Source organism: Strongylocentrotus purpuratus, unplaced genomic scaffold, assembly GCF_000002235.5.
Source record: "Strongylocentrotus purpuratus isolate Spur 01 unplaced genomic scaffold, Spur_5.0 spur5_scaffold_13, whole genome shotgun sequence".
NCBI classification, from domain to species: Eukaryota; Metazoa; Echinodermata; class Echinoidea; order Camarodonta; family Strongylocentrotidae; genus Strongylocentrotus; species Strongylocentrotus purpuratus.
In genome coordinates, this window is record NW_022145598.1 from 12,758,830 (window position 1) to 12,830,918 (window position 72,089).

The 72,089-nt window shown below is 38.8% G+C and overlaps 2 protein-coding genes and 2 long non-coding RNA genes across 4 annotated transcripts in view; 2 read left to right on the plus strand and 2 right to left on the minus strand.

Annotated features, from left to right (window-relative positions):
• Positions 1-24,040: 24,040 nt before the first annotated feature.
• Positions 24,041-25,353, minus strand: LOC115922996. Its single transcript, XR_004063712.1, has 2 exons — positions 25,056-25,353; positions 24,041-24,566 (listed from the first exon to the last, which is right to left on the minus strand). It is a non-coding gene; the product is annotated as an uncharacterized LOC115922996 (long non-coding RNA).
• A 7,127-nt stretch (positions 25,354-32,480) lies between these two features.
• Positions 32,481-35,119, plus strand: LOC115922997. Its single transcript, XR_004063713.1, has 4 exons — positions 32,481-32,673; positions 33,665-33,934; positions 34,528-34,614; positions 34,925-35,119. It is a non-coding gene; the product is annotated as an uncharacterized LOC115922997 (long non-coding RNA).
• Positions 35,120-38,046: 2,927 nt separating this feature from the next.
• On the plus strand, positions 38,047-44,682 carry LOC115923182. Its single transcript, XM_030983521.1, has 3 exons — positions 38,047-38,224; positions 38,941-43,695; positions 44,659-44,682. The coding sequence occupies exons 2-3, from the start codon at positions 39,115-39,117 to the stop codon at positions 44,680-44,682; spliced, it is 4,605 nt and encodes a 1,534-aa protein (XP_030839381.1). The 5' UTR covers positions 38,047-38,224; positions 38,941-39,114.
• A 17,797-nt stretch (positions 44,683-62,479) lies between these two features.
• LOC586467 (putative pyrophosphatase PpaX) overlaps positions 62,480-72,089 on the minus strand; it is a 10,000-nt gene continuing 390 nt past the window's right edge. The window contains exons 2-5 of the mRNA XM_030982937.1: positions 70,758-70,933; positions 69,156-69,427; positions 66,655-66,912; positions 62,480-64,822 (exon numbers count right to left, since the gene is read on the minus strand). Coding sequence (XP_030838797.1) covers positions 64,716-64,822; positions 66,655-66,912; positions 69,156-69,427; positions 70,758-70,903 — 783 coding nt within the window. The 5' untranslated portion in view covers positions 70,904-70,933 and the 3' untranslated portion in view covers positions 62,480-64,715. The remainder of the gene's footprint in view (positions 64,823-66,654; positions 66,913-69,155; positions 69,428-70,757; positions 70,934-72,089) is intronic.

Here is a 72,089-nt window from a genome sequence, read left to right on the forward strand (position 1 = left end):
CCCCACCCATTACGCCAATGCTGGTCACCATTACGTACCAATATTTGGCTCGCATAATTTCAAATTTGCCCCCCCTAAGAAATCCTGGATCCGCGCCTGCCCTAGGCTTTCCAGAAAGGACTCAGAATTGTCTATTTGGTCATAGATAAATGTTTTTTAAGTTAATTCTCCTTTAAGAGAAAACAAGGAATATGACTTACAATTCGCATCCTCCCCCAATGAAACATTTTTGTTGATGTTCCTGTGGTAGTACTATTAGCCTTTACAATCATGGGTGGCCAACCCGCGGCCCGCGGAGCATTGAAGAAGTGATAATAAAAATAGCTCATGAATGAAATTCGGCCCGCATACCAGCGATGAAATAGGGTAAAACATTTACAAACATCTCTATTTCCATAATTTGTTCCCATCATTCACAACATATTGAATCGTTACGTGGTTGATAAAAAAACTCCTCAAATTTCCTCTCATTACATTAAATTAACGACATTAACACTCGGGGGGGGGGGTACTCACATAAATACGGGGGTGTGCTGCTCTAATGGGTGACTTTATCACACAAAAAAATCCCTAAACATGAGTCCCACTTCTGACAAAAATAGTTACGTGGTTGATACCTTGAAAAATGGGTCCGTTTCTTCAAAATTTTCGGGCGTTTGCCATGCAAACACCCGAAAAACATCCAGAAAACACCCGAAAACTGTGGAAAATGGGTCTTTTTTCGAGAAAAATGACCCCTAATAATGGGTAGGGGTTTCGAGGCTTGAGCGGCACACCCCGTCCAAACCAAATCTGAGTATACCCCCCCCCCCGACATGAACATGAACCGTGTTTCTTTCAGTTTGTACATATACAAATTAATCTTGTGAAACGAGAAATATGTTTGAAATGCCATACTTGTCTTGAAACTTACAGCCCTTTTCTCCCGCCGTTGAATTTTCTCATCAAATCTTAATCGTAAACTGGATATAGCCCCATTTTCTTTACATGCACCGCGTTCAATGAAAAAAAATTTCCACTGATTTTTTTTGTTTGCTTGTTTTTGCAAAATTGCAGGTGTGTACACGTATTGCATGAGTGTTTTTTTTTCGGGGGGGGGGGGGAGAAGACTACCTATGGTCCGCCAAGTTATGCCAATCGTTAGCTGTGGCCCGCGAGCTTTAAAATGTTGGCCACCCATGCATCATTTTCTAAGTGATGGGACTCAAAATAAAGAGGACGCATCTTCCTGACGAAATACTTAATCTTGATGTTACTACTTGCAAGTGTGTCGTCTTATTTCGGAGTTCATTATAATAAAACACTAGTTTGCAGCTGTCAGTATTTCTAAATATGTCCAATTCTTTTACTTTATGGTTGTCAAATTTGGCATGTGCGTGCATGTATGTATGTATGTATAAATTTATGTACATGTGTTTGGGTATGTGTGTGTTTGTTCGTTGTGGTGCGTGTGTGTGTGTGTGTGTGTGCGTGTGTGTGTGTGTGTGCGTGTGTGTGTGCGTGTGTGTGTTTGTGCGTGCGCGATCGCGCGCGCTTGCGTAAATTAGTGTGGGCGTGTGCTCGTGCTAGTATGTGATGGCCATCGCCGATCATCCCCCCCCCCCCACTCCTCGGTACGGATTTACGCCCCTGATGGGCGGACAAAGAAGTGAAATCCTATTAATAATAATAATAATACGTAACATTTATTAGGCGCTTAATGCAGGTGTTTCTAAGCGCACCATTGTCTGACTTAAAATTACCAACTAAAACTTGTAGTAAACACAAACAAAATATAATCTGGTCTTCTATCGTTTGAGAATGTTTACAGCTCATACAGCCCATGGGATGCACGCAACCAAATTGGAAAAGGACGCGAAGGAGCATCATTGAAAATATGTGTAACATGTTTTTTTCAAATATCATTAGCAATTGAAGCACAACAAACATGTTATGACCCAAGCTGGCATTTTGGCCCGACAAAAATGGCGCTAGATCGAAAATACACTTTATATACACCTCTGATGAGAACAAACATGTATTTGTACAATCCCCTACCATGATCAGGGGCGGATCAAGGAATTTCTTCCAGAGGGGGGGGGGGGGGGAAGGGGAGGGAGGGGGGCACACGGGGGGGGGGGGGGGTTAGAGGATATATATATATATTTTTGTTTTGGTCCCCCCAAAAAAATCGCAACGACTCAGCCAGCCGCTGAATAAGCCGGGAGGGGGGTCGGGTAAGAGCACATTTATTTTTTTGGCTCCCGAATATTTAAAAATCGCGCCGGCCGCAAATTCGCTCGGGGGGGGGGGGGAATTTTTTTTTTTTTTTTTTTTTTTTTTTTGGCGGGAGGGGGGGGGGGGCACGTGCCCCCTGTGCCCCCTCCCCTGGATCCGCCACTGATGATTACATCTGTGAGTCTGTAAACAAAAAGACAATTTTCATCGAAGTAAAATATCTTTGACTTCTATCTTCTATATAAGTAATACGCTAAGGCTCTGCGGGGGGCGCGACGTTTCCGCGAGCCTTTGTATTCTATTGTTGTTTAATGAGATCGCCGACCGAAGTTGGTGCGGCTATCTCCTCCTGAACCCTCCCCTCGGGGTACCCGTGCCCGGTGCCATCGTCCGCGGGAGAGTCTATAATACTCTGTGGAATTGGCTATACTCCGCCCGAGGTCCTCCTCCGTGTCGACGTCCAGGGCGAAAACAGACGCGATATGCATAATGCAGGATATGCATGACGACAGAGATACCTCATGGATATTCAACATTACATCCGTATCAAAGAGACACATGACAGACGACGAGCAACTCACATTATGTTGCGTATTAAATGCTCTATGCAAAGGGCGGGATTACCCCCCGAGTAAGCCATCTTGCTATTGTGCTTTGTACTAGCTGCACAAGCCAGAGAGATACACGGGGCTAATTCCCGTCGACGTCCAAACTTAGAGACCTATTTCCATCATGATTGCCGTGATTTTTATATAGTTTTCGTGAATGGAGGTATGAAATCAAAGCTTATTTTATGATACTACGGCCATGTATACTAAATTTTGATTATCATTTTCTAAAGGAAAGTTTTCACAAGAAAACCATTGGACTGACAGTTCAGTCGCAAGCTGCCTTCAGTCAACACACAGTGCAGTGCTGCTATGCAGTGTGTGTGAGTTGAGTCTGTTGAGATGAGCTTGCAGGAAGCTCCAACACCGGCACCGCGCACCGCAGGCGTTCGACGCCTGCGGCGCCGGTGTTCGAGCTTCCTGGAGTTACGCTGTAGTGTGTGTGAGTTCAGCTGAGCTGAGCTTGAGTCGAAGAGATTTGACACTTTGAAATTGTTATCTGTTGGTTTGCATCATTATTGCCGCGATTTCAATATAGTTTCGTGAATAGATTTACGAAACCTGAGCTTAGAATTAGTAAAAGTATTACTAACGTCTACGTTTTTAAACGACGTACTGTCTGATTTTCTTGTGAAAATTTTACTTTGAAAAATTATTATCGAAATTCATGGTCAGAAATAATCACAATCTAGGGTCTATAATGTTACAGTTCTTGCATCAAATCAATGCATGAAAACTTAGTTATTGAACTGGAATTTTTTTTTTTTTTTTTTTTAAATAGGCAATTATGAAAAAGGAAGCCTGAAACCTTAGCCTACTAAACAAATCTCAACAAAGTGTAGGCCTATCCTTTTATGAATTAATGAAAAAGTAGCCCAAGAAAAAAGAGCCCCCGAAAGTTGAAAAAGTAGTCCCCGAAAATTTCCCAAAAATTTGAAATGGAGCCCCCGAAATGAAAAACTTAATTTTTTGCCTGCGCCCCCCTCTACAATCCCGCGGATTTCCGCGGGTCCTGAGTTGAGTGTATATATAATATAGGCGTGGGGTCCACGGGTTTCAAGGGGCCATAAACCCCCGAAAGCTCGGGGGGGTAGGCGTTTAATTAGGGTCAGATGAGCATATTTTTCATACTTTATTTGTGACACTTGCGGGTCACTAATTGGCGTGGGGTCAATACGTAGAGTTGCGTATTGTTGCGTACCAACTACGCTGGCCTACGTTACTATATGCTGAGGGACGGAAAGGGGTACGCAAGATGAACGAAAAGAATTCAACATTTTTTTCGCGTACTTTCGGCGTAGAAACTTGACGCAGAAAGTACGCCTTTTTACGCAACACTACGCTACCCTACGCCAGATCGACAAAGCAGTAAAAGCTTTCCACACAGTAAGCAACCATAAGCAAACCTGTACGCCAGCCTACACATAACCTACGCAGGGACTGTTTTCCCATTAATACGCAGCCTAATTTCTGCGTAGTCGGTACGCCACACTACGGAACTCTACGCAGTTCTAGTGGCTTAAAGAATAACTACCGGTACAGCTGGTAGATCGATCAGCTAGGCGGTTGGAACCTCGGAGAATCCACTATGTTGAGCTCATACATAAACTGGGGTTCATAATGAGATCAGGTTTCCATGACCATAACATTCACATTTGGACAATATGAGTACAGTTATCACCATTTAGCAACAATCCATGACACACAACAGACGTTTCAAGAGGAGCTATGCTATAACTACAGAGTAATTAATGCTTGCTTTTGTGAGACGGGGATTTTTTTTCTAAAAATGTTACAAAGATAGTAATAGAATCGGTGTGCAATAAGCGTGTATATAGCTGCTGCTGCTATCGCTTCCGCATTTTAAAGACAGATATTTACATTTAAAACAAATACTCACAGGATAAAAATATGTTCGAATTTCACTATTTCTATCACAAGGGCGATACATCTGGCGCCATAACAAGGCATGAGCACACATACTCTTATCTTATCTTACATTAATTACTGCCGTTATATCTGGGGTTATACATAATAAGACCAATTTGTCGAAGTTAGAAGATAGCAGTTCGGATAATAACAAATTCAGATTTTCGCTCACCATCTGCACCATTATTCAAATGTTTGAAAATATTACCTATTTATCAACGGAACGGGTTGCACAGATGACGACCATGCCCTTGTTAATGAAACGGCCATTTCAGCAATCGGGCGATTTGATTTGATTTGATTTATTGGTTTCTGCATCTTTTTTCTTTTTTTCATCATACATTTTCATGAACATAATATGGCTTGATACAATATTTTGAGATAATAAGCGATATTAAACAAATATATTGAATTTAAACAAATATATTGAATGCATAATTCGTCGCTGTTTTCACGAAGTGACGGTATAGTGAAAAAAAATTGCATTCACTTTGCGTTACGATTTTCCTCACTACCGTCACTTCGTGAAAACAAGGACGAATTAACATACATTAGATGCAGGAGGGCTACAGAAATAAGCAAAGTAGCTTGACGTGCCGGCAGCCCTCAACTTGGATAAAACAATACAAATAAAAACTAGACTTTAATTCGTCACTTTGACGAATTAGGTGATACGTATGCTAATGATTTACATAATGAAGAATGCATTTTCACGATGTCATATTGTAAAATGCTTCTCCCATTATGATCTATCCATATGTCAAGTTTCTACTGTTTAGCCTTGATAATTATGGATGTATGGAAGATATATTGAGACAATTTGACCATTTACCCCAATTAACATAATGAGGCCTACACATACACATTACATATTCCGTGGTAAGAATGAAGTAAGCGAGGGAAAATGAAGGCAATGACAAACGAGTGAGAGAGAGAATATGGCCGGGTTCAAATTAAGTTTGCTTTAAATCAGACCGAGTACTGAGGATCTTTTTATGTGCCATGTTTTCGTTATTTGACGGTTTTTGACGCTACATAGAAATGCCGTCTTTTGTCACCAAATATTGTTCAAATAGCATTGTAGAGACGATGAACAACTACTAACGCAAAGTCGTTAGCCATGAGAATGTCAATTTCTATCTCGTTCTGCTAAATAACCCGAACAATAGAATATCAACCGAGTGGAATCAACTGTTAAACGAATTTATCATGAGTTCTGAAACTTCAATTTGTTACTGCACGTCATAATAGTATTAAAGAGCAGCAATGGCGAACGATTGTCGCTAAAATTCAGAAATTGTTGCTTAGATTGTTTACATTACCATGAGATACAAAACAACATGGAACTATGATCGACACACATGATATTGTTTTGAAAACAGTCTGAAAAATTGGAGGTAGAATGAATATGAGATAATGTGGTCATCTAAACAAGTGCATTATGTCCATGTTAATCCCCTAGTTCCAAAATCATGATTGTATTCTCTATTTATTTCTCCTATATAATTTATTTTAATTTAAAATAGAAATTCTAATGTTTCGTCTTTTGGCTTGATAATATTTCAGCAACGAATTGACAGTTTGGGTAGACATCTTGGATGTATCATAGCAATAAATTCTTGGCACATGAAGTATTGTGTATACGATAATTATGATCAGAAGAAAAAGCATACAAATAACTATAAGAATAATAACAATAACACATACTTACTATAATAATGATTATAATTACGATACTTACTATAATTATAAATATAACAATGATTATTATGATACTGCTGCTATTACTACTCCAACTACTACAACTAGGAAGTAGAAGATGAAGAAGAACGGGGAGGAGGAGAATCGTTTCAGCGAAATTAGTGGTTATACTCTCTATATATGATTAAGGCATACACTCATATTTAAATCATAATCAAACAGGCATCTGCTGAAGTTTTTAGATGCTTACTATTTGCTTCATGTTGTTGAGAATCGCCCCCGGCTGGATCGCACCCTGCTTCCCTGAATCAACAAACTTTGAGAAAAGATTTTTGTCTCCCTTTAATTCAAAGTCGTTTTACAAACTTTTTACCATCGAATAATACCCGCATTCATTCAGCTAAACTTGACTCGAGGTTATTTTCGGCTAATTGTTTATCGTGTATTTTGTAGAAAGATACAAACCCTCGTGTAATTTCAATAACGTTGGAAATTTGGATTTGAATTGGGGCCTTGAGCAAAGAATACACGTTTAGATGACCAAAAGTGCGAGGTAGTTTCCACTGCCCGTGGGATCATAAAATATGTCATCTAAATCGTTTGCCTGTAGGTCTGGAGTATCAAAGGTCCATAAATTTAAGATCAGACTTGCGAAGGGTCATTTTATCCAATTTTGATCTGAACAAATTTGAAGCATAAAAAAAGAATCAAAAGCAGTTAGAGAAAAGACATCTCCAAGTCTCCAGCGGTAAGACAATTAATGACGAGCACAAGTGAAGACCAATCTTAGACGCGTTAATAGTGACGGCAGACTTCTGTGGGACGTTTAAAATTTTACTGCGATCATTTGAGTTCGATCGTCATCACAAGTGCGTGTAAAAACTGAAGTTTGATTTGGACTCGTCGTCTTTGACCACAAATTTCGTCATGATCCCGTCATCAAAATGGAAAATAAATGTTACAAGTAATTAAAAAAATAACCTCAGCAACAGCACAATAATTTTTGTTTGAGAAATTCGAATAAAGATGAACGATATTTGGTCCAACGTGCATTGTCAGTAATTACTTAATCAATTAAAATCTATTAAAATTAAAAGTTTTGACTTGAACGAGCAATATGATGATATCGGAAAATCCGATAAGCCAAAAAGATGTATGAAATAATATATACAACTCATACTTAATCCACTTATTAAAAGAAATTGGATTATCCGGGCACTTCCTTTTTTGCATTTTTTGGATTCCTGATACTTTCCTCAACAATACCTGTTAATTGCAGTCAATTTTGACACATAATGATGGAATAAGCGGGCGTCAAAGATAACAACACGCGCGCGCACACATTTGCAATTTTAAAACAAAAACATGCCTATGTTTAATTGGTCATAAAGTTATGACCAATTAAACATAGGCATGTTTTTGTTTTAAAATTGCAAATGTGTGCGCGCGCGTGTTGTTATCTTTGACGCCCGCTTATTCCATCATTATGTGTCAAAATTGACTGCAATTTACAGGTATTGTTGAGGAAAGTATCAGGAATCCAAAAAATGCAAAAAAGGAATTTCTCCGTTCCACGTACGTTATGCGCGCAAATACGCGCGCACCGACCCGCACGTGGGGAAATTTTTGAAACGCTTAAAATTGTCTGAAACGTATAGAAAATTACTTGGTTTGGGTTTTAAGCACTTTAAATTCTTATTTCTTTTTGACGCGCGCGTACGCGCACGTTTGAAATGGAAGGCGCATGTGGGTGGGCTAATGGATTTAAGAGCCAATGCGTTTTTTTAGTTAATTTACTTTTAATTAAGGAACTTTACATAACTATCTTGATCTAAGGAGACACGAACGAACGAACTGATTACTTTTAATACACTATATAATTTATATATTCCTCATTAAATAAAATTATTCCTCAGTCTAAAGATAAGCACTTAATATTCAATTCCGATTTACACCAATACAACACCCGTTAAAATAATAATTTCATATTCCTCTTTTCAAAACTACAGTTGGTCTTCAATCCCTTATCAGTAAGGGAATGAAGGAATGGAATGAACTCCCACAAGACATAAACTCAAGTAGATCACTTAAGACGTTAAAATTATTGTACGAATCAATGTTATTAGGTTCCCTCTAATGAAATGTTATATATATAGGCATATGCTATATTATGATAAATAAGGTATATGTGACCCCCGCCCCCTTTATATTTTATATTTTAAATTGAAGTCTTAGGCATGTGTGTGTGTGTGTGTGTGAGTGTATCAGTGGTGTGTGTGTTTGTTTGTCTGTGTGTGATAATGTTTATTCGTTTATCTTAAATCTCTATTTTTTTGTTTCACTTTTTCTTCTTTTGGGATACCAAGTTACAAGCATTTTTCTTGTCGGTGTTCCTAACCATAATTTTATTTACTGTTTATTATTTATTGTTAGGTAGACGTATCACTTTTTGATTTCGTCAAGATTTTTATTATTTATTTATTTATTTATTTATTATTTATTATTATTCTTCCTCGAATTTAATCGCAGGATATCTCAAGACTGAATAAAGCCATTATCATGAAACTTGCCATGATGATAGATCTTAGTCTAACTTAGAACTGCGTGATTTTTTAGAGGGTCAAAATTATCGTGACGTCATCCAGGCGCCATTTTGTGAAAATCAATTTATGATCATATCTTCATAACGGAAAGGAATTTCTCATTCATATTCATCATGATTAAGATCAATATCCGTCCGGTAAATTTCAGGTCAATAAATGCGCGCAAATATGCGCGTACGCGTTTGTGCGCGCGTTAACGCGCACGTAAAATTTTAAATTGCTTAAATTTTTTTTTGCATACGTTTCAGCCATTATAAGCATTTCATAAAAAATCGCGCAAAACACGCATTTTTGCTCGTTTTCGTTCGTCACGGCCGAACGAAAAATAATTATCCCTCAATTTTTTTGACAGGATATTCCTCATATTTTTCTGAACAATTTGATACCATGTTCATCTCTTTATCACTATTAATAACGGAATGAGCGTCCGTTGAAAAAAAATATCCGTGCGTGCTAGCTCATGTATTACATAGCATATATGGGCAAAAACATGCCTATAAAAATTACATCGGGATGAATAAGGACTGCCATTTTTTAGTACCATGAGTTTAGTACATATAAATGTAATGGCATGTCAAACCATTCAAAAGGGATATGACCCGATTCTGATAACTAAAATCTTTTGCTTGTAAATACACAGGATAGGGGTTAATTAACAATCAAAGAAACCAGACTTTCAAATTGAAAAAACCCCGGAATGATATTAAGGACGGCATTTGTTCCCTCTTGAAACGCCGAACATACCGCGTAGTGTGCAGCTGAATATACAATGGCGTCTTATTTTGCTTACAAGCGACAGATTCCTTTATTTTTGTATTTTGTCATCAAAATAAACCATGTGCGGGGTTTAGAGTGAGGCAATAGATTATACATTTAGCCTGACAGTAGTGAAGTAAGAGAAAGAACTCAAGAGAAGATGAAAACACAGGCACTGAAAATGTGTGAGATGTCATGGGACATCGTCTGTTCAGGGACGTGATAGAGAAGGACAGGAATCAAGCCGCTCTCCTTTGACCCCATGCTCCAAGCCGCCGAAAAGTTATGCGCTAATCTGCAACTGTTGACCAGGTGGTGAGATAAAAGAGCGCATGAAATTTCAGGATTTAGAATTCCTACATCAGAAAATGTTATCACTGCAACTGTTCGCTGTCCCTTCCAATGATTTCTCATCCATTGTTGAATGTGTAAAGAGTAGAACAAGCGAACACAAACTTGTGTACTTTCATCCTTTTTTAAACTTGAAAAATACAAAAAACACGCGAAAACACGCATTAGCAAACTTAATGTTATTGAAGATTGTAAATCATGGATCAAATAACGGGACATTAAAGCATGCACAAATTAGCGCATCATCCTAAAATATTGAGTTTTTGACAGGATGTAATTTTTCTTTTACCAACTCTGGCGCACAAATTGAAGGAAGGACGGAGTTCTAAATTTGAAAATTTGTTTGATGCACTATTCCCAATAAAATCCCCATATAAAGTTTTTGATTTACACTGAAATTTTGCCGGTAATTTAATATTTTGTAATAAATGTAAAACTGGTGCCTGGCTTCCGAAATTCCCCGCAGTGGAAGCGCGGTTCGGAGCATGGAACTTCAAAGCCAAGTGGAATGTTACACATCCCATTGTTACGCTTTAGAACTCAAGAATGCGTTTGAATAAATTACAAGAGTTTCGCCTCCTTTTCTTTCACCTCCCTGGTCTGCTTGTGCAAATCATGTCCATATTGTGATCTCAAACATCTCAGCAGCGTTCGGAGAGCTCTTCAGGTGCTATGCCGTGGCTGTATTTAAGCGTTTTGTAATTTATAATAATCATTACTTCGAATGTGTCCAAGCATTGAATTTTGATAACCTAGTCGAATCAAAGCTTCAACTTTGCAATAATGAAAATAAAGTTAGTTTTTAAAATCAATGAATATCTACTTTAACACTATTATGACGTGCAGTAACAAATTGAAATTTCAGAACTCATGATAAATTTGACAAGTTGATTCCACTTGGTTGATTCTATTGTTCGGGTTATTTAGCAGAACGAGATAGAAATGGACATTCTCATGGCTAACGTTTTTGCGTTAGTAGTTGTTCATCGTCTCTACATATATGTTTCATCTTTATTCAGCGTAATAAACAAAGAAGTATAAACATTTGAACCCAGGTCCATGACACAATGTAGTATACAATACACAACTGTGTCACTGGCAGGGTATACAAGACAAGTACAACATGTACAACATAGGAAACATATAAAGCATATATAGAAAGTGGTTAACAACATAATGGAAAGAGAAGTACGAAGTTGAGATTCCTCAACGGTAATAGGCAATCCGATTCTATCTTTGGCGATCTTAAATACCAGTATAAATAGTAAAAATGTAACCATGAATAAGTGCATTATGCTTGATTTTGCGACAATGCACTAGTTTCTCTGGCATGTATTTTATTACCATGATTTTGATAATAATACTAGTTTGTTTTACGAATGTGGGTCATGATTATTTACACCATCATTTTGTGGCTTGCTTGTTTTTCTATATACTCGGATAAATATTATTTACACCGAACGTAAAATGATATGCATGGAGTATTTAAATACTAAATGGTTTCTTAAATATAAACATTTTTAGATTTGTTCATAGTAAAATTGCATGATATATATGTTCATAACATGTATTGCATCGTTGTAAACATCATTCGAGCATTGTCGTAAATATACATATTTTGAAGAAAAATAATGAAATGAAAGTACCTCTTCTTCGTACATGCACTGTTATTCCTCCTTGTATGATTAATTGTATACAAAATGCAATGACCCTCTAAATAGGATGGGTTTTTCAACATGTTCAGGGGAGGGGGTGACTATTTAAGCACCTGGGAGTCAGAGACTTATATTATTTACACTGAACGAAGAGTGATATACATGGAGTATTTAAATATTAAATGGTTTCTTAAATATAAACATTTTTAGATTTGTTCATAGTAGAATTGCATGATATATAAGTTCATAAAAGGTATTGCATCGTTGTAAACATCATTCGAGCATTGTCGTATTATAGTTATACATATTTTGAAGAAAAGTAAATAAATGAAAGTACATCTTCTTCGTACATGCACTGTTATTCCTCCTTGTAAGATTAATTGTATACAAAATGCAATGACCCTCTAAATAGGACGGGTTCTTCAACATGTTCAGGGGAGGGGGTGACTATTTAAGCACCTGGGAGTCAGGGACGGACATGTACCCCGTGTCAGTCCACTGTGGTTCATTTCTGAGCTTGTAGATTCCGTAAGATGTCGGCTAAGCGTCTGACAGACATGCTTAATTTGTTTTGATACCATTATCAGTTTTAACATTCCTTTTAATGCTGCTCTATTTTCTTCAGAAATGTATCCCCTTGATCCAATTTCTACGCACCATAGTGTACAATTATAACCTGAGCGTTTCAGGTTATTAACCAGGGGTGTGTACTTAGTAACCTTGTACCTATGGCTATTCGTCATGTTATTCTCAAATGGAACTGTCAATTCAAAGATGAATATTTCTTTTTCATGTGGGCGAAAAAGGACCATATCAGGGCGGTCTGATGTTGGTAGTATGTTTACGGGAATAGTACTTCTGTTACTTGTCATGCTACCTGGTAAATCGACGTTTACACGTATGCTCTCGTTTGATACCAGTTCAGATGATTGCACTACTTGCCATATGTAGCTCAAAATACTATCATGCCGCCATGTATACCGGCCTTGAGTTAACATCGTTTGACAATGGTTTAATACATGATGTAGGGTTTGCGTATTATTGCAAAGATCACATTTGCCTGTTAGGCGCTTTCCCCATCTTTGTAGATTTCGGAATGTAGGGAGTGCATCGATGGAAGCCCTAACGGCAAAACTTAACACTCTTCTGGGAAGATTATATATTATGCTTTTCCATGATATATCGGCATTTTGTTCGTTTAACAGGTTTAGGTATTGCCCTTGAACCACCAGCGTTTGGGTTTTACTGACCCACTTCTTATCCCTTTCTTCCCTGACGTCGGATTTCACTGCCTTTAGGCTCAACATTTTCCAATTGTTATCTGACATTGAACTAACGACCTTTTCTACAACGACGGCCGCTACTACATTTCCATAGGATTTGTTACTATAACTTAACTCACGATCAAGTTTTTGTTCAACAGCAGCCTGGACCCTTGTGTCAGCTCTTGTAAGACCATGAGCTATGCTCATGCAGTGGCATTCAAAATATACCTGTGACAATTGGGGAATATCTAATCCACTTGGACTGTGGATTATTGCAGGCGTGGCTCCGCGTGGGGGAAATTCTAACCACTTTTTCACGTACCTGCTACTGAGAGCATCTAGTTTAAACAATTGAGTTTTGGTGAGGTCGTGTACCGTCAAGAGAAATTTAATAGATGACAAAATGTATTTATCATATATCTTGAGCTTAAGTTCTGGTCTCACAAGAGTTGACTGTACATTTTCAAGCATTATTCGAACCTTGTCATGGATAAGGTCATACGCCCCCTGAGATGTACCTTTAAAGGTAATGTATGAACCTAGAAATTTTTCTGGCGAGTCTTTAACATTGACAAGAACATTTCCATTGATTGTAAAATTCACATCCTTTGGTTTTCCACCCGAGATAGACATCGATTTACATTTGCTAATTTTAAGCTGAAAATTCATGCTCTCTGTAATTTGAGCAATTTCATTCAGGAGCTTTTGATGCTTCCTTTTATCCGTGGTTACCAGAATGAAATCGTCTGCATAGGGGAGTGTAATGTATTTGTGACCATTAAGCATATACCCATGCGTATTCTCGTATTGCTTTAATCGTTCTATAATTGGGTTAAACACCAAAATGAATAATATCGGGGAAAAGGGATCACCTTGGAAAGTTCCTCTTGCAAAACGAAACTTATCCGATCTCCAATCCGGTCCTTGAACATAGCCTGAGAGACGGCTATATAGATTGGTCACGTAGTTGACTATAGGGGGCGGGATTCCGTTTCTCTCGAGGGTATGTAACATCATTTCGTGATTGACTGAACCGAATGCATCCGCTAAGTCAAAAAATGTTATATGCGCAGTCCGCTTGACATGGCGAGCATGCGCAATAATCTCCCGAAGACATAAAGTATGATCTACGCATCCGCTTATTCCAGGCAGGAATGCTTTCTGTGTTTCATTGTCGATAAGTTTATTTGCAATAAGATATTCAATAGTTCTATCAGCCAAAATTTGATGAAATAGCTTTGATACACATGATGTCAAGCTAATCATCCTAAAATTTGAAGGGTCGGTGGTATCCCCACCTTTATGAATCAATGATATTCTACAATGAGACCATGTTTCTGGTGGATCTCCGAAGTGGAGTTGCTTTGAGAACAGTGTTGCCAAGAAGTGGTGGGTTGATGGAAGCCTTCGAAGCAGTCCATACAGGATACCGTCATCACCAGGGGCTGACTGTGGTTTCTTCTTCTTTAATAGCGATCTCAAATGTTTCGGCAATACAGGGCTAAGGTCAAACGGGGTAGGTCTGTCGGTCGGAATGAATGGGAACCAATTAAGCTTTGTAACATCCAGTGGCGTGCTGCTAGAATATTTCTGGGGATAATACTGATTGGCATACTCTGCCGAAAAAGATGGACGTGCAGGATCTGTTGATAAATTCCCCTCTGCGGCTTTCTTTGCAAAAGACCAAAAGTTGTCTTTGATCTGCTTCTCTTGGAAACTCGCCGACAATGCTATTTGAACAATATTTGGTGACAAAAGACGGCATTTCTATGTAGCGTCAAAAGCCGTCAAATTACAAAAACATGGCACATAAAAAGATCCTCAGTACTGTGTCTGATTTAAAGGTACTATGTCCCTTTTGCAGCCAACCTCAAATTCTGTAGAACTTTGCAGGAATTATGAATATGTCATGTATGTCCTATCTGTGAAATTTAAAAGTTAGCAGTGTCCTCATATTCAAATTATGCAAGGAAACCCGTTTACTTGCTAGACTTCACTGTCAGACACTATTGAGTGACTGACTGCATGGCTTTTTTCTTCTTTGGTAATAACATGAAGAGAGTTGTAAAGGGTACATGAGCATTTGTCTACATCAATAACCCACTTCTTGTGATGGCCAAGATTAAACTGATTGAATCTTTGCGCAGCATAAATCGTATGACCATTCGGTACAATTGTCTGAAAATCAAGACTATTACTTTTGGGCTCTATAGCCCAAAAGTCGATTTGACAACTAATAGTCGTACATTTTCCCACTTGAAGACATTTTCGAGCCCCACCTGTTTTAGGGAAGTTCTAAATTAGTATTATCTTTCAAATGCAGTTGGAATTTAACTTTTTCATTTTTTTGGCCTGCAAATGGGACATAGTACCTTTAAAGGAAACTTAATTTGAACCCGGCCATATTCTCTCTCTCACTCGTTTGTCATTGCCTTCATTTTCCCTCGCTTACTTCATTCTTACCACGGAATATGTAATGTGTATGTGTAGGCCTCATTATGTTAATTGGGGTAAATGGTCAAATTGTCTCAATATATCTTCCATACATCCATAATTATCAAGGCTAAACAGTAGAAACTTGACATATGGATAGATCATAATGGGAGAAGCATTTTATATAACAATATGACATCGTGAAAATGCATTCTTCATTATGTAAATCATTAGCATACGTATCACCTAATTCGTCAAAGTGACGAATTAAAGTCTAGTTTTCATTTGATGTTATTTTATTGTTGAATTAATAAATACAAATGTATATATTTTTTGAGAAATAATTGTCGGCGACTTCATATGTTCAAAGTTTAAAAATTACACTTCCCGTGATGTTGAATAGGTTCTGCGCTCTATAAATGTATTATTATCATTATTATTATTATGTGTCTAAATTATCTTTCCCTCTTCCCCCACAAACACAGCAATTCCTGGTGCTTGTCCTTTCGTGCGTTGTCATGCTGGCATACTATTCCCTCATGGTGAAGAAAGATAGCATAATCGACAGACAAGTAATGACCTCAAGCAAGACCAGAACCTATCCGCAACCTGTGCTTCAAAGGAAATGCGTACCCGTGAACAGTTTGGTCTTCATCAAGACCCACAAAACTGGGGGCACCACCATTAGTTCCGTTTTGAACAGATACGGTGAGCGGCACAACTTGTCCTTTCTCGCCAACAAACGTGATCCTACCAGAGGTCATTTCCGCACTGTCCTGGCCGAGAACAAGACCATCTTGCCACCACTTGGAGTACCCGATCAGGATTATGCAAACTACAAGAACTATAACTTGATGACATTCCATATCATTTTCCTAAAAAATGAGGAAAAATTGAAGCAGCTAATGAGTCCAGAACCGAGATTCATCACCATTTTACGTGACCCAATCAAGCAATGGGAGTCAGCTTTCTTTTTCTTTAAAGGCTACGCTAAGATGAACGTCTCAGGGAAAACAAATATCGAAAAATTGGATAACTTTTTTAAACAGCCACTCACGTATTGGAAAAAAAAGGGGAAAGGTTTATTCAGAAGCCAATATAGAAACGGACAGTGGGTAGACATTCTCGGAAGTTCAAGTTCCATAAATGATAATATGACTCATGTACAAGAATTGATTGAAGAACTTGATAAAAAGGTACAATTAGTGCTTCTTACTGACTATATAGATGAATCGTTGGTACTTCTTAAACGTCTCCTGTGCTGGGAGTTCGAAGATTTACTGTACGTTAAGATGAACCAACGTCCATCAGATTTGAGCGCAGTGATAAGCGAGGACCAGCGAGAGAAGATTGGAGAGTGGAATAAAGCAGATCTGATTTTATATAATCATTACAATCAAACTCTCTGGAGAAAGATAGCTGATATTGGTCCAAACTTCTACACGGATTTCGACGCATTCCAGGAAATGTTGGACAACTATGGTCGATGGTGCAATATTACAATGGAAGTGGGGAAAGTGAGGAAGGTACCTGTTACTAGAAATTCTTCAGATCTTTGTCAAAGACTTGTAGCAGATAGAAAAAAGTACCTTCGAATGATGATGGAGCGCCAAAGAAACCAGACCAAATTTTCTATGAATGCCACTTAAACCTCTTAACTAATACTGGTATGATGGGCCTTTAATAGTATAATCTAAACTTAGACTGGGGAATATAAAGCAAATTTGATAATACCATTGAACTGGGTGGAGGTAGATTTGTTGATTATAATTCATCATGACAGTTGTGCAGATCAACTGACACCGACGGACATTTAGAGTAGGGTGCCCAATTACCTCCCCGTAATGTAGCTATTTGGGCCAGATAATCATTGTATTTCAATCCAATTCTTAATCGAATAAGCATTTATTTTCTTCACAAGCACAAAATGAACATAATTCTCATGAATATATATTTACAATGTTAGGTAGGAAGGAGGCGAAATTCACTTAAAGCACAGGGCTTGTGGTGGGGTCGCCATAACAAAACATACTACATAAAAAGTACATAGGCTAAATAATCATAATCATTATCGTTCCCCTCCTCTTTTTTCTTTTGAAAATATGTTAACCACTAACTTTTATCTCAGATTTCACAAAGAGAAAAGGTAAGGTTTGTACCCCGTCCGATATAGTGACATTTTATGTTTTCTAAATATTCAGATAGTTATGACTCCCAGTTATTAAAATTAACTTGAATTTTTGGGGGAGTGGCCTCCAGAACTGTTGTCATGGTAACGCATCAAGATAAAAATGGATTTTAAAAAAAAAATCGACACGTATGAAATTTAACAACATGGAAACAATAAAAAGCATCTAAGTATATGTATGTTGAGCTTCCTATTTTATGGAATCAAAATCAGAGCCATTTGAGGACACGATAGGGTTTTTAAAAAAAGAGTCGTTATTTTAGAAATGGTGCGATGAAAAATAATATCTTGGGGAAAAAATAATTTTGTGTATAATTAATATCAAACATCACATAAGGGTCTGAATACAATAATTAATAATTATCTGGTTGATTCGGATCCATTCAAAAGATTTTAACGGTTACAGTCGTGCCTCGTATGCCCTATTTTGCCATGCAACCCAATGATGCAAGCAGGTCTGCTTGGGTTATAAGAGAATCCATATTTATGGCATAGATGAAGATAATGAATATGTAACTCCCATCCCCTATCCAGAACAATCAACTAATGTTTATTCATGTTAGCTAAGACCATTTGCTATCAAAACACGCATGTTTCAATGTTTCAATGAAGTTTGTTTGTTTGTTTTTAAAAGTTGGTGGTGGATGTGGCCATTTAGACTGTTACCATGGTATACGTATCACATCTAAAAATACAAGGATTTTTGAAAATTGTTAGTACTTTAGCACCATGGAAACAAATACTATACACATGTATTATATATATATATATATATATATATATATGTGTGTGTGTGTGTGTGTGTGTGTGTGTGTGTGCGTGTGTGCGTGTGCGTGCGATTTCTTATTGAAAAAGAAAATGATTTTTGATGAGGAGTTGTTTACACGCAATATAATTTTAATTCAAGATATTTTTGCTGAAAATGGCATGCGGGCAATATCTCATTTTCAAAATTTGGGGTTAAAAGGAAACACAATTGTTGATGTATGGAATATTGGGGAAGCTATTTTGAGAAGCGGAAAAAAGGATAACTGGAGTTTAGTGGATGTAAAAGAGTATGATATTTTAATGCAGTTTAACAATACTGTGAAGCTCCTCAGAAATGTATTATCGAGGAAGGTTTATGAATATTTTATAGAGAAGTTACAAAATTTATTTGTCTTGAAGATTCATGATGGACGGGAATTTTCTGATTTTTCAAATAAGGTATGTAGGAAGATATTTAGTAGGCCTAGGAAAGTTACTCTTGTTAACAGACTAAGAGAAATTCAGTATAAACTGCTTCATGGAGCAATATATAATAGAGAAAATTTGTTCAGATTCGGCTTTGTTGTAGATAACTTGTGCTCATTTTGTAAGCAAAACATAAAAACATATTTACACTTGTTCTGGGAGTGTGTACATCTTCAAATATTATGGCAAAATGTAATAGCTTAGTTTGAGCTAAGGGAATTAAGGTCTATCGACTCGATAAATATTCATTTAGGGTTGTCTGGTAACTCCCCACGAATAAAAATGTTTAATACAATTATTTTTGCGTTGAAATATCGGAAATATAGATGCAGGGGAAAGTCCGTAATATTGTCTTTGGGGGAGTTTCAAAAAGAACTGTTAGAATTTAGGGAAGAAGAAAAGAATATTGCAGGGAGGGCAGGTAAATTGGCCTTACATTTACAGAAGTGGGAACGAGTAAAGTTTTCACGAACTTTTTTTAACTGGACTATTGTAGCCTCGTTTAAATGATTTTATTTTAAATGTTTTAAATAGATTGTTTCGGTTTTGTCTGTCGCTCCAATTTGGGGTATTCTGAGGGGGCTAGGAACAGTGTGTGGTGGAAGTGTGGTCGGATGGAGTGTGTGTCGCATGATGGGGAGAGGGGGGGGGGGTAGTAGTAGTAGTAGTGTGTTTGGTTGGATGGGGTTATTTGTTTTATGATACAACTGATTTCATTTTTGTTTTCATAAACTGTACAATGTATGTAATGTAAATGTTTTGAATTATATCAAGGAAAAAAAATGTACCTTATTTCTAAAAATTAATTTGTATTGTTTGGAATCGTAGTAGTGTGTAGTGTAGTAGTGTGCTTGGTTGGATGGGGTTATTTGTTTTATGATACAACTGATTTCATTTTTGTTTTCAATTGTACAATGTATGTAATGTAAATATTTTGAATTATGTCAAGGAAAAAAAGTGTACCTTATTTCTAAAAATTAATTTGTATTGTTTGGAATCGTAGTAGTGTGTAGTGTAGTAGTGTGTTTGGTTGGATGGGGTTATTTGTTTAATGATACAACTTATTTCATTTTTGTTTTCATCAATTGTACAATGTATGTAATGTAAATGTTTTGAATTATGTCAAGGAAAAAAAATGTACCTTATTTCTAAAAATTAATTTGTATTGTTTGGAGTCAATAAAAAAAAAAAAACTATTAAAAAAAAAAAAGTGTGTGTGTGTGTATTTCAAGCTTCCTACCTGATGGCAACCCGAATCTAAGTACATTTAGATCTGAATCATGTAAGAAAATTGACGTTGCAACGAAAACGGTGAGAAAATTTGTGGATATTTGTGAAGAAAGCTGTGTATCTAATCAGTATAAAATTTCGTCTGCACAATATGATATAATGTTTTTGTATTTTTCAGTTATAGGATCATCAGCTGTCATAATCTGCCTGTTTACATACAGTTAGGGATAGGTGTAGACAACATGACAACAAATACTGGAATTTAAAATGCTATGTATTTGTAATTCAACAAAAATAGTAAGCATTCAAATACATGTATTTGACGATGCACTGTTTATTCACTTAATTGAAATCAAAATTTGAGTCATATGAGGTCAAAGCAAAAACAATATTTGAAAAGGTTCGGATATTTATGAAAAAATAAGACATGACCATTTCGTAAATGTCAATAAAAAAACCTCGAAAGCCAACTTAATTATGTCAGTACATGTATCTTTAACCATCCAATTGGTTTCAATTCAGATCAAGAAAATATTTCGATAACAGTCATTAATGGCAGGACAGTTGCTATGACAACCCATTAAAGAAATATTGTTTGTTTGCTTTTATTTCTGCGTTCACAATAATACAATACATAATATAAAATGTGTTTACAAAGAAAATATACAAAACAATTCATAAGATAAAAAATATAGTCATGATACATAATGAATACAAAATAAGGAAGTGAGCTTAAACTTATTAACGTGTATACAGTAAATGTATCTTACCATACGATGGTTCAAGTAATAACATTGCAGCCCCGACATGTACTGAGTAGAAGCTAATGTTATTTTGTATTTATTTTGTATGTAGGTTAGGTTTTAAGGGTCTTTTGTGGCGGTCGGGCGAGAGCAGTGGAGTTACCGAGCCGAAACAATGGGATTATTGGACCGGATCTATTGTTCTGGCTTGTCGGGGTTTTGGAGTGTGGTCGGTGGGTGCTGTCCAATTGGTTTCAATTCAGATCAAGAAAATATTTCGATAACAGTCATTAATGGCAGGACAGTTGCTATGACAACCCATTAAAGAAATATTAACGTGTATACAGTAAATGTAACTTACCATACGATGGTTCAAGTAATAACACTGCAGTCCCGACATGTACTGAGTAGCAGCTAATGTTATTTTGTATAAATTAGTTTGTACATGTAATAATCCGAATCGTCTGAAAGATGTTGGTTAGGTTTCAATGGTCTTTTGTGGCGGTCGGCATTCATTAATTCATTAGGGACTTTTAGATTGAGTGGACGAGAACACGACGAACGCCGACTGATCATGCGTGTCAACGTACTTAACTGCCCATGTTGACTACAATTAGAAATCTTTTAGATTGCACTCGAAGATATACATGCATGCAGGAAGTAACACTTTGAACATCACGGACAAAGAAAGAGGACAAAATATACAGTTCCTCATTCTACCCTCAACAAAAGAACATCCCTTCACTGCTATTATGTAAAAATGTAACACCTGTTCTACACATTTTTACATAATAGCTAGCAGGGAAGGGATGTTCCTTTGTCCACCCGAGGAACTGTATATTTTATGCGCACGCGGCATACTAGTACATTGAGCATGTAAAGGCGCTATATAAATACCAATATGTATGTATGTACTCGATTTAGGAAAATCAAGGTTGACGCATTCTCGATCGCCGACTGAGACGACGTAACGCATGCGCAGTGCCTTAAAATGACGTCCCACGTTGCAGTCAAAGGTTTCGATGTGCAAATCTAAAAGTCCCTAATAGCTAATTGCGCTCGACGGGCGAGAGCAGTTGAGTTACCGAGCCGGAACGATGGGATTATTGGACCGGATCTATTGTTCTGGCTTTTGGGGTTTTTTGGAGTGTGGTCGGTGGGTGCTGGCTGACAATAGGGACTTTTGATTTGCCGAACGACAACGTGGATTGCTACGATCGACGTCCTTTTAATGCACTGCCTTGAATAGACGTTTCACGTATCAGTCCACGCAAATCTAAAAGTTCTATTATTCGTATTTGTTCATCGTCTAGCCATGATGCTCTTTGAATCAAAAACAGCTTTTTTTGTGTTAGGCTTCCTGAAAGAAATTTCAATTATTGTTAAGAAATGTTCGGTTGCACTCTGTAGATTATGATGATGTGTTTGATCATGTTTCAATAGCTATACAGGGCGTATCATAATAAAGGATATTGAAGTTTAATGACGATTTATATGAAAGCTACTGATTTCATAATCAAGCATTTTATGTCTGTTGTAAAGGACAGGATGTCCTCTTGTTAAAGTGCGGATTCATAGAAAATCACAAATATGGCAAATAGCGTATTACTAGAAACTGGTAAGCTAACAGATGGCCATCGTGCAAGTTTTAGTTCAACTACATATCGGGTGATTTATAAAAATACAAATAAAACAACCTCTATAGCATTTGGGATATGCGAGAGATTCGCCGGAAAAATAACGATGTTTTAATGCCGTCACAATATGAACCAACCCTGCCCAAGCAGACGACACCCCATAAAGAATGAACATAATTGCAATGCTTTTATTTCTCAAATTATAATGAGTTTAGTGTATATAAATGTGATGGAATTTTACATCATTCAAAAAGGGATATGACCCCCATTCTGAAAACTAAATTCTTTTGTTTGTAAATACACAGGATAGGGGGTAATGAACAATCAAAGAAACCACACTTTCAAATTAAAAAACCTCCGGAATGATAGCATGGACGTCATTTGTTCCCTCTTGAAACGCCGAACATGCCGCGGTGTATGCAGCTGAAAATACAATGGCGTCCTATTTTGTTTACAAGCGACAGATTCCTTCTCCTTCTTTTTTCCTTGCATTTTTCATCCAAATAATACCATGCACGGGGTTTAGAGTGAGGCAATAGATTAAACATTTCGCCTGAGGGTATTGAAGTAAGAGAAATAACTGAAGAAAAGATGACAAAACAGGCAGTGAAATAATGTGAGATGTCATGGGACATCGTCTGCTTGTGCACATCATGTTCAACATGTGACGTCATATCTCAGCAGCGACCGGAGAGCTTTTCAGGTGCTATGTCGGGGCTGTATCTAAGCGTTTTGTAATTGTTAATAATCATTACTTTGAATGTTGTCTAAGCATTGGCTTTTGATAACCTTGGCCAATCAAAGTGTCACCTTTGCAATAATGACATTAAAGTTAGTTTTTTAAATCAATGTATCGATCTTCTCTTTAATGACACCCCGATCATACTACTACTGTCACAGTTGACTGAATAACAAAGCATTGCTGTCCACCATGTGAAAGGTGCACTGTGCCAAGTTTGATAACATTTCCTTCTTAGACACATAATCCACTCATTGTTCAGCATTTCAATATGTCTGGGCTGACACAAGCACTAATCTTTAGAATTTATCTGTGAATGCTAACTTGTCACAGTGCACCTTTCACATGGTGGACAATTGCTGTCCACCATGTGAAAGGTGCACTGTGACAAGTTAGCATTCACAGATAAATTCTAAAGATTATTGTGTCAGCCCAGACATATTGAAATGCTGAACAATGAGTGGATTATGTGTCTAAGAAGGAAATGTTATCAAACTTGGCACAGTGCACCTTTCACATGGTGGACAGCAATGCTTTGTTATTCAGTCAACTGTGACAGTAGTAGTATGATCGGGGTGTCATTAACAAGAGGACATTCTGTCCTTTACAACAGACATAATATGCTTGATTATGAAATCAGTAGTTTTCATATAAATCGTCATTAAACTTCAATATCCTTTATTATGATACGCCCTGTAGATCAAACACAATGATACTGTAACAGCAGGCACATATGACACTCGACGAAGTCATTTAGAGTTGTAGGTGGTATTTATTTTGAGGATGGATCAACCCTTAATGAGACAAAAAGAAACAGGCAAACAGATTAGTTTTTGTTTCTTTCACATATTGAACATCAGCAAAACTATATGATCATTCATAGAAATAGATACATCAATAATAACTATTATGATCATTCATAGGAATAGATACATCAATAATAACTATTGCCCTACTTGGCATTTTCCCCACACCATAGAAATACTAAACATTTTGGATACTTTTCCATATATGGTTTATAGTTAACATTGTAACATCCAAGAGCAATAAGCAAGATATAACAATAAAATGCCCAAATATGCATAAGTAATCATGAATACAGAAATATAAATTGTCTTTTTGTATAGTTCTCTTTACTATTACAATGACTCACCCCTCTTGAGCTCTCGAGGAGAGACTCCTAACGAGACAACGAGACTAGAATTAGACCAACTACATGTAGATAGTGCACCATCTCCAACTAACTGCCATCTCCAACCAAGTGATGAAGTAAGACCTCTGTAACATAAATGGTAACTTAAATGATAACTTCTATAACTTTCAAATTCTTAGAAAATGACATGCAACTTGCAAGCTTTTGATATATAACAAATATTTTACTTTAACAAAATATCCAATACTAATGATACAAATTATCTCTTTACCTAGTTATTACTGTATACCAGGTCTTCTTTTGCATACACAATACTTTATACAGAGAAGCACAGATCGTATCATATTTGGTTTTCTAAACCAACTCATTATGAACAGCAATTAATGATAGGCCTCCAAATATTGACATAATTTCACTTGGGTACTATACACAGAGTGTTTCTCTATAGATTCTTCTAGTAGTATCACATAATAACAGCAAAGGAATGTGAAATACAACTCACAACTCAATAAGACACTCAAGAGTTGTCAACTATACATGAAATCAAGTTTCCTCTATACGGTTTCAATCTAATGATACATGTCAAATATATTATAATTCCACTTAGAACTTACCATAGATGCTGCAGAAATACTATTAAGTATGAAGTTCTACTCAGAGTTAGCTTCTCTGTCAAATCCAACCTCCTAAGTCCTGAGTGGATGCATGGTCTATGCTCATCCCTCTCAATCTGTGATCTGGCAAAATATCCTTTCTCTCCTTACCCTATACCCTCTCTGACTCAAGGTCAAAGTGCACTTCCCCTATGATGTGGCAAAAAATCTATTCTTCTCTCCAAATCACCCCATACCCTCTCTGAATTAAGGTCAAAGTTAACTTCCCCTTTCAGGGACCACCATTCTTCTCTCCAAATCACCCCATATCACCCCTCTCAGACTTAAGGTCAAAGTGAACTTTCCCTTTTAGGGACCACCTCACAAGTACACTTAAAGGGATCTCCTTATTCAGAGACATGGATCCCTTCATTCAGGGACCTCCTCAACAAATAGAATTAGGAAACATTTCGACCTGTCACAATACAAATCTACTGGGTGCATGCCAATAAGTTCTTTACAACACTAAACAAAAACTAGACACGCAATCGTGTCACAACGATGTGCGTGCAATTATTAGGGGCTTTTAGATTTGCACGAAGACAATAGGGACTTTTAGATTGAGTAGACGAGAATACGACGTACGCCGACTGATCATGCGTGTCTACGTACTCAACTGCCCATGTTGACTACAATTAGAAATCTTTTAGATTGCACTCGACGATATACATGCATGCAGGAAGTAACACTAGGAATTACATGACAGACAAAGAAGGAGGACAAAATATACAGTTCCTCATTCTACCCTCAACAATAGGCCATTTTCTTAATGTAACCAAATTTAATGCATAGGTCTTTGTGAAGTGCCTCAATACAAATTATTTCATTCACCTGATAGGAATAGTAGTATTTCAAAAGTCAGAATGCAACTGCATATATTAAGTGTTGCTAGGTAGGTCAGGCCATAATTTTTATCCAACGTGGCAACAACTAATGTATGCAGTTAGGATCCTTTCTATTGAAATACTATTATTCTTATCAGGTGAATGAAATAGTTTGTATTGAGGCACTTCACAAAGACCTATGCATTAAATTTGGTTACATTACAAAAATGGCCTATGCTGTGGTAGAACATCCCTTCACTGCTATTATGTAAAAATGTGTAGAACAGGTGAATATGCATGTGACACTTGTTCTACACATTTTTACATAATAGCAGGGAAGGGATGTTCCTTTGTCTACCTGAGGAACTGTATATTTTATGCCCACGCGGCATATATTAGTACCGTACTAGATTTAGGAAAATCAAGGTTGACGCATTCTCGATCGCCGACTGAGACGACGTGACGCATGCGCAGTGCCTTAAAAGGACGTCACACGTTGCAGTCAAAGCTGTAAACGTGCAAATCTAAAAGTCCCTATTGTGGATTGCTAAGGTGGACGTCACACGCAGGCGCGTACGCAGGGAAGGGGGGGGGGGGGGCAAGATTTCCAACAGGAAGGACAAACTACGATTGGATTGTATGTGTGTTTCATTTTCTTTTTTTCGTCACCACAGGAGCGGAGGATGGTCTCTATAAAATTATAAAAGATAAGAAAGACAGCTATTCAGGGGCATGTGCCCCCCCTCCCAAATCTACGCCATAGCTGTGGGGCAGGCGCGGATCCAGGGGGGCGAGCGGGCCTTGCCCCCCCCCCCCCCCCCCCCCGCGAAAAAAAAGAGAGAGAGAGAAGGAAAAAAGGGAAGGGGAAAGAGGAGAGAAAGGGAAAGAAAAAAAGAGGAAGAAGAAAAGAAAAGGGGAAAAAAGAACGAGACCGGGGGCCGAAAGGGATGTTACCTCCCCCCACCCCCCCCCCCCCCCCCCCACCCCATCAAAAATAAGAGAGAAGGAAGGAAAGGGAAAGAAAAAAGGAAAAGAGGAGATAAAGGGATAGACAAAAGAGGAAGAAGAAAAGAAAGAACGGGGATATCAGTTGCAATTTTCCCGCCAACAAGTTGTAGTTCGGGGGGGGGGGCAAAAGGCCCTTGCCTCCCCCTCCCCCCACCCTCGCTAAAAGCTAAAACGGAACAAAAAAGAGGAAGAAAAAAAGAAAAGTGTAAAAAAGAAGGGAAGAACATTTAATCCCGCCAACAACGTGTGGGTCGGTCGAAAGGAAAAGAGGAGAGAAAGGGAAAGGGAAAAAAGGGTAAAGAAGAAAGGTAGGGGAGATCAGTGGCGATTTGTCACGCCAACAAAGTGTAGATCGGGGGGGCACTGGCGTACTGATGGGGGGAGGGCGGAGGGGCGGAGGGGGTTGGGGGAAGGGGCTTGGGGTGACAGATGTCTCCACAAATATAATTGATTGAAACGTGGTTTATTTCTAATTCGATACCGATGATTTCTAAATGTTGCTGAAATGACATAAGTTTCCGAGATTTTTCCTCAATCTTTAGTAAATCATACTTTTTTTATGCGTTTGTTGGAAAATGGCAAATTCCCAAAGAAAGAAAGAAAAAAGAGTGACCTGCCTTTGTCACAAAATAATGAGTTGTCAAAATTTGCTCGTCTGACCGTGATTAAATGCCTAAAACCGATGAGCTTCCGGGGCTCCATCCCTCGACGCCACCAGGGGCCATAAGCAGGGGCGTCTCCAAAGGGGGGGGGGTGGGGTGCGACACCCCACCTGTCAGGATATTGTCGGTAAAATTGCGCTGCCGTCGGGAAAAAAGAGAAAAGGGGGGAGAGAGGGAAAGGGAAAGGGAAAGAAGAGAAGAAAAAAAAGGAAAAGAAAAGAAAGAAAGAAAAAGAAAGGAAAGAAAGGAAAAGAAAGGAGAGAAAAGAGAAGAAAGAAAGAGAAAAAAGAAAAAGAGGGAGGAGAGGAAAAAAAGGTAAAGAAAGAAAAGAAAGAAAAGGGAAAAAGAGAAAAGGGAAACAACAGAAACGGGGGATGAAAGAGAGGAGAGAGAGGGGAGGCGGGAGTCTGAGAAAGGAGGAGTGGGAGGGGGGGGGTTTAGGTGGAGTCGTCTCGTCGAGGGAGCAAGAAAGACACGGGTAAATATGTTGCTGTGTAGGGTCAACTGTGTCGGTATTCTTGCTCGATCCTCGTGTACTATATCAATGCAGAAGTTTGGAGTCGGTGAGATGTATATTGTCGGTCGGCCGACAAGTTTTCTTCCCTACGAATTGTGACTTGTGACTTTTTATCCGCTGTGACGACTTCTAGAGTGACTACAACTACAATACTTGTATTTTCTCGAAGTTTCACTTTCCTATAATATCAGCTAAAGGAATCAGAGGTTTAAATTTTCGGGGACACTAAATTCAAACAAGGATTAAGAGTCAACAACAGTACGACGAATCGTCTTCCTTTCTCTACATTTTGATGAAACGCCAAAAATTCCGCGCTTCGCTCGGGAGGGGAAAACCTTCATTTAGACGAGTCGAGAACGGTACAACGAATCGTCTTTTTTCTCTAATAATTTAAGGAAACGTCTAAGCCTCCTCGATTCGCGTAGGAGGAGGAAAAACTGAGTTCAGATAAGGATTAAGAGTCTAGAACAGTACACCGAATCATCTGCTTTTTCTCACAATTTAATGAAACGTCAAAGCTTCCACGCTTTGCGCGGGAAAGGGAGAAACTGAATTCAGATAAGGATTAAGAGTCGAGAACAGTACAAGGGATCGTTTGCTTTTCCTCAACCTTTTGCAGCCCACCTCAAATTATGTAGAACTTTGCAGGAATTATGAATATGTCATGTATGTCCTATCTGTGAAATTTAGACTTTAGCAGTGTCCAAATATTCGAATTATGCAAGGAAACCCGTTTACTTGCTAGACTTCACTGTCAGACACTATCAGTGACTGACTAGCTTTTTCCTTCTTTGGTAATAACATACATAAAATGAGCTGTAAAGGGTACATGAGCATTTGTCTACATCAATAACACACTTCTTGTGATGGCCAAAATTAAACTGATTGAATTTTTGCGCAGCATAAAACGTATGACCCTTTGATACAATAGGCTGAAAATCAAGACTATTACTTATAGGCTCTATAGCTCCTAAGTCGATTTGACAACTAATAGTGGTTATTTTCCCAATTGAAGACATTTTCAAGCCCCACCGTTTTTAGGGAAGTTCTAAATTAGTATTATCTTTCAAATGCCGTTGGAATTTAACCTTTTCATTTTTTTGGCCTGCAAATAGGACATAGTACCTTTAAGGAAACGTCAAAGCTTCCGCGCTTTGCGCGGGAGGAGGAAAACTGAATTCAGACAAATAAGGGTTAAAAGTCGCGAACGGTACAACGAATCGTCTTCTTTCTATAATAATTAAATCAAACGTCTGAGCTTCTCGCGCTTGGCGCGGGAAGGGGGAAACTGAATTCAGACAATGATTAAGAATCGAAAACGGTACAACGAATCATTTTCCTTTCTTTATATTTTGATGAAACGCCAAAGAACGCCGGGAGGGGAAGCCTTCATCTAGACGAGTCGAGAACGATTCAACGAATCGCCTCTTTCTCTAATAATTTAATGAAACATCAAAACTGAATTCAGCTAAGGATTAAGAGTCTATAACAGTACACCGAATCATCTGCTTCTTTTTCTCATAGTTTAATGAAACGTCGCAGCTTCCGCGCTTAACGCGGGCGGGGGAGAAGCTGCATTCAGACAAGGATTAAGAGTCGAGCACGGTTCAACGAATCGTCTACTTTCTCTAATAAAATGTAATGAAAAGCCAAAACTTTCGCGCGAAGCGCGGGGGGAGGAAAACTGAATTCAGACAAATTAGGGTTAAGAGTCGCGAATGGTACAAACGTCTAAGCTTCTCGCGCTTCGCGCGGGAGGGGAAGCCTTCATTTAGACGAGTCAAAAACGATACAACGAATCGCTTCTTAACTTTCTCTAATAATTTAATGAAACGTCAAAACTGAATTCAGCTAAGTATTAAGAGACTATAACAGTACACCGAATCATCTGCTTTTCTCATAATTTAATGAAACGTCAAAACTTCCGCGCTTTGCGCAGGAGGATAACTGAATTCAGACAAATTAGGGTTAAGAGTCGTGAATGGTACAACGAATCGTCTTCTTTCTATGATAATTAAATCAAACGTCTAAGCTTCTCGCGCTTCGCGCGAAAAGGGGGAAACTGAATTCAGACAATGATTAAGAATCGAATACGGTACAACGAATCGTTTCCTCTATAATTTGATGAAACGCCAAAAATTCCGCGCTTCGCGCGGGAGGGGAAGCCTTCATTAAGGGTATGTTTATGCTCAACTTTTTCTGGCCAGAATCAGGCATCTGTTACGCGTTTAGTTCAAAACACGGTTGCGTCCTTTTTCACTTTTGTAGAATCACCGAAAAACGGCGATCACGATCGCCGATCGTAAACTCACAAAAAGGTGCGTTTACAATTTGTAAACGCGTTTAAATGGGGTCAACGCACTGACCTCTAGTGGGTCTACGTAGCATGCACAGTGAAAGTTTGCGAATCCAGCTGCAAGGCCAATTCAGGCCACCCAGCGAGAATTGCCTGGATGAGCCAGAGAAGTGAGCATAAACAGTACACGGTGGAACTGCGATTACGATGAGCGTTTATGATGTGCGTTTCAAATCGCTCATTCTGCCTTCAAAATTGGGCTTAAACGCACCCTTAGACTAGTCGAGAACGATACAACGAATCGCTTCTTTTCCTAATAATTTAAGGAAACGTCTAAGCTTCCGCGCTTCGCACGGGACGCCTATCACCCCCCCCCCCCCACACACACACACACACACACACACACACACACACACACACACACACACTTCCCTAATGAGCGTGCTCCGCGCGCTCATTAAGTGATTGCAAGCGAATTTCGCTTGCTCACTACTGCCCCTCCCTAAAATAAGATCCAACAACGGCTCCTCGCCTGCATTAAAATAAATAGCTATGATGCTGACTAAGTTGACGAAATAATTCATATATTTATGCCGTCAAAAAAAAAAAATCATTTGCGCATACGCAAGTACTAAAAAGTGCGTCCCAGAAAAAACGAAACCGAGAATTATAGACGTTTGATCATAACTTAATCACAATTATAATTGACAAAAATTATGACACATATTTGGAAAGCTGAGATCCTCCTCTGTCATCTGGTGTAACTCATATAATGCATATTTCACGCACGAGTGATTAAGATGACTTTGAAGAGAGGAAACCAAAAGTCATTTGGCGGATGGTATCTGAATTTCAAAGCATGCCTGCATGCTTGTCTGAGCGTTATAAAATGCCTTAAACCCTTGAGCTTCTGAGGGCTCCGCCCCCTGGACTCCATGCCTATTAGTGAACTGCCAGTGTCACAAATAAGGGATCTTTAGGCTCTTCTGACCTAAATAAATGCCTTAACCATTGAGCTTCCGGGGCTCTGCCCCCTGAACCAAACGTATGGCCCTAAGGCGGCCCCTGGATGCTCATCTGACCATCATCTATTGCCTAAAACCCCTGATCCTATGGGGGCTCCGCCCCTGGACCCCACGCCAAGGTGTGACTTGCCAGTGTCACAAGTTAGGTATCTAAATATGCTTATCTGACGGTAATTTAGTGTATAAAACCCATGAGCTTCTGGGGGCTCCGCCCCTGGACCCCGCACCAAGGTGTGACTTGCCAGTGTCACAAATAAGGTATCACAATATGCTCATCTGACGGTAATTTAATGTATAAAACCCCTGAGCTTCCGGGGCTCCGCCCCCTCGACCCCACCAGGAGCCCTAAGGCGGGCCCCTGCATACTTGACTGACCGTTATAAAATGCCTAAAACCCCTGAGCTTCTGGGCGCTCCGCCCCCTGGATCCAACGCCAATAAATGCCCTGCCAGTGTCACAAATAAGTGATCATTATGCTCATCTGACCGTAATTAAATGCCTAAACCCCTGAGCTTCTGGGGTCTCCGCCCCCTGGACCCAACCAATGGTCCTAAGGCTGGCCCCTGGATGCTCATCTGACCGTAATCTATTGCCTAAAACCCCTGAGCCTCCGCCCCCTGGACCCCATGCCAATTCGTGACCTGCCAGTGTCACAAATAAGGTATCACTATATGCTCATCTGACGGTAATTTAATGTATAAAACCCCTGAGCTTCTGGGGTCTCCGCCCCCTGGCCCCCACGCCAAATCGTGACCTGCCAGTGTCACAAATAAGGTATAAAAATATGCTCATCTGACCATAATTTATTGCCCAAAACCCCTGAGCTTCCGGGGGCTTCGCCCCCTGGACCCAACATTTCGTGACATGCCAGTGTCACAAATATTAAGGTTCACAATATGCTCATCTGATGGTTATTTAATGTATAAACCAGGAGCTTCTGGGGGCTCTGCCCCCTGGACCCCACACCAATTTGTTCGCCAGTGTCACTAAATTAAGGTATGAAAATATGCTCATCTGAACGCTCACGCTCACCAGGGGGGTGTTTCATCAACTAAAATCGATTTCGATTTCAAAAATCAATTTTAAGGCCGAATCAGTTTTAGCTTAAAACCGATACATGTGAGCTGTTTCATCAAATCGATTTTAAGCTAAAATAGATTTTTAGGTGTCTGCAATCAAGGCTAGTCAATTTGGGGTAAATCGATCACAAAATGGCCTTGCTTAACTACGGTGAGAGTCCTTGAAAAGTAAGTAAAATCTGTTTTTCTTTGAAAATATCAATTCTGTTGATAATAAATCTGTTATTTTGGAAGAAGAAAAGTGTTCCTCTCATTATTATGCAATTTCATTTTTGTGTAACTGAACGAAATATTAAATAAAATCAATTTATATCACTCTCCAAGTGGACGAATTGCACCGGTTCAACCATTTCAGTCCCATTCATATAAATTCATGCAGGTTCAATAGTAATTACCTAACGACGTGTATTATTCGGTTAGGACAGACAGGTACAAACTCATTAGTCTAGTTTATTCTTGCAGTAGTATTGTGGTTTTACTAGTTATGCTACTAGTTGTAGATTTGGGCTTAGAATCAAGATCTGAGCCTAGATCTAGGCCTAGGCCCTAGATATAGACTAGACCTAGACCTCTAGACTAGGTCTAGAGTCTACTACTAGACTAGATATAGATCTAGTCTAGCCTAGACCCTATCCCTTATTTATTTATGCATTGTCTTGTTTTTGTTGATATAGCATCTAGAGTCTAGAGACTAGTCTAGTCTAGGTCTAGATTTTCTAGACTCTAGATCTAGACAGTAGACTAGTCTAGCCTATAGATCTAGAGCTAGGTCTAGATCTAGGCCTAGGGTCTAATTATAAATGATAGATCTACTCTAGATGTAGATGTAGTCTAGAGTCTAGGTCTAGATCTACATGATACTTGATAGATCTAGATCTAGGGTAGATGTAGATTTCTAGACCTGTAAGTGAGGTGGGGGGGGGGGGGGGGTTAAAGAGCGCATTTCTTTTTGTTTTAGGTCCCGAATATTTGAAAATCATTTTTGGAAAATTTTGCTGATTTTAACATTTTTTGGGGGGGATGTGCCCCCTGTGCCCCCCCCCCCCCCCTTGATCCGTCCCTGGTATTAGGGGCCCCTAACACAATCCAACTCCAAGCTCTAGACTATAGAGGGTCTAGATCTATACTAGAGTTTTTTTATTTATTTTTTTAATTTCAGAGTCGGACTAAAAGATGGAGTGGACCACAAGTCGTATCCACCAAATAGACCTTGGCTTTAGTCCAAGACTCAAAAGTTCTCTTCTGCCGTGTCTCTACAGTCTTGGACTTCTCATTCTTCCTTGGCCTCAGGCTCAAGGAAAGGGTTTGGATATACAGAATGTACTCAAGCTCAATGTCTAGGTGTACAGCTATAGATCCTAATGTGCTAAGCGGCCTTGTGGAGTGATCTTCTTACTAGTACAATTTGCACACCAATAATAAAACAAAGGTAAGTTTTTTTTTTATGTGGTTCTTCTAGACCTATGTATAAATAGATTACTTATTTGTTGTTGAGTGTGTAAATCTTGATTTTCATTAAATTTTCTACGTACAATCGCAAACTGATAAATCCATGTGAGGTGGAAGTCAACTATGACATGTCTAAATCATAGATAAATTACTTCATCAGCCTGACTAATATTGTACAAATAATAGGGCAGCAATTAATGAATAAAGAGGTGATTGAACAAACTGTAAAGAGAATATATGTATGATGAAAGCTGCTCCGTTTGTTTTATACCTCTTTGCCTTCTACTCACGACAGGGGAATGTTCATTGAATCTGTGTACAACAGTGTTTGGTTCAAGAGCAGGGTATCCGAGATCAAGATTAGACTCCATAGTCAATCTTCCAAATGTCTAAAACTTACAATTTGGTTGGTAACAATGTCTTGGACCAAATACATGTAAATTACTGTTGTAATTACTGATAAAAATGTACTTATGTTCTTTTGAACACATTTGATACAGTGACAATTACTTTTCTGAAAAATAGATGTGCTCTCTTCATAACAAATATATGTATCTCTGTTTTAAATCCTAGGTTGCAAAATAAAGAGCTATGGCATCTGCATGTACTGCTAGTTCATGACAAATGAACATTTATTGTCTATCTCTTCAAATTGAAAGGGTAAGCAGTATCAGTTACCAAAATTGATCTATCATTTTTCATAATCCTTGTAAGAAGTCTAATACCCATCTTACCCATTCTGTTGATAAAACATACACAAATGGTAATGAAAGGATTTTTTTTTTTTTTTTTTATCCAAAGCAAACAATCATTTATCTTCTGTAACTATTTTTTATTCTCCTACTTTATTTATTTAGCAATTAAAGTATTTGAAATAATCATAAATACAAAAGTTGAAGATTGATTGAAAAGTAGTACTAGTATTTAGTAATTGATTCATTTATTACATAACTTTCAATTCCTATTCTAGACTGCAGAGCCTGAATTACCTGCAACGTTATGCTTCTTATGAAACATCAGCCAGCCTACAGATAGAAGCTCCCTTTTCCAGCTTTAAGCAAGAGGAACCACAATGAGATACAGATCTTGGTATCATGGACTGGTCACTTTTTACAACCAACACTACTTGTAAAATAAGATTTACAAATTAATTCCTATAAGCTATTAAAAATGCTCTAGTCAAGGTACTAAAATTTTGCCATCGAGTTTGAGGTTTTGGGTTTGATAAAATGTTAACATAAAATATTTTAAAGGAAGTAAACGTTTTAATGATACTTCCAAGATTTCCTATATTTTAAACAGAATTTTAGAATCTTGCAGAAGAAAAGAGAAGAAATAAAAAGCTATTATTCTGTCATGGAGGTTATTGTTACCAAACTCACATTACATAGATAATTTTGTTCATGGCAATAAATCTTAAAATATCAATTGGAATTTCTTAATTAGCAATTCATCTGAGCAGCAGTTTGATGACCTATTTGAAACTCTTCCTAGAGGCACTTCTTGCATGACTATGTATCGATAATTACCTGTTGGTGCTTAAAGTGCTATTGTAGCGATTGCACAACAACAAATACAAAATAAACAACAGAACATTGTGATTGAGTGAAAACAGATTTTTCCTGCAGGAAATATATTAACTCTGACTTATGTTGTCCTTAGAATTTTTTGTCAAAGCTGATAGAAAAGAATTGATGATTAATTTCATGTAGACAAACTATTGCATCAAGGAACCACATTCTCACCGACTGCGTGACCTTACATGACAATGTATATCATCCTTAGATTAACAACCGTATGAGTAACAGAAATATTTGTGACAAGTATTACTCTTTTAATCTCCATAAAGGTAACTCAAATAGAGAGTGGCAGATATCAGCTGCAGTAGTTTTAACAACTGGCTGATACTTTCATAGGAGCACTTTTATTTGTGTCCGATTTAAAATATTGTAATTGTATCCCTTGAATGTGTTTGCTATGCTCATCATTTACAAAATGTAGATTTCATTCATTTAAAGCATAAACATATTGATTATACTTTAAAATCTGTGTTAATTTTATTTTGTATGTATTTTTTTGTCTTTTAAGAAGATAAAAAGGGGGGGGGGGGGAGATGAATAGATGAGATTGTACGCTAGCGCATGGTGATAATAATTACATGATGATAAAGGGCAATGATGTGATTCAAGAATGGTGTGTTTGTATGCTGGTGAGTTATTGTTATAAGTAGGTGTTTATTTATTCATTTTTGTTCTTTATTTATTTTTTTGTGGGGGAAGGGGGGGGGGGTGTTCATGAAGAAACAAAATTACGGCAAGCAAAGCGTTGTGATGGGAGTGTCGTTTTATGTTAATGAGAGAGAGAGAGAGAATATGAAAGAAATAAGGACACATAATTGTAAGCGCATAAGGTAAAAAAAAATATAGAAAAAGGGGCACATAACAAAATGGAAAAGGGTCACTTCTAAGAAGAAAACATAAAAAGTTATTAGAAATAACAAGAGGAATCTTATAACAAAGTGAAACGGGACAAACTACATGAAGGAAAAGTGCACTTGTAATAAACAAAAAGGGATGTTAATCAGATGTAAAAGGGGCACTTAAACCCTATCTAGCATGGGTTATTTTGAAACTGCATAGCCTGGGGGGTCCGGGCCCCCTCCCCTGGAGAAAAAAACGTGTAAGAACACGTTAACTGTACCTTTTTTTTTTGGAGATGAGCCCTCTCCCCTGGCGCTCAAGGGGGGGGGGGGGTGATTTTTCAAATTTTCGAGGGCCCCCCCCCCCCCAAATAATTTGTTTTGATTGTTCACTACCCCCCCCCCCCCCCACTGAGCGAATTATCGGCCGGCTGTTTCGCTGCTAAATATTGTCTCACGAATTGGGCCCCCTCCCCGTGCCGCCGGCTGGATAAGGCCCCCCCCCCCCCCCCCCCAGGCTAGATAGGGTTAAGGGGAAAACGGACCGCCCATGTATTTTTGAAGAAGAAAATGGGCCATTGTGCTCCCCCCCCCCCCCCTCCAGAGTGCCACATTTGGTATTATTAGTGCCTTACTATGATGATTTTTTTTTAAAATGGTTATGAACAAAGATTTGTTCCCCCAAGAACATAATTCTTCATTTTCAGATGTATGTTCAAATTGAAGCTAGCCGACACTTGCGCCTTTGAAACCAATGAATGCTGAACATAGCATATCTATAATGCAATGAATAAGGATAAAATTGATTTAAAATTGATGTGGATCACACTCTAACTTAAAATCGATTTTAAGGCCAAAATCGATTTTATTTATTTAGTGAAACTGCTGCTAAAATCGAAATCAATTTTAAGCCCTTAAAATCGATCAAATCAATTTTATATCGATTTTAGGGCTTTAGTGAAACACCCCCCAGATCATAAGTACTATCCTCTCTACTTAGAGTATTGTTCAGCGAGGCCTGCATGTAAGAGTGGGGTGATGCGCATTTTTTTTTGGTCAACCCCCCCCCCCCCCAAAAAAAAAAAAAAAAAAGTTTTTGCTCATTTCGCCACTGCCGGTGTCACCATTACGTACCAATATTTGGCTCGCATAATTTCAATTTTGCCCCCCCCCCTAAGAAATCCTGGATCCGCGCCTGCTGTGGGGTGTCCTCCATCCAATATTTCCCTTTGTTTTTAGCATTTTGTCTATTGCTTAGGCCTATATAATTTTTATGAAAAGCACCCTCGTTTCGTATTATGAATAGCGACCCCTAAATCCTATTATGAATAGCGACCCTCATTTATTATTATGAATTGCAACCCTCTACTTCTTATATGAATAGCGACCCTCATTTCGTATTATGAATAACAACCCTCTACTCATATTATAAATAGCTAGCAACCCTCTTTTTCTATTATGAATAGCGACCCTCATTTTGTATCATGAATAGCGACCCTTTCCTCGTATTTTTTTTTCCTATTTATCCTCTTTCGAGGGACTTTATTTGTTTATATCATAAAATAACAGCTATTTACAACAGTGTTTAAATACAGAATTCATGCAGTTGTAACATATCATACAGATAGTACAGAACATGAAACTAATGTGACATAATCACTAACTAAAATAATGAAAACTGTTGCATACGATGTGGGGTATTATGACGTCAGAAGCGAAGTTTTGGTTATTTTGGGTTTAGCCATAGAGGGCAGTTGCGAATTTGTTAGGGAAACTAAAACACGTTGTTGCAGTTAGTTATCGGCACTGAAAGTGCACCATTTTTTGGTATTTTGACACAAGCCCAATGTTGTGAGTATTTATTTACCTCTGTTTATTGAAATATGATGACTATTGTTGTGTTTGATGCTATTGGTGATAAAAATGAAGAAATGCAAATAGTGTAAAATTAAGTAAGAAAATTGTTACTCACGTACGTAAATTTACGTTGTGTGTGGGCATGCAGTTGTGTATAAAGTCATTGGGTTAGAATTAATTTCGGTAAACGTAAAGAAGACAGATATGAATATGACAGAAAAGTTGTATTATTATTAGTTTCAGTGGATTATGTTAGAAATGTATGTACAGTATAAGCTGTCCAATATTCAGTTGGTTTTTTTTGGATTAGTATGAAAGACAAAATGTTTTATAAAGAGTAGTTGACAGAAAGTAGGTCAGGTATGCCAGGGGTCATTATAGATTGGTAGTCTTTCGTGGAGCCTGTTATTAAGATTTAGGTTACCACTAAATGATATGTTGGGCCTATTATGCTTTGGTAATTAATAGTGAGTCAATAGGTTGTATCAAAGGAGCTATGAACTCATCTTAGCAGAAATATGTAAAGATATTTCCTAACTCATATTATGCCATTTATTTACAGTTATTTACAAACCTGTTTATTATTTGACTGGATAAGATAAACAAATGTTGGATAGATTATTTGATTGTCATATCAGCTATGCTAAGTAGCATATTGGATGCATTATTCTAGTAATGCTTATGATTGTGTTTTTTATCTTTTATTAAAGGTTGAACCTTGCACCTGCCAGTTTGGAGTCTTGGTATCACAAAAGGGTGTCGCTGTGTTATTCATTCGTCAATGGTGTCTTTTGGTTAAGTGAATTAATCGTCAATCGTCAATCGTCAATCACATCAGTTCAACAACAGCTTGGTAGTGAGAGCTACAAGTCAAGAACGTCAAGATGAATACCATCAGTGAAGATGGTAATAATGAGACTGTGAAGTCCAGTGACGAGCTGGTTGGCCTTGGTGGTGCTGTTAACGTTGATGACATCACACCGCATGATTCAGTGAGCCAATGTGGGGGAAGCACTACTATCTCCACGTCATCCAAGTCCTCAAGGCTAAAGGCTATGGCGAGAAGGGCTGCTCTTGAGGCAGAAGCTGAAGCCTTAAGAGAGCAACAGGAGCTCGAGATGGAAGAATTCCGCTTGAAGCAACGCAAAGCCCAGCTGTTGCTGAAAACCCAGTTAAAGGTTGCTCAAGCTGAAGAGAGGGTGTATCAGCAAGATAATGCTCCATATGCACAGTCTGTTGCAGGAACAGGTGGACCTACTCCCGCAAGGTCATCCGTTGTGCCTTCAATCACGAATAACTACAAACCTGTTATGATGAAGCCAGATGAGGACGAAACTGTACCTTCTCCTCACACACAGACGGAAATGCTGCTGCTGCAATTACTGGAGCAAGGACAACGACAACAGCGGGGGCTGTTAGAGTCTGTATCCCTTCCTCATGCCACTCTGTCTACCTATCAAGGTGATCCGCTGAAGTACCATGAGTTTTGGAGGTCCTTTGAGAACAGTGTTGACCAAACTTCAGTAGACGACGCTGTCAAGCTGACACGCCTCCTGCACTATTGTGCTGGCGACGTTAAGAAGTTGCTTCAACCATGTATGATTATGAAGCCTACAGAGGGCTATCACAAGGCAAGGATTCTACTCAAAGAAAAGTATGCAAATCCAGTAATGATTGCTCATGCCTGGCTTAGAAAGGTTACTGAAGGAAAGAACATTGCTGCACAAGACAAACATGGACTAGCTGAAATGGCGGATGAAATCCAGATTTGTGTGCAGACGCTAGAAGCAGTAGGTCAGGCATCTGAGCTGACTTCTCAACATGTTCTGCTGAAGATAGTAGAGAGGCTACCATACCATCTGAGGACAGGATGGTTAAAAGTTGTAGGAAGAGCTAGAAAAGAGGGTCGACTTCCAGCTATTACGGATTTGGTTGCATTCTTGCAACAGATTTCAGATGAAGAGAATGACCCTGTCTTCGGTAGGCTGACAATTAGAGATCAAGGCAGTAAGATGTCAGCATTTAAGAAGTCTGGGAAGACATCGAGAGGGGTCTTTACTACTAGTACAGATGCTGAAGGCAGCAAGACACGGAGCTGCATTCAGTGCGGTGGAGAGCATTCCTTATTCGGCTGCAGTGAGTTTAAGCAACTCAAGATTGAGGACAGGCTTAAACTGGCCCAGAAGGAAAGATTGTGCTACAATTGTTTGAATAAAGGTCACATGACCAGGGACTGCAAGTTAAATAGGACATGCTCAGTAAGTGGGTGTAACAGGAAACACACCAAGTTTCTACACCTTATCAGACAGCCTTCACAGACTGATAGCACGGAGTCTCGGAGGGATATCGGAGAGTCATCAAGTGATGCCAGGAATTCACCAACGTCATCTGAAACGGAGGCAACTACTCATCACTCGTCATCCTCTCATGTTGCTGAAGAAAGTTGTAGTGTCATAGGGGCCGGTAGTAAAGTAGTGCTACCTATTGTTCCCGTTCGAGTACGAGCTAGAGGGAAAGAGGAGTATTTTGACACTTATGCCTTGTTAGACACATGTTCAACATCAACATTCTGCACTTTGGAGTTGACGCGTAAGATCGGGGCTGAAGGAACAGAGCAGAGCCTTTCCATGTCGACTCTAGACAAGTCAAGGATTGTCACAACATGTAAAGCAGTCAACCTGGAAGTTGAAAGTCTGTCAACTCAATATAGAGTCAGTCTCCATCATGTATTAGCCAAAGAGAAGATAAATGTTAGCAGTGCACTTGCTGCTGATAGAAGTGACATTCGCCAATTTGCCCACCTTGCAGATCTGAATCTACCGGCTGCTAGACCTCAAGACGTCATGCTACTAATTGGACAAGATGTGCCAGAAGTATTGGTACCAAAGGACGTTAAGTATGGCGAACCCGGGCAACCTTATGCTGTGAGGACGGCATTAGGATGGACCGTGAATGGACCAGTTGGGAACCGGCACAGAGACCATGACATATCGTCAAGCTTTATTTCCAGTGATGCTAATTTGGAGCTTCAAGTGGAAAGGTTCTGGTCACTTGAATCAGGGTCACTAGCAGGACAATCTAAGTGTATGTCTGTCAATGACAAGAGAGCTCTGAGAATTTGGGAGGATAGTATCCAGAAGAAGGGTGATCACTACCAGTTGTCTATACCCTTCAAAGAGAGACCCCAAGAACTGGCTGACAACATATATGTAGCAGAAAAAAGGCTACAGAGTCTTGGTAGGAGATTGAGGCGAGATGAGGATCTACACAGACGATATACCAAGGCTATGTCAGGATTGGTGGAGGATGGATATGCAGAGAGAGTAGAAGAAAGGAATGCAGGTTCAGGCAAACCTGTTTGGTATCTTCCTCACCATCCTGTTGAAAACCCTAACAAGCCGGGCAAGACAAGAATTGTGTTTGACTGTGCATCTACATACCAGGAAAGATCGCTCAATGATGCAGTTTTGCAAGGCCCTGACTTAACAAACACACTTCTGGGTGTTCTCTTGAGGTTTCGACAGGAGCCGATTGCCATTATGGGGGACATCCAAGCGATGTTCCATCAAGTACAAGTCCCGCCTGATGAAAGAGATATGCTGCGGTTTCTCTGGTGGCCAGAAGGAGATATTGAGAGACAGCCAATGGTCTACAGGATGTGTGTACACCTCTTTGGAGGGACCTGGTGTCCCAGTGTTTGCAGCTTTGTACTGAGGCATACCGCTGAAGACCAAGCCGAAGAATTCTCCCCAGACGCAGTAAACGTGGTAAAACGCAACTTTTATGTTGACGACTGCCTGGTATCAGTGAAGGAAGAAGATAAAGCAGTTCAACTCGTAGATGAGCTGAAGAGAATGCTGAAAGGAGGAGGTTTCAACCTCACAAAGTGGCTAAGCAATAGCCCAAAGGTAATGGAGTCTGTGCCTACTCATGACAGGGCAAAGGAAGTGGAAGGACTCGACTTAAGTTATGATACCTTACCGATTGAGAGGGCCCTGGGTGTCAAATGGAACATTGAACTAGATACCATGACGTATGGAATCACCCCGAAACACAAGCCCTGTACCCGTCGTGGAGTGCTGAGTGAGGTTTCCTCGGTATATGATCCGTACGGATTTGCAAGCCCATATGTGTTGAATGCCAAGATCATTTTGCAAGAGCTCACGGCTATGAAATTGGATTGGGATGAGCCATTGCCAGAGAAGCAGCGTGAGAGCTGGCTGAACTGGAAGAGAGATCTGCTGCTTATGGAGGATTTCAACATCAGCAGGTGCCTAAAGCCTCATGATTTCGGAGATGTGACGGAGTACCAATTGCACCACTTTTCTGATGCTTCAGAGAGGGCATATGGTGTGGCCTCTTATCTCCGAGTGACGAACCAGGAGGGCAAGGTCTATTGCAGTCTAGTAATGGCCAGGACTCGGCTCACTCCGCTGAAGAGAGTTACGATACCTAGACTGGAATTGATGGCAGCGACGCTTGCTGTGAGACTCGATGGTATGCTGAGACGTGAGCTAGACTTCACCCTGAGTGACTCTGTGTTCTGGAGTGACAGCACTATAGTGCTCCAGTATATCAAGAATGTGGAAAGACGATTCCACACATTCGTCGGAAACAGGATTGCAGTAATCCATGAAGGATCTGACCAAAAGCAGTGGCACTACGTCAACACTCGGCAGAATCCGGCTGACGATGTCTCAAGAGGGATGACAGCTGAGGCGTTAACAACCAGCGAGAGATGGGTGAGTGGACCCAGCTTCTTATGGTGTGAGAATGAGTCAAGGCCTGCAAGTCAAGTCTTAAATGATGTCAGTCTAGATGGCGACCCTGAAGTTAAGAGCAAGGACAAGGCTGGGGTTTATATGACAACTCTCTCAGAAGAAACTGCCTTAATGAACAAACTTCTTGAACACTACTCCTCGTGGCACAGGTTGAAGAAAGCAGTTTGCTGGCTACGGAGGTACTTGAAATGGCTGAGATGTAAATGTACACAGGGTCCTGAAGGCATTTCAGCTGAACTTTTGCATGGAAGCTTGGTGGTGGAAGAGATGAAGGACGCAGAGGAGAAAATTCTGCAATATGTACAAGCAGTCAGCTTCCCTCATGAGATGTCAACCTTGCAGGCTGAGCAGAATGACAGTGCACACCAAGAACAGAGCTGTAAATTGGTCAAGAAGACAAGTCCAATCTACAAGCTAGACCCAAGGATGATAAATGGCCTACTGAGGGTAGGAGGAAGGCTTGGCAAGGCAATGTTGCAAGAGGAGGCGAAGCACCCAATTATACTTCGCAATGATAGTCATGTCGCCAAGCTTATCCTGAGTGAAATCCATGAGGCATCGGGACATAGTGGCAGAAATCATATGTTGTCTTGCCTCAACCAGAAATATTGGATTCCTGCTGCTGGCTCTGTGATCAGAAGGATACTGACTAGATGTGTTGTGTGCAGAAGGCAGCGAGGGAAGGTTCTTGAGCAAAAGATGGCGGACTTGCCAGTTGACCGGCTTATTTCAGATGAGCCCCCCTTTTCAAGAGTTGGAATTGATTATTTTGGACCGTTGGAAGTGAAAAGGGGTCGGAGTGTCGTAAAGAGATATGGGGTGCTATTCACATGTCTTACTGTGAGAGCAGTGCACCTTGAGATGGCAGATTCCCTTGACACAAGCTCTTGCATTAATGCTATCAGACGCTTCATTGCACGGAGGGGAAATGTGAGAGAAATTAGATCTGATAACGGCACTAATTTGGTTGGAGCAGAGAGAGAACTGAGGACCGAAATACAAAGTTGGAACCAGGCTCAGATACATGATACTGTGGCGTTTTTGGACCCCACCCCTCTATTTTTTCCCTTTTAATTAAACAATTGGTGGGTAAATAAAATATACATGTTTATCTTTCATATGGACTTGGATAGATAAATAAACTTTCGATAAATCTTTTTTTTTTACCACACCAAATACAATGTGTGGGACTGGAATTCCTCTCTTAAAGTGAGACACCTTATGTCACCTTTTTAAACTTTAATGCTCAAGAATTACACATACATGTATAATGTTATGGAAGCAGGTACTCACCTTTGGTATTTCTCGTAGTATTAGATTTCCTTGGTAACTATTTTGTATTATTCCTGTGAGATAATGTACACATGTATGCGCGTTCAGGAATTTACCTTTTAAACTTCCCGCAAGAGATTTTGAGTTGCATTGAATGTGACGTAGAGGGTGCTATTTTATTCAGAGATTTGGTTATCTGGCCGGTCGGCCTGGTTAAAAGTGGCGCGTAAATATGTGTGAACTTTTGACCAATCACGTTGCCGGATTGGAGGGGTATAAATACGGGGCGGGAGACACAAATTTGGCACAAGTTCTCAGATCGCCATTTTGGAAGACCATTCGGACGTTCTCAATTCATTCTTATTCTCTTCTCAGCTTTCACCCAAAGAAGCATTGTAAGTACCAATTTTATTCAAATTAAATAGGAATAATTAAAGGGAAGATGGAAAATTAATATGGAATGCAGTTCTTACTGATTTAATGAATTTATTATCTAAATGTGGGATTTTAGGAGGAAATTGAATTCGATTTACAAATTCAGATTTTAGATTTGGATCGTTGGTAATATAATTCCCGATATAGTTCTTCAGTACTTTCACATCTAATGGAGATAATGATATTGATGTATGAAGTGTATGATGTGATATTTTCAGACTGAATTCTGGAATTAATTGTGTGCTTATTGAAATATGTTGAAATGTCCAAATTATTCTAAGTGTCGACCTTTTGGTCTCTAGAGTCTACTTACACTTCTGAAATATTCTAAGTGTCACTGTTTTGGCTCTGATAGGACTTACACAGAAAAGACAACTCATTCATTGCATCCTTGTATATAATTATTTATTATAGAACTGAACAACATGTGTGGAAGGAACATATGTCCTCGTTCGTACTGCAGGGTCTGGGACCCTGGCATTATTTATTCAGACCTTTACTGGTTGGAAATTGATGGATTTTCAATACTTTAAGACTTTCTAATACTTCAATACTTTAATATGTTAATACTTTGACATCTTAAATCTTAGTCTTCTGACTAAGCTATCTGGAAGAGTTAAGTGTGTCTCAAAAGTGCCTTTATACATAAACTTTTACCTTGTTCAATATGGTTGTAGAATATACATACAAATATTCTAAGTGTAGACCTTTCGGTAACCTGCACTAAGTATTTTTGGTAACTGTTAACCTTAGAAAATATTCTAAGTTCAGACCTTTCGGTCACTTGTATTATTAAAATATTCTAAGTATTCTAAGGTAACTGTTTACCTTAGAAAATATTCTAAGTTCAGACCTTTCGGTCACTTGCTCTATTAAAGTATTCTAAGTATTTTTGGTAACTGTTACCTTAGGAAATATTCTAAGTTCAGACCTTTCGGTCATAAACTTGTACGGAATTGAAGTACATGTATTCATAAATGCTTACTAGATATCATAATCAATGCATGTTTAGTCTTAGGCGGTGTCACTAGTTCCCCCCCCCCTCCCCTTTCAGGATATCAGGTCAGATGATTTTTGGCTACAGAACAGAATGCAATTTCTGTTAGATGAACATGTTATCAGACTGCCTTCAGTTTTGATGATCAGTTAGATGATTTTGGCTACAGAACAGAATGCAATTTCTGTTAGATGATCATGTTATCAGACTGCCTTCAGTTTTGATGATCAGTCAGTGAGGTACTAGAACCAAGATCAGAGGACTTGGAAGTTGACCATCTCCCCCCCCCCCCTCCCTTCTCTTCCTGCTAGTCCACCGCCATGCATTGATTTAGTAATTACATTTTATATATTTGTGAATTTAGAGTTAAACTCTGAGAAGTTATGGTTCAGATTAAACAAGAGAGTTGTTCCCTCGTTAAGATATCTTTAGACATAGTTTCTGGGAGATAATATCTCTGAGGCCAGTTTCTATTAAGCGTCGGTTTCTGAAAGTAGCACTGACCAGAAGGTAGTGACTACGTTTTAAGATGGGAAAGTTTGGTTCAGGTATGCCCAGGAGGGGAGAAATGGTGTTGGCAAGTTGAGAAGCGAGGTTTATTGATATACGAAAGGATGTGTTTAAGCGCTGGTCGCAACAACACGGTTTAGGCCAAGGGGATAATGAGTATGAAAAGAAGAGTTAACACTGACTTGGGAACTAGGATCGAATAAAGACAGAAACGTTGGAACGAAATTTAAATAACTTATAAATATTTGTACTCCAAGTGGATTAAAATACCATGTAACCTAGACTAAGTTGTATCTTTACCATCGTTGCGGAATTCATTCCACCAGTTACTGTTTTATACATTATTAAAGTTCAAGTTAAACGTTATTACAAAGTATTCTTGCATTATTCATTGAAGCAATTGCCTGACCAATTATTGTAGACCTGATTGATAAAGAAGATGTTGATGGAGAGGTAACTACAATTGTCAAGTGAGAGCGAGAGAGAAAATGATGAGTTTAGATTGATTTATTTAGCCAACAGTTTGCTTGATGCAAACGGCCCTATTACGCCATTGATTCCAGCTCGGATAAGTTTGAGAGACAGAGAGTAAGGGAAATGCGAGACTATGCAGCGAGAGGCTAAGTGAGTACTCTGTGGTACCTATCCCTGAGTAGTGTGGAGTGAACGTATGCATGTGCGGGAAAATGCCTAAGTTCTGTACGTGGTTATCGTGCAATATTGATACACGTTGCTAATGGTATGTGAATGAGTAGCGACAAGCCTATGATGGAAGAGAGATTATTCAGAATAAACAATTAGACAGAGTATCAGAGTACAGAATATTTACCAGTATTTCTTGACTTGTTCCTTTTTAATCTACAAGAAGCTGAATGCATCATGAGGAACATCTTGGTGAATTCTGTCGGGATTTCTTGAGCACACTAAGACGAATGGCTCCTAATTTGTAACATGGGCGCATGGTGTCTGATTGAATGGCACTTGGCACGCATTACTCTTAGCCAATCAGCGGCAATCCTTTCCCCCCATTTTCTATGCATAATTAACTCTCTTGCAGTCTTGCATTGTTACGTCACAAGGAAAGACAATTCATATTGTGACGTAGTTTTCCATTTAGATTGGGATCAACTGGAGAAACCTCAGTTGATCCAGGGGTCATGTCCCTATATCACCATGTGGTGGCAGCAATTTCTATTTAGACTCATTTGTTGAGAAGGTGTTTTGCGTCCCGCGTCACATTGGTGGCAGCGGTGGGATGGCTAAGTAATATCAAATATTTTTGTTGAATATAATTATAGGAGATGAGTGTTGGTCAGGCATTGCTTTACAGTAGAGAAATATAGATAATAGAATTAAAAATATTATATTACTTTGTAACACTATTATTGTACCTTATTAGGCTGTACATGTACAGTATGTAGCTTAAGTGTGGCACAAATTAGAAACCTTATTTCTATACATTGTAAGAGACACACTTGACTAGCAAAATTAAATTAAACAAAATAAAAATACTGAATGAAAGAGAAAACCATTTTCTCTTTCATCTAGGTCATAATGGACTTAGAAAACAAAAACGTTGCTGTAAATCCCCAAGCTGAGCACGTTAGTGGAGCCGATAGTCCAAAACGTTGGGCCAATGATGTGACTGACCCAGAAGTGGTAGTACATGTTGGAGGGTTCGGCGATTCCATTCCAGAAGAGGGTCGACAAGAGTACACGTCACAGGAGTTTCGGTTAGATGCTCAGTATGTTGATAGTAGAGACCCAACTGAGGTGGTAGGTCGCACAAGAAGAACCTCTTTCCGGAAAGATGTACTACCCGAGAAGTTTGGCGGTAAAATGCCGTGGCTGGACTATCGACGACATTTTGAAGTGTGCATGAACTTCAATGGTTGGAGTGACTTGGAAGCGGGACAATATCTAGCAACTAGACTGCATGGTCCGGCACTGAAAGTACTTGGAAGTTTGGCTCCACATGAGAGAATTACGTACAGTAAACTGGCAAGTCAGTTGGGACAAAGATTTGGTCCAGGAGAGAACGCTGAAAACTTTCTCATTGAGTTGAGAATGAGACGAAGACGTAAAGATGAATCATTGCAAGAGCTGGGACAAGCAATCCGCGATTTGACAAGTCTTGCTTACCCGGAATTGAATAGCGACGCCAGGGAGCGCCTTGCTAGAGGACATTTTTCAGATGCGTTAGAAGAGCAGGAAATCAGAGCGGGAATATTCCGAGCACATCCAACAACCCTTGATGAGGCTATCCGTGCTGCTCTTGCCACTGAATCCTTCATGAAGTCAGAGAGGGTGAGAGATCGTTTCAAGCCGACTCGTCAGATTCGCTCAATGGACAACAAGGTTGAACCAGTTCCTGTAGATGAGAAGACAAGAAGAGAGATTCAAGAATTAAAGTCAAGTATGCAACGACTTACTACAATGATGGAAAAGTTGATGGTTAATCCTAAAGTTGGCAGTAACAATGGAGTTTGTTATTTCTGCCGGGAACCAGGACATGTTATCAGGGACTGCCCTAACAAAAATCAAACTCAGGGAAACGACAACAGGCCTTCCCAATGGGCCATGGGACGGCCACGCCCCCAGCAAGGCCCCAGGGCATAAGAGACAATTTGGAAGTGGATTTGCCTAATGCAATTTGTACCATACATGAAAATCAAGATGGCATGTTTGTTCCTATTAGAATTTTTGGTGTTATAGTGTTATTTCTTATTGATACGGGAGCCATGGTTACCGTTTTGAACAATCAAGTGCATGGAAGACTAGCAGAAATCAAATCTGGATTACAGTCAACTTATGTCAGGCTACAGCAAGCAGATGGTACACCTATAAGAGTGCATGGAAGTTTAAACATTGATATGGAAATTGGTCGCACCCATCTAGATACTGAACTTGTAGTAGCGGACATTGAAAATAAAGGCATTCTTGGAATGGATGTTCTTTCACGGACTGGAAGCATTATCAACTGTGACAAATATGAGATAAACTGCAATGGGGAGCTAATTCGTTGCATTAGAAGGAGTGAATGTCCCCAAGTGAGACAGGTTGATGTATTCAAAGAAGTACCAGAATTTCTCAATGATTTACTTAGTAGATCGCAGACAAACATCAGCAACTCAGACCAACCTAAACTTGTCAAATTGCTGACAAAGTACCAAGATGTATTTAGCAAGGGAGATCATGATCTGGGTAGGACCGACAAGATTACTCACTCAATACATACGACTTGTGCAGCCCCTATCAGACAACGACCAAGACGCCCGCCTATGGGACAGAGGGAGGAAATTGAGAAACAGGTGCAAGACATGTTGGATAGAGGAGTTATCAAGCATTCGGCAAGCCCATGGTCATCACCAGTAGTACTGGTAGACAAAAAAGATGGTTCCAAGAGGTTCTGTGTAGACTACAGGGAATTGAATAAGCAAACAGTTAGAGACTCTTTCCCCCTTCCAAGAATTGATGAGTCAATCGACTGTCTGGCTGGTGCGAAATATTTTTCCACTTTGGACTTAGCAGCCGGTTACTGGCAAGTACCCCTTGATAATGATGCAAAACTCAAATCAGCCTTTGTAGTGCCAGGTGGACTGTTTCAATTTGAGGTCATGCCATTCGGGCTATGTAATGCCCCTGCCACGTTTGAACGTTTGATGGAAACTGTACTTGCTGGAATGCAGTGGAAAAGCCTTCTAATCTACCTAGATGACGTGATAGTATTTGGCTCCACCGTGGAAGAAGTGGTGGAAAGATTAGAGGCCGTGTTCACTCGACTTAGAGAAGCAAAGTTGAAACTAAAACCAAAGAAGTGTCACCTTTTTCGACGAGAAGTCCTGTACCTCGGTCATGTGGTGTCAGAAGAGGGAGTGAGCACGGACCCATCCAAAACGGAAGCTGTGAGGAATTGGCCCACCCCAACTTCTGTTACCGAAGTCAGAAGCTTTCTTGGACTGGCATCGTATTATCGCCGATTCATTCACAAATTCTCTGATGTAGCCAAACCCATGACGACACTAACCAAAAAGGAAACGCCCTTTGTCTGGACAGAGCAATGTCAAACTGCTCTTCAAGCTTTGAAAAGCAAATTGACCACAGCACCAATCTTGGCATACCCACGCATAGGGGAAGGATTTCTGCTAGACACTGATGCAAGTAAAGATGCAATTGGAGCTGTGCTTTCGCAAGAGGAAGAAGGACGAGAACGAGTCATTGCATACGCTAGCACCACTCTCAGCAAGGCAGAGCAAAATTATTGCGTGACACGCAGGGAGCTGCTCGCCGTCGTCTATTTCCTCAAACATTTCAGACCCTATTTGTATGGTCAAGATGTAACCGTTCGTACTGACCATGGAGCATTGAGATGGTTATTTAACTTCAAGAACCCAGAAGGACAATTAGCACGTTGGTTAGAAGTTATCAGTCAGTATAGACTCACCCTTGTGCACCGGGCAGGAAGACAACACTGCAATGCTGATGGCCTCTCACGCCGCCCTTGTCGTCAATGTGGTCAAGCTGAGGACGTCTGCAATAATGAATAAGTAGTACATTGTAAATGCATAAATGATGTAAATAGTAGAATTAAACATTTTTCAGAAATTAAATGTTTTCTATTTATGTGTTTCAAATAGGTGGGTTACCATGTTACCTATATGTTAACAATGACTTCCATAATGAACTTAGAGGACGAAATAACTGATAGGATAAGAGCAATTCAGTTGTCGCCGACTATTACAAATGATGACATTAGAAGAGCCCAACTACAGGATCCTGATGTGAAACATGTACTACATTGGAAAGAGCAGAACGAACATAGGCCTGACTGGAAGGATGTATCCCGTCTGTCTACCGCCACTAAGAAGTATTGGATAAATTGGAACTTGTTAGAAGTCAAGGATGAAGTGCTGACTAAGAGATGGGAATCAGACGATGGAATCTGTGACCGCAACAGATCTGAGCGCAAGTGAGAGTGAGGAGGAACAGGTGGTGACCCCCTTAAGAATGGCGATAGTAAAAGAGAGCAAGAACAATGATTTTGAAGTTACTTGCCACGTGAAATCGCCAACACTAGGTATTACCCAGCTTAAGTGCGTCTCCGTAACAACCGAAACCTTCGTGAATGTGGGAGGAAAAAAACATTCTACAAGAAAAGAAGACATCCCATTTCTACCCCCACATCGAGCTTTTGGAATAATTTGTGGTGTAATTAAACTTGTTTAAATATAGTATTTGGCATTTCTTATCGATGTATTTAATTAATTATTGTATATACCAATTACCTCATAAATGTACATTTTAGAATAAAATAATTTTGTTTATTCGCTGAGGACAGCGAAGTTTAAAAGGCGGGGGGTAGTGTGGCGTTTTTGGACCCCACCCCTCTATTTTTTCCCTTTTAATTAAACAATTGGTGGGTAAATAAAATATACATGTTTATCTTTCATATGGACTTGGATAGATAAATAAACTTTCGATAAATCTTTTTTTTTTACCACACCAAATACAATGTGTGGGACTGGAATTCCTCTCTTAAAGTGAGACACCTTATGTCACCTTTTTAAACTTTAATGCTCAAGAATTACACATACATGTATAATGTTATGGAAGCAGGTACTCACCTTTGGTATTTCTCGTAGTATTAGATTTCCTTGGTAACTATTTTGTATTATTCCTGTGAGATAATGTACACATGTATGCGCGTTCAGGAATTTACCTTTTAAACTTCCCGCAAGAGATTTTGAGTTGCATTGAATGTGACGTAGAGGGTGCTATTTTATTCAGAGATTTGGTTATCTGGCCGGTCGGCCTGGTTAAAAGTGGCGCGTAAATATGTGTGAACTTTTGACCAATCACGTTGCCGGATTGGAGGGGTATAAATACGGGGCGGGAGACACAAATTTGGCACAAGTTCTCAGATCGCCATTTTGGAAGACCATTCGGACGTTCTCAATTCATTCTTATTCTCTTCTCAGCTTTCACCCAAAGAAGCATTGTAAGTACCAATTTTATTCAAATTAAATAGGAATAATTAAAGGGAAGATGGAAAATTAATATGGAATGCAGTTCTTACTGATTTAATGAATTTATTATCTAAATGTGGGATTTTAGGAGGAAATTGAATTCGATTTACAAATTCAGATTTTAGATTTGGATCGTTGGTAATATAATTCCCGATATAGTTCTTCAGTACTTTCACATCTAATGGAGATAATGATATTGATGTATGAAGTGTATGATGTGATATTTTCAGACTGAATTCTGGAATTAATTGTGTGCTTATTGAAATATGTTGAAATGTCCAAATTATTCTAAGTGTCGACCTTTTGGTCTCTAGAGTCTACTTACACTTCTGAAATATTCTAAGTGTCACTGTTTTGGCTCTGATAGGACTTACACAGAAAAGACAACTCATTCATTGCATCCTTGTATATAATTATTTATTATAGAACTGAACAACATGTGTGGAAGGAACATATGTCCTCGTTCGTACTGCAGGGTCTGGGACCCTGGCATTATTTATTCAGACCTTTACTGGTTGGAAATTGATGGATTTTCAATACTTTAAGACTTTCTAATACTTCAATACTTTAATATGTTAATACTTTGACATCTTAAATCTTAGTCTTCTGACTAAGCTATCTGGAAGAGTTAAGTGTGTCTCAAAAGTGCCTTTATACATAAACTTTTACCTTGTTCAATATGGTTGTAGAATATACATACAAATATTCTAAGTGTAGACCTTTCGGTAACCTGCACTAAGTATTTTTGGTAACTGTTAACCTTAGAAAATATTCTAAGTTCAGACCTTTCGGTCACTTGTATTATTAAAATATTCTAAGTATTCTAAGGTAACTGTTTACCTTAGAAAATATTCTAAGTTCAGACCTTTCGGTCACTTGCTCTATTAAAGTATTCTAAGTATTTTTGGTAACTGTTACCTTAGGAAATATTCTAAGTTCAGACCTTTCGGTCATAAACTTGTACGGAATTGAAGTACATGTATTCATAAATGCTTACTAGATATCATAATCAATGCATGTTTAGTCTTAGGCGGTGTCACTAGTTCCCCCCCCCCCCTCCCCTTTCAGGATATCAGGTCAGATGATTTTTGGCTACAGAACAGAATGCAATTTCTGTTAGATGAACATGTTATCAGACTGCCTTCAGTTTTGATGATCAGTTAGATGATTTTGGCTACAGAACAGAATGCAATTTCTGTTAGATGATCATGTTATCAGACTGCCTTCAGTTTTGATGATCAGTCAGTGAGGTACTAGAACCAAGATCAGAGGACTTGGAAGTTGACCATCTCCCCCCCCCCCCTCCCTTCTCTTCCTGCTAGTCCACCGCCATGCATTGATTTAGTAATTACATTTTATATATTTGTGAATTTAGAGTTAAACTCTGAGAAGTTATGGTTCAGATTAAACAAGAGAGTTGTTCCCTCGTTAAGATATCTTTAGACATAGTTTCTGGGAGATAATATCTCTGAGGCCAGTTTCTATTAAGCGTCGGTTTCTGAAAGTAGCACTGACCAGAAGGTAGTGACTACGTTTTAAGATGGGAAAGTTTGGTTCAGGTATGCCCAGGAGGGGAGAAATGGTGTTGGCAAGTTGAGAAGCGAGGTTTATTGATATACGAAAGGATGTGTTTAAGCGCTGGTCGCAACAACACGGTTTAGGCCAAGGGGATAATGAGTATGAAAAGAAGAGTTAACACTGACTTGGGAACTAGGATCGAATAAAGACAGAAACGTTGGAACGAAATTTAAATAACTTATAAATATTTGTACTCCAAGTGGATTAAAATACCATGTAACCTAGACTAAGTTGTATCTTTACCATCGTTGCGGAATTCATTCCACCAGTTACTGTTTTATACATTATTAAAGTTCAAGTTAAACGTTATTACAAAGTATTCTTGCATTATTCATTGAAGCAATTGCCTGACCAATTATTGTAGACCTGATTGATAAAGAAGATGTTGATGGAGAGGTAACTACAATTGTCAAGTGAGAGCGAGAGAGAAAATGATGAGTTTAGATTGATTTATTTAGCCAACAGTTTGCTTGATGCAAACGGCCCTATTACGCCATTGATTCCAGCTCGGATAAGTTTGAGAGACAGAGAGTAAGGGAAATGCGAGACTATGCAGCGAGAGGCTAAGTGAGTACTCTGTGGTACCTATCCCTGAGTAGTGTGGAGTGAACGTATGCATGTGCGGGAAAATGCCTAAGTTCTGTACGTGGTTATCGTGCAATATTGATACACGTTGCTAATGGTATGTGAATGAGTAGCGACAAGCCTATGATGGAAGAGAGATTATTCAGAATAAACAATTAGACAGAGTATCAGAGTACAGAATATTTACCAGTATTTCTTGACTTGTTCCTTTTTAATCTACAAGAAGCTGAATGCATCATGAGGAACATCTTGGTGAATTCTGTCGGGATTTCTTGAGCACACTAAGACGAATGGCTCCTAATTTGTAACATGGGCGCATGGTGTCTGATTGAATGGCACTTGGCACGCATTACTCTTAGCCAATCAGCGGCAATCCTTTCCCCCCATTTTCTATGCATAATTAACTCTCTTGCAGTCTTGCATTGTTACGTCACAAGGAAAGACAATTCATATTGTGACGTAGTTTTCCATTTAGATTGGGATCAACTGGAGAAACCTCAGTTGATCCAGGGGTCATGTCCCTATATCACCATGTGGTGGCAGCAATTTCTATTTAGACTCATTTGTTGAGAAGGTGTTTTGCGTCCCGCGTCACAATACATTGTTGCAGAAGAATATCAAATGGACATTCAATCCACCCGCAGCTAGTCATCATGGAGGGGTGTGGGAACGCCAGATCCGAACTGTGAGGAAGCTGCTGTGTTCCTTGGTTAAGCAGCAAACCCTGAATGATGATTCATTGCATACACTCTTCTGTGAGATTGAAAGCATCATGAACAGCCGGCCAATCACTGAGGTGTCCAGTGATGTAAATGATGTGGAAGCCTTAACTCCGAATCATCTGCTTCTACTCAATGCAAAATCACCACTGCCTCCCACAACTACCAGTGAAGCAGACAACTATGCCAGGAGGAGATGGCGCCAGGTGCAGCTTTTAGCGGATACCTTTTGGTCGAGATGGGTGAAGGAGTACTTACCACGGTTGCAAGAGCGGCAGAAATGGGCTACTTCACGACGCAATATTCAGGTCGGCGATCTAGTTTTGGTAGTTGATGAGCACGCACCACGTAACTGCTGGCAGATAGGAAGAGTGCTTCGAACCATGCCAGACCGAGAAGGCAACGTTCGGCAATGCGAAGTGAAGACGCAAACTAGCACACTTCGAAGACCTCCCTTACCGAAAATGCAGGCTTATTTAGCCTGCTTTGAACCTGCGTCTGGCCTGCATTCTTAAATACATGCTAATTATTCTTTTGCATGTTAAATTTTAGCCTGTATTTTGCAAAATCAGTCTTACATGTTTTAGCAGGTTAAATTTTAGCCTGCATTTTGCAAAATCAGTCTTACATGTTTTAGCAGGTTAAATTTTAGCCTGTTATTAGCATGCATTTTGCAATAAACAGTCTTACAGTTTAAGCAGGCTAAATCTCAGCCTGCAGTTTAAAATTAGCATGCATTTTGCAAAATACAGTTTTAGCAGGTTAAATCTTTAGCATGCCAGATGAGATGCAGTTTAATCTTTAGCATGTAAATTTCTATCATAATTTGTTAAACCTGCAATCTGAAGAAATGTCCTCTGAGCAGGTTTAGAACACAAATTTAACCTGTTATTGCTTTTTACATGTAGCGTGCAGGTTATTTTTCACATGCACGTTTAAATGTTATATATCAGGGGTGATTTGAGAGTTTAAACAAAAATAGGTTCATAGAAAGCCGAGCAAGCGAGGTTTCGAGCACTTGGGGAGGCATCCCAAGACAAAAATCCAATTGAAACCAATTGAACACCAATTTAATTTTCATTTTTTCAATTGGTCTTTAAAGCTTATCTGCCATAGTTTACAGGAGGGATTAGAGCGCCCTGCAAGGTCACTGGGCAGGTGGCTATCTCATCAACTCAGCTCTCAGTTAACATAAGAAAAAGAGGATCATGGGGGACCAATGGTCACCGATTAGGCATTGTTTGTTATATAGAGGGCGCAAGTAGCTACAAGTAGTGCAGTGGGCCTTTAATAGGACTTCAGTTGGTTTCAATTGGTCAAGTTTGGCCCTATTGGACCAATTGGCCTAGGCCCCATTAGACTTTAATGGGAACTCAATTGGTTTCAATTGGACCAATTGGCCCTATTTTGGACTTCAATTGGTCCAATTCAGTTTCAATTTCAGTTTATTTTCATATTTCACATGTTTATTTCATTACATTTGGCATGTTACATTTTTTGTAATCATTTTTTTGGGGGGATGCATTTATACAAACGAACAGAATAATACATAAGACTAAGTTAAATAAAGGAAGAAATATGATGGAGCCTAAAGAGAGAGCAATGCTTTTAGGTCGTAGTTATAACATTGATATAGTCTTGTGTTTATTAGATATCATAATTGGATTAAATTGCAACTTATATGAAGAAAAGATATATTTGAAACCAATTGAAAACCTTGCAGTCTATGGGGCTGATTCATGGTCCAATTGAAGTCCCATTTAAGTCTTATTGGGGCTAATTGGTCAAATTGAAACCAATTGAAATCCCGATTAGAGTCAAATGGGGCCAATTGGTCCAATTGAAAGCAATAAGACCAATAGATCTACCAATAGGCACAATAGGACCAATATAAACCAATAAGACTAATTGAACCCAATGGGACCAATAGAAACCAATAGAAACCTTCATTTATGTTAGCCTGCCTTTTCGATTAGCATGCTAAAATTAACCTGCAATACGTATCTCATGAATATTCATTATTACTTTACACGTCTCACAGAAAAATACATTTATCATGATTAATTGTTAAGCAACTTATGACAATTAATGCACATATCAATTTTGTGATTGTATTTTTCTTTGGCAATTATTGACCAATAGATTATTTGTCTGATCACACTTACATTCATGTTTTAGCAATAGATATATTGATTATACGATTACTAACCAATTTAAATAGCATGTATATTTTCTATATATACGTGTATGAGCCTGTACTTTTACAAAAGTCAATCTAGTATTAACTTCAAATGATCTTTGTGATGGAGTTAGTCTAATGCAATTGAGATTAGAATATTCCTATTGGTGGAAACTTGCAAATATTGATTATGAAATATCAATTTATCCCCCGTTCCTCTGTCAGAGTCGATATACCAATAGAAGTCTTGTACTGATAATGATGGCAATCAAATATCTTCATTTTTGTTAGCCTGCATTTTAGATTAGCATGCTAAAATTAACCTGCATAACTTACATATTTCAGCATTTTTGCAGGCTAACAAAGCAGGTTAATTTTGCATACTAAAAAAGCAGGGCAATTTTGCAGGCTAATTGAGCAGGTTAAAATGATTTTGCAGGCTAAAATAAGCCTGCTTTTAAAATGTACAGGCTAAATTAAGCCTGCCTAATTTGCATATTTCGGCGTTTTTGCAGGTCAGTGCTTGCTAAGGAATTAGCCTGCTTTTTAGCAGCTATGCAGGCTTGATGCAGGCTATAAGCAGGCCTGCCTTTTCGGTAAGGGCTATCGCTAAGCTCTGTTTGCTCCTGGAAGTGGATTCCTGAGATTTTATGTGTTAAATCGCGTTAAGGTGATATCATAATAATGGATCATGGTTCATTGGATGGCACATGGATCTGCAATATTTGTGGTGTAATTTAAAATAAGTGTTAGAAGTGCGAGCCTAGCAACGCCTCCCCTTTATGATATATTAGTGGACCGCTGTTTATTGGATGGATTCAGTCACTCGCCGTAAGTTTAGTAATTTAGCGGTCTTCGTTATCGCGGTCTTACATCGCAAAGGATTTCTTCTGACACAAAAGGGAGAACTGACCATACCGAGATTGAACGCTTTCGCAAAGAAACATTAACATTCAGATTGATAAACACTATAAGAGTGAAATTTGATACATCGAACAATGACAATCAGAAAAAGGATTGTTGGAGATATATCCCATGGAAGGACTGATAGTTGAATATTTAAATATTAATCCATGCATGAAATATGTTTTATAATATGTATACATAAGATATTGGTAGAAATACATGCAACTCCTGTTGTTTCCCTTTTTTTGTGCATTGAGGCCAAATATCAGATTTGGGGTTATAAAAGGAAAAAAACAAAAAAAACAAAAAACAAACAAACAAATAAAACATGACAAGGGTTGCAGTTATTTCACATGTGCAGAAATTTCTATGTTATGTTTATATGCAGGTTGTATCTGCTTGACAACATAATCCATATGGTGACATATGGAGACTGAAAAGGAATTTTCATCAAGAGTAGTTAAATCCTAAAATGTATCCAAAGCTACTGTTTGTATTAGGAGTAAAAGAAAAGGAAAATTTGTCTGAAATTTCAAAGATATGTATATATGTTAATATAAACTTGATACAGTTTGGAGAAAATGATTAAGTACAGCCAGTGAAGATTTAGAAAATGTTATTATCAGTTACATACACGATGGAAGTTATTTGCATAAGAAATACCTTTACCGTAGATGAAAGGGTTTGATTTATATGTATATAAATAGTGGAGTACGTTTTATTTTTACATTTATGTGCTTTTTCATAGTATGTTAACAGATTTAAATGGGATGTTTGTGTTATTAACCGAAATACAATTTCTATGAAAGGGTTGTATGATAGGATAAGTTATGTAAATGTTCATTGAATGTTCACATTTAAGGGGCCGGAATGTTGCATACGATGTGGGGTATTATGACGTCAGAAGCGAAGTTTTGGTTATTTTGGGTTTAGCCATAGAGGGCAGTTGCGAATTTGTTAGGGAAACTAAAACACGTTGTTGCAGTTAGTTATCGGCACTGAAAGTGCACCATTTTTTGGTATTTTGACACAAGCCCAATGTTGTGAGTATTTATTTACCTCTGTTTATTGAAATATGATGACTATTGTTGTGTTTGATGCTATTGGTGATAAAAATGAAGAAATGCAAATAGTGTAAAATTAAGTAAGAAAATTGTTACTCACGTACGTAAATTTACGTTGTGTGTGGGCATGCAGTTGTGTATAAAGTCATTGGGTTAGAATTAATTTCGGTAAACGTAAAGAAGACAGATATGAATATGACAGAAAAGTTGTATTATTATTAGTTTCAGTGGATTATGTTAGAAATGTATGTACAGTATAAGCTGTCCAATATTCAGTTGGTTTTTTTTTGGATTAGTATGAAAGACAAAATGTTTTATAAAGAGTAGTTGACAGAAAGTAGGTCAGGTATGCCAGGGGTCATTATAGATTGGTAGTCTTTCGTGGAGCCTGTTATTAAGATTTAGGTTACCACTAAATGATATGTTGGGCCTATTATGCTTTGGTAATTAATAGTGAGTCAATAGGTTGTATCAAAGGAGCTATGAACTCATCTTAGCAGAAATATGTAAAGATATTTCCTAACTCATATTATGCCATTTATTTACAGTTATTTACAAACCTGTTTATTATTTGACTGGATAAGATAAACAAATGTTGGATAGATTATTTGATTGTCATATCAGCTATGCTAAGTAGCATATTGGATGCATTATTCTAGTAATGCTTATGATTGTGTTTTTTATCTTTTATTAAAGGTTGAACCTTGCACCTGCCAGTTTGGAGTCTTGGTATCACAAAAGGGTGTCGCTGTGTTATTCATTCGTCAATGGTGTCTTTTGGTTAAGTGAATTAATCGTCAATCGTCAATCGTCAATCACAAAAACATTTTTGTAACTTTTGTAACTTCGTTTGTATCGAATTTCTTTTGATTACATTTCATATTGAGATAGGTACGAATTTCCACCTTTAATTCTTGTATCAAATATACAGCATGTATCCTGTGCTTTTCACATCTAAAACATTCTCTAACATAGTTTCTATAGATAACAAACTGAGCGAAGTTTAAAATAAGATTGACAAGATTCATTTCTCTTCTCTCTATTTCATGACCTATTAAAAGAATTTCTTCGTTCAAAAAGATTTTAAAATTAAACAAAGTATCAATTAATTTGGATACAATCTTCCAAAAAAGCGAGACATTCTTGCAAGCCAGGCGAAGGTGGTTAGTTGTATCTGGAATCTTACATATATCACATAGATTATTATTTTTAATCTTCCATTTACATAAATTGTCTTTACTGGGCAATATTCTATGAAGATATTTAAAATTAAACTGCTTAATTTTGTTGTCATTTATAAAGTAAAACTTAAAAAATAAAGTAAAACTTTCCTCGTATTATGAATAGCGACCGTCATTTCTTTTTATGAATTGCAACCCTCTACTCCTATTATGAATACCGAACCTCATTTCGCTTTATGAATAGCGAGTCCTAGCGACCCTCCCGTCATGTTATGAATAGAGACCTACATTTGGTATTATGAATAGCGGTCCTCACGAGAAGTGACCCCCAATGTAAATTATGAATAGCGACCCTCTTCTCGTTTCATGAATAGCGACCTCGATATCGTATTATGAATATCGGTGCTTATGATTAATGACCCTCAATATGAATTATGAATAGCGACCCTCATCTCACGTTATGAATAGCGGTCCTTATGATTAACGGACCTTATTTCTTTAAAAATGATGACCCTTTCCTCCCATTATGAATAGCGGACCTGCATGTATGGTAAGTTCCACGTGATGAATAGCGGTCATTATGAATAGCGAATAGATCCCGATGATATCTAACTTGTGCATGTACTCCACATCAAATAGCCCATTATTGTTGTAAAGAACTTATTAGCTTGCACCCAGATCCCAGATGTTATGTGTTTGATCTTGTGATTGAAAACAAGATCAGACACATCATCATAATTTCCCAAAACTTCTGAACAAATAGCTACGTTCAGACGGAGAAAAGTTACCCTTGGGGAAAGCTCGTGTTAAGAGCTAGTCGAGGAAAATAATTATGCCGGGGTATATGGCGGGCCAAGCATCCAGCCGGCCAATCAGAACGCAAGAAATTGTACATATATACAACTATACCAGTGGCGGATTCAGGGGGCACAAGGGGCACGTGCCCCCCCCCCCCCCCCCCCCCGGTAAAAAAAAGGGGGGAAGGGGGAAGAGAAAGGAAAAAAGGAGAAGGGAAAAAAAGGAGGGGGAAAATAAAGAAAAGGGAAGGGAGAAAGGAGAAGAAAAGAGGGAGGAGAGAGAAGGAAGAGGAGAGAAAGGATCGAGGGGAAATGAAGAAAGGGGAAGAGAGAGAGAGAGAGAGCAGAGAAAAGGGGAAAAAGGAAGAGAGACGGAGAGAAAAGGGGAAAAAGGAGAATAAGGAGAAGGAAAAAGAAAGAAAGGGTAAAGATATCATAAGGTGTCTTTTTTACCGGAAAGGGGCGGGGGGGGGGGGGCACGCAATTTTGCAGTATGCATAATATGGTGTCCCTTTTGACAGGCATTTAGCCCCCCCCCCCCCCCCCCTTCTCTCTATCTTTCTCTGTCACCATAGCCAGTTCAGAGGTGTCCCTGCCCTGCAAACTACTGCCAATGTTACAAGTGATCTCGAAAGTGAAAAAAAATCCATACCCTCGCGTTGTCACTCTTTCTTTTAATAGGCATCTATACAGTTTCTTTAAAAAAAATATCGGAACACGCCCCCTTCGTCAACATCTCATTGTAGCACCCCTTGTTTCCCTCCATCTCTTATTTTTTATTCTATTTTTAATTTTTTTTTCTTTCTCTCTCTCTCTCTCTATCTTTCTAGTTCGTTTGTCTGTATATATTCCTCTCTTTATACCCCCCCCCCCCCCCCATCTCCAGTATTTTGATCAGTTGATCAACCAATTCTAAATTTTCACTTTACTTGTTCACATCCTTTCACACATCTATACACTACATACCTTGGAAAATGTAATAATCAAGCAGAACACCTGAATAAATATCTACTCTTGTATATAAACTATATTATAGCATTCTATATATACTCCTGATTGGAACAATAAATACATTTGTAAATTTTATTAAATATTCAGCACAATATCGCACTCAGAGCTATATTTAAGGGGAAGTCCATCCTGACATTAAGTTGGCTTTCATAAAAGTAGAAAAATTAGAGAAATATGTAATATATATATATATATATATATATATATATTTTTTTAATATCTAAGGCAAATATGAAGGATTTCGCAAGATTCGTCACTGAGTTGCCAATTTGTGTTTGATTGATCGCACCTTCAAAAATTCATAACTTTCTCATATTTGATCGTTTTTTGCTCAAACTTCACTGACCTGTTTGAACAAGTTCTCTAATTGTTCTGCTTATAAAACAGGGTGGACTTCCCTTTAAACACTTTGTAGCACAGAGTATAAACAGGGAACAGTAAGTACATGTACATTCTCTGATATGAAATGTACATTGTATATTCCCGATTTAAATGTACATTGTATATTCCCGATTTAAATGTACATTGTATATTCCCGATATAAATGTACATTGTATATTCCCGATATAAATGTACATTGTATATTCCCGATATAAATGTACATTGTATATTCCCGATATAAATGTACATTGTATATTCCCGATATAAATGTACATTGTATATTCCCGATATAAATGTACATTGTATATTCCCGATATAAATGTACATTGTATTATCACACATAACATTAGCTACACATACATATTATCATAAAAAATTGCAATGCAGACGAAGTAGAAAAGACAGGATCGTCTACCAATGTTCTTACAACCCACTTTCCTGAAGAAACTACATCACATGCTTCTTTTGTGCGACAGATTGACAACATTCTGTAATGCCTTGCGCTTGAACGGTGCACATGCTAACAAAAAGTGGGACATCCCAGTCAACTGACAGCCCATGAGACCGACAATGCCAGCAGAGTGAACCCTCAGACAAGTTGTCGGAAGGCTCTTGCAGGCCGCGTATTTTTATTTACACTGTAGCCTGTGATTTTACGGCTTTAATTTCAATGAAACCGCTCGCGGTGAGTCTAGTCTTTATTTCAAACATGTGGTGCGTTAACAATGATAATGTACTCATCTCATATTCATATTCAACTACAAGTGCAAAGTTATAAATATCAACATCAATATTTTTACACATAATGAATTAGTAGAGTTGTAAGATTGTATTGACTCTATATCGACCCCCTCTCGGCCGGTATGAGGTTTGCATGCTATATATATAATATAGCATCATCATCAGCTCATCTCATCTAGGCAATCAACGATGCATGAGCTAGCTAGACCCTTCGTGAGCGTGTTTATTGAAATTTAAGACATAAAATCAAAGGCTGCCGTGTAAAAAAAATTACGGCTGCGGGCCGTTCTTCGCATGAGCCTATTGATAACTCTTCTGGAGGCCCACGAGACAGTCATTATAATCTCATGATCTGTAGCACATTACAAGAACCAATATATATTTACATTGAAAATGTTCACATAATACCCATGTATCAACAAAACATGGAAAGATCTTTGGTCTAGTTTGTGATTTACACAGTACCTCACATAAGAAACAAATACTAAAGTCATTCCGACAAAAATTGTGGACCGGTACATCCAATATCTATACACATAATTGAGTAACAGCTTATTTGATTCGTTAATATTACAGGGGTGGTATTGTTTCCCAACTTAAATTGACAGGAAAGATTCTAATTGTCTTCATAACGCTGAAATTCTCCCCCCACAATAGTAATTCATGTAGAAGAGCAGTGTATCAGATGAAAAATCTTTCCAGTAAAAACAAATAACGATGTTCTACTAGTCTTCTTCTAATTAACAACCAAAAACAACAGAACTTGCTTTTGATTAGTCAAATAATTTTTGAATTGAATGAATGAATTGTTGATTGTAGTCTCAGACCAACTAACGAATCTTTAAAAATGCATATCGCTTTAAAAATGAGGTATGTGCACTTTCAGACATCAGTAAAGATGAAGGTGTGTTGTGGTCAAGTGGATAAGTTTCTGGACTGTGAACCACAAGGGTTCAAATCCCTACAACAGATATAACGACATTTGGCGAAACATTACCGGTAATCTACATTTGCCACAATCCATCCAGGCAAGGTAGATTAAATGGGTACCTGGTAGGATTATTCCTTAAAATGCACCGTGCCCTGATAACGGCTGCCAGAGCTAAAGCTAGGGTAAACATTTCCAAAGCCCTTTGGATGGGCATAGGGACTTTATAATAAGATTTGTGCTATACAAGAATAGGTTCTTATTATCATCAAAGTTAGTAGAACACACAAACCTCTTGTTTGGTCTAATCAGGAATATAGGATTCACAGAAAATTGTGTCAAGTTATAGCAAAGCTTCACAGAAGCCATACAGATGTACATGGATGTCCGATTTCTAGCAGTTACGACTCAGGATCAGATCGGCTGCTTCCTCGATGCTATCTACAACAAAGTCAGCTTTCTTCTCTAGAATTCTCTTGTCGACGCCCCCAGTCAAGACACCTATGAAGAAAGAAAAGAGAGACAGGAAGAAGGGGAGAGGGAGAGAGAGAGAGAAATGAAAAATTAATGTACAGTCCTCATTCATACCCCATAGTACACAAGGCAAAATATTTGGCTGTTGCCCAGACATTTAACAAGATAAGCTTAAAATATAATCTTGTTATCTTAGCTACAATAATTCCTTGACCTGGGATGTGACTAAACCCAATAAACTACGAAAATACATTAGCATCTTGTAATGGTACATTATCTTTCATTTTCTTTCGGCAACATAACTAAACTCTTCCTGCCATTGTATGAAAATAAGACAACTGTCGGGGAAAAATAATAATGTGCAAACCATACCAACTCGGCTTCTTATTCAAATCTAGAGAAAACTGAACTCTACTAATTATTCTGTTTGACATTAACTGCCTGCCATTGTATACTTGTGTTTCCTAAAAACCCAACGCAACTTTCTTCCCGTTTCCTGCCATTCTTTAAATTATCTATTTCAGGAAACGAGCATTGACCCATTCAACGCTAGGCATTGTGCAAATGAATATACTATGTTACCTGCAGGAACTTCTTATTTAGTATTTAAAGATAAAGACCAGTTATGGTCATGCGATTACATTGTGAAAGAAACGTGGAATCGATCAGAAAAGGTTGATCATCTAGCATATAAGTATTGATGTGTACTGCAAGGTAATGGAATCATCAAAATGATAAGAAATTTGGCCCAGTCTTTGTAAAGTTATAAGCACTGTACACGGAAAGATGTATATGGGACTACGCGACACATGCACGATATCTATCAGGTTCAAATAGATATAATAATTTACCAAATATATCATTTAGTAGGCGGTTTCTCAGCAAAATTTGTATCATCACTTATTTGTCAAAACATATTCTTTCACATTATTGGTAATAAGAGCTTCCATTTCATATTTTGAGAGGGGGGCGTTTCCAAAACTGGTCTTTACCTTTAATGTTTATAGCAAGAAGAGAGTTGCAATGAATAGGGGGGATAGTCTGAAAACTATGGTATCTTTTATGGACATGTAAAACGCCAATTGTCATAACTCAAAATTACAAGTCCTTGGTTCATTGTTGTCTGTTCAACGTTGGCTATGTAAACATAACGTAAAACCAGACATCTGCAAACAAAAAACAATAATACTAGCTGTGCCTAATCAGCACAGTTTCAGGTGTGTATACTAACATCAATTTCCTTGACATAAAAGATCATTTTTTACCCCCCAAAAAAGGTAAAAATCGCGTGATTTTACATGATTTTTTTCTCAAGGGGGGGGGGGGGGGGGGGGGGGGGGGGGGGGCCCGGGCCCCCCGGGCCCCCCGGGCCCCCCCCCCCCCCTGGATCCGCCACTGCCTTGGCAGACCTGCCAACCTCTGGAGTTCAAAAACTGTATTATTTAACCCCCAAACTTGTATTTTACTGACAAAAGTTGTATTCTTTAAAAAACAACACACACTGTTACACGAATCAATGCCTCTTATAGTTCGTACTTACAGGAAGAATTTTTTGTATGGATCATTGGTTTAATATACATGATCTCGTCACGACTGGTGTGTTCGATGAACCAATGAACATCCCCAAATTGCCCATGTGAGATGCTTGTAGGATACTTTACAGGACAGAATCGTTTTTCCATTTTTAATTTTTTTTTTTTTAATAAATTGTATTTTATTGAGGCAAATCGTACTGTCGTAGTTGATTCTAAAAATCGTACGAAATACGACTAAATCGCAGGACTGCCTTGGGCACTTCTGACCAAATTGCTGTTTCCCAGTTAAAGCAGTAGAGGAAAGTGTAGGAGTGCCTCACTTACTTATGACAAGGCCGCATTTTGAGTTCTTGCCGCACATAGCATCAGTGATGGTGTCCCCTACGAAGACGGCGTTCTTGGGATGTACTCCTAGTCTAGAACAGATCTTGAGGGCGGTATACGCATCGGGCTTTGGTTTGATTCCAGCGTCGTTTCCGCAGACCACCATGTCGACCAGGTGAGACACGCCTAGTCTGTCCAGAGTGCCTTCCGTCATGATGCGACTGTCTGCAGTGTCAACAGCAATGTAATAGCCCTCGTCTACAAAGGAGAAAAGGAAGAAAACGATATGTATCTTTGTTAACACCGTGAAAACCTACCGAGAACATTCAAATTTCCATTTTTCTCTTTCATCTTGCATATCTTGATTTGATTTGATTTGATTTATTTATTTCTGTTTTATTTTATTTTTTCTTTTGCATTATAAACAAACAATCATTGCAAATTTACACATGACAAAAGAATATAATTAAGGCTGGCTGTAACTAATCGAAAACATCAAACAGGAGGGTTGACAAAGTAAGCAAAGCTTGATAGTATGACTACCCTCAAAGGATATTACATAATAATACAAATATGGAGGGAAAAAATTATTGGTAAAAGGGGAAAAAGACAGAAAAAAGAAAGAGGGGATGCACATCAAGATTCACAGATGTATGTGGGATACAACCCCCCCCCCCCCCCTCCTCTCCAACCCCAAATGGTGAATACAAAAGAAATGTTATAGAAGTTGTGAAGATCTATCAATAATATTGGAGTGAGAGACAGCAGGACATCAGCTGCCGATCAAAAGGCCATTACTTCTATTGGCATGGCAATCCATAGCTCTGACATAACGGCCTTCTTTTGGACAGCCGACAAAGATCATAGATGAAACCACAGAGGCATGGACCAGTGAAATGAAGAATAAATGTGTGGTTTCTATTATAAGTGCCTGCCTATTCACTGCCAATCTAACCATTTTCTACCTTTTCCTATCACTTAAGCAGATTTTTTTTTTTTTTTTTGTTGTTTACTTCTTGCATACGTATACCGGTATGTTATTTTGTTTTAGTATAGAGCCCATAACACACAATTTCCAAACAACCCAGCCCAAGTATTGTCAAGCACAGTATTTTGTGGGTAAAATTGGTTTTAGCTTATGCAAGGGTCACTCTGTGGCCTGGACCCACCCTCCTCAGAGGTCGCCAAATATCGACGTCGACTCGACGCCTAAGCCTGACCCTGACCTATTTGTTGTTGTAGTGAAGTCCTAACGTTCGTTTTTCTTCATTGGGTGAAGCTTTACTATACAAATTGATGAAATGTGTGAAGCTTTGATGAGTAATTTGTTTTTTTCTGGTGATGTGACATCGAATCCAATCGGTCGCCTTGTTTGTTCAGGTGATGTGACATCGAAGCCACTACCGGTCGCGTCGAAAATATGTCGAAATCATGTCGAAATCGTGCGTTTCAAAACAACTATTTAATTTTTATTCCCCTCACTCATGCACTCGCAGAGTGATCGTCCTGAGGTCACCGAACTTTTCTCCAGCGAAACTGATTTCGAGATTTCACGAGATCGTTTTCGAGTAGTCTACTAGTCTCCTACACATAACTAGTTGCGTGAGTATTCGCAGTATACGTGCCTGAAAGGCCAGCCTCAATTCTGGAAACGAGACTAGTAGCCTACGAGCTGTCGGTATTGTACCCAGCATGCGCAGCGCAGATCGTGCCAAGTTTTGGCCCCAAGTTTTTGCGAGGTGAGTTGAAAAAAAATAGAAAGTTCAGAGTTTTCCGATCATTTTGAGACGGTACTACTCCGACCCTGTTTTACGATTGATTATTAAAGAAATCTGTGCATAAAACTTAGCCTATATTTTCGCGAGATTTCAATGTTGACGTATTCCACAAAGGTATTACGCCACAGCAGTGCCATGCGCTCGAGTCGAAGCCTTACGAAAGTGAAGCCTCACCTATGGAAAACTGACACAAGTGAAGCCTCACCTATGTAAAACTGACAAAAGTGAAGCATCACCTATGCAAATAATTCAAAGGGTGAAGCCTGGACTAACACATTTGCTGATAAGAGTGATGCTTTGCCTTTGTTTTTTGTAAAGCACATGAAGTGATGGTGAAACCCTGAGGTTACAAATAATTGGCTCAGGTGAAGAAAGGTGATGACCTGAGGAGGGTGGGTCCAGGCCACAGAGTGACCCTTGCATTAGCAGGGGTGATAGTGAGCACCTCAACCACGCCCACTTTGAGTAAAAAAAGAAAGAAGAAGATTTGGGGGGGGGGGGAAATGGCACTGAAAAAAATTCACCCCTTTTGAGTAAGAAAATTACGGAAAATTAGGGGAAAAAAGCGAAGAATAGAGAAAATAAGGGAAAAGTCAGGAAATCGGGAAGAAAAAATTCAGGTAAAAAAAGAAAGGACAGGAAAAAATCAAAAAAATCAGGAAACCGATTTATATCGGGTAATTATCAGGCCTGCTTAGTTTTTATTATAGAACAAACCAGTACCTCTGAGCCTGGAGAAGATACCATGTACATCGCCAAATTCCAGGAGCTCTCCGCAGACCGCAGCATTACCATCGTCAAAGCAATCCTCGCTGACGAGACGAGCCCTCTCAGGGGAAAGCCCCTTTTTCACAAGGAGCTCACACAGGTACTCAAAGCAGACTTGGTTTGTACACTCCATCAGGATCCCGGGTCCAAACATGCGGGCGTCGAAGTTGAACCCCATCGCCTTGTAGATATCATCTTGAAGTGAGAGTCCAGTTGAAGCCTCCATTCTGTTTGGGTGGTTGGGGGAGAAGACATAACAAATACTTTGAATTTGTATGATATCAATCTAGCCAATAAGGGAGTTTACAGATACAATCTGCGCATGGGCAGATAAAGGTCATTTGTACCAAAAAGGTAAAACCCACCAGAGATGAATACTGGATATGCGCTCATGAAAGTTATGTAACATTATTCATTCATGCACCAACGGTACATTCTAAGATACGCAGGTGGAAGTATTCTTTTCCAGAGGGCAAACAAAAGGTATTCATGAAGCACATCTAGGACTTTGGCATTTATTATTAAAGATGCTCAAAGTGGAGTTTCTCCATGTGTAAAAGATCTGTGGATATTTGGGGTCATTTGTACCATGCGCTATCTCTAAAATATTAGAGTACATGACAAAAGTCAAAGAAACTACAATTCAATTGGATGACCGATTTGCAAGCTACTTAATCACACCTTGTAGCTTTTTATCATTATCAATCATATACAGCAATAGTTCTTTCTGTAGTATCTGTATGAGCTCCGACTTTATTTTTATTAATTAAATTAATTAAATTGACCCCCCCCCCCCCCCCCCCCTCCTTGTTCAATTTATATTTTTCCTGAGACTGTGAGCACAGACTTTGTTTGTATAGATCTAGGAATTAACACTTAAAATAAAAGGCTTTAGACCACGGACCCATTTCACAAAGCCTTTTTTCAATGACAAATGACAAAATATCAGTGACAAATCGGCTGATAACCAATCAGAAGCAAGCATTTCAGTAGCTTAAATAACAACTGTCATTTGTCACTGATGACAAGTTTTGTGAAACACCCTTCAGACGTTACATGTAGATCCAGACCTACGATATCAAGGTTCACTCTCTCTATCCCCTTTTGATTAAAACGATCAAAAGCCTACCCCCACCCCCTGAAAGCTTCTTATAGGACTAGACGTACTTCAGGTTCTTTATTTTTTCCTAAAGACAAGTATGAGCACTGACTTTATTTGTATCAATAATTTTTTTATATAAATAAAACACTTTCTATGAATGATCATAAGATAAGCCTCCCCCCCCCCCCCCCCCTTCTCGAAAGATTCTTATAGACCCTAGGTGTACTTTTATGGTTTTAGTTTTAGTTTAACTTTAAAGCTTATCTGCACTAGTTTGGCCAGGAGGGATTAGACCACACAGCGAGGTCACTGACAGGTAGCCATCTCATCAACTCAGCTCTCAAATAACATAAGAAGCAAGAGGATCATGGGGGACCAACAGGCACTGATTGGGGAAGTTTTCTATATAGAGGGAGCAAGTAGCTACAAGGAGGACAGTGGGGCTTTAAGTTTACCTTTCTGCTGTCTGGATTAACCAGGGAGCCCACATAGCATGCATGCAGGTCAGGGTCCCATCTTTGTCAAAGATCACTACCTTCTTCTCAGCACTGGCTGTGCCTGTAGAATAGGGGTTGATGTAGCTATTGCTGTTGTTGTTCATCTTGGAAGATTTCGATCAGAAAAGGAATGTCTATAAAAAGTAAAGATAAAGACATGAAAGACAAGTTACTAGTTAGGTGTAGACTCTGAATCCTTTTCTGAATTCAGTTCCCCCCCCCCCTCCCGCGCAAAGCGCAGAAGCTTTGACGTTTCATTTGATCTAGGCCTAGGCCTATTATTATAAAGAAGACGATTCGTTGGACCGTTCTCGACTCTCTAGTCTTAATCCTTGAAGCCTGATTCCTTGTCTGAATTCAATTCCCCCCCCCCTCCCGCACAAAGCGCGAAAGCTTTGACGTTTCATTAACTTTATAATTAGAGAAAGAAGACGATTCGTTGGACCGTTCTCGACTATTCTTAATCGTTGTCTGAATTCAATTCCCACCCCCCCCCCCCTCCGCAAGCTTTGTTTGACGTACATGTAGGTCTACGTTTCATTAAATTTATTATCAGAGAAAGAAGACGATTCGTTGTACCGTTCTCGACTCCTGTCTTTGTCTGCTCCTTTTTCGTATGTCCTCTCCAAGGCTCAAATTAATTTTTTGTCCACGGGGGCTCTTCCAAACAAAAAAGAGCCCCCATGAGCCCTCTCACAGGGGCTCTTTTTTAATACAAATTTTCATTGAATTGGTACCCATGAATGCTCCTAAATTATTTGCTATTTCATCATGATCATATTTTTAAGGCGGCATTTTCCCTCTTACAACTTTACAAATTATATGGGGGTTACTGACTTTTATCCCGTGATGATATTCTCTCTATTTCTTCCTGTTCTGCACATTCCTCTTAGTCATTCAGAGCAACCTTATTACATTCTTTTGTTAGTCTTGACAATATTATTCAACTGCCAACATCATCTTTGGTCATCCTCTTCTTCTCATAGCATGATAGTCATACCACCCACTTCCAGATTCCAAGCTCTTTCCACGGGTTCATCATCTTCTCCTCTCAATTCATAACCAATAACCCATCCATCTCAATCCACCTGTCTTAATAAGTTATCCACTTCCACATTTTCCTTTGAAAATTGAAGGTTCATTTAACCATTTTTGTGGATTGTGAGGTAAGTTTTCGCAACTGTAGACTAAAGTTAGACTTCTAGATCTCTACATCATGTCATGAAATGATGAAATATAATTTGCAATGTCTCCATATCTGCTTTATTTTGCAATCGCCCCCAGCCCTGT

What these genes read in the sequence shown, in the direction of transcription:
- LOC115923182 (XM_030983521.1), top strand. Translation starts at nt 39,115, where the DNA reads ATGAATACCATCAGTGAAGATGGTAATAATGAGACTGTGAAGTCCAGT. An exon ending in GCAGAAGGCAGCGAGGGAAG is followed by an intron (nt 43,696 to 44,658) that starts GTTCTTGAGCAA and finishes TTCTCTTCTCAG; the next exon opens with CTTTCACCCAAAGAAGCATT.